Raw genomic sequence first — 54,611 nt, 5'->3', positions numbered from 1 at the left:
TTTGTGCGATATCCTTAAGAATATCATACGTCTATATTGTTTGATATCATGTTCACAGAGTATACTAAAAAGTGAAAGGTAAAGTCAATATTTTCTAACAAATTTTTCATTACTTTTTAGTTTAAAATATCTATGTAGCTACTTAGGAAAAATATCTTTATTTTTTGATTATTCATACAAACAATTATTTTACTTAAAGATTCATTTATTTCAAGTAGGCCTAATATAAGTTCTTTTGAAACGTCAAGTCTGTCTGTTTGTAGTGACTCTGCCAACGGTTTCAAGGCAGATTCTACCGAGAAGAAATCGGCAAGAAACTCAGCAGTTGCCCTTTTCCAACATAAATAATTAACATTTTACATTTTAATATTCATTTTTCTATCTTGTGAAAGATGAATGCGGAGCCGGATGCTTCCAAGCAACCTTGTCACTATTACTATGGACACCAAATACCTATGAGAACTTACAATATGTATCAAATTAAGACAATACTGAAGAAACTTACCGTGATAAACTAACCGTATGGTTTAGGTAAATTATGAAATCAGGGATGAGTCAAGTCCATAGACCTGCCTTGGAGCAAATTGTTCGAGTGTTGAGTCTAGGATCCTTCTTACATGTTAAAAAAAACCTAGTAACGTGTGAAGACTGCCAATGGTTTTGGAATATCTTTAAATCAGTCACTTCACACGAAACCTTATTGTAATGATGCCATAACATAAAAAAATGCTACCAAAATTACTTTAAAGAAAATTATTATGTATCGATATGTCTTAAAAATGGTTAAAATAATATTGCTTTAAGCGGTAATAGTGAACCCTAGTTTCGTAATAGGAAATAGAATATTGCTTCAACGCTTTCTTAGCTTAAATTTCCTGAAGCGTACTAAACCAACGCTATATCTTGCGCTCTCCCTAGGAAAGCCGCAAGCACCACTAATTAGGTGTTAAATCACTGAAACGACTAAATCCTACGTGGACTAGGACGCTGTACAGTGATTTACAGCCGTGAATACACTTCGTGAGGACACGATTTTGTCATGACTAAAAATGTTCATATTAACGTAAAGCCTATGAATTTAACACCCATTATTTTAAATCGTTCAGACGCGTTTCATTTTATTAAAATCCCGTCCCGTGTATGTAGAGGAACTGAACATGTTGTTAAATTAACAAAAAAAATATATATATTTATTTATTTTGTTTTATTACTGTGCAAGATAGCCATTATCTGAAAATCTGAAAAATGTTTAACAAATTAATTTTTTTTTTTTTTTAATAAATGAGCTATTTATTATTTTGAGGAAGTTTAAGGCAATATGCGTGTGTACGGGATCTCTGGTGATACACTCGACTGTAGCAATAGGAGGATCTTCCTCCGATTTTTTAAACTTCGATAGCGCGATGTAGAATCTCGTAGCGCCATCTAGTTAGGTAACGTGGAAACCGCCACACATCCAACACGATATGCATGTGCTAAAAAAATATAAAGAATGGAAAGCCATGGTAGTCAGATATTCCTTTCAATACCAACAATGTTCAGGATGGCACTTAGATCTTTCATTAATTAACAGTATTATTGAAGCTAAATACCTAGTTTCTCATATTAAAGTATTAATTTTATAAAAGACATCATTAAAGCCCACCAACCTGCTTTAGAGCAGTGTTGTGGGTCTGTACTCTATAAACCTGACTTCCCAAGGAGTGAAATAAAACAACTAGACTGACTCTAATACTGTATATTAGGCTTCTCTATAATTCATATTACTTGTTACCTTTAAATGACTCTACTACCAGTTCGGAATGCTGTCTTCGGCAGAGAAGACCACTGGCAAGAAACTCTACCGTTGCTCTTTTATTCAATCAATTAAAACAAAACTTATAAACACAATTACAACATTGTCATATGTTATAACGCTTAGCCCTTTGATACAAGACATATTTTAAGACAGGTAAAACATAACTACTATTATCACTTATAACATCAGGACTTTTGGAACAAGTTGTTTGTATAGAGCAACCTCTGCTACATAAACTGTCGGTATAAAGTTATGCTAGGGCTCCATATATGATAACTAAATAAACCAAAGGATGAGATATACTTATCTAATGCAACATCAGGTACAACCATAGTACCAACAACTTTTAACAACTCCATCACCAGTACATACGACTTGTTTCGCCACAACAATATTTCTTTAAGTGTATCGTTTCCATTATAAATCATCTCAACCCAATTTGTAACGTTCTATCCACAATACTTTAATTAATCTCCTTTTCTTAATTAATTCATTTTTAAATCCGTCCTCACTTTTCTTTGCCGCCAATCTAACTTGTCAAACTCGCGTCTCCCGCCATAGATCCTATACTTTTATTTGACAGTCTACTAAAGTCCATTATTCTATTTTCAATACATTATCAATGAGTATACAAACTATGATTTGTTGATATATTTAATATAATCATCGTGTTTATCATAGATAAAGTGCTGTAATTCCCTATTTCCTAACACATGCAATGCATTTTTCATACAATACAATATGAAATCTGCATAAATCTTTCCCATAGAAATAAAAAGTGATTAATAGATAAATTTAAATGAATTTGCAAGCATTATTAAACATTGTGTATAAGTTTGTTACGGAGGCATACATACGGGATAGTCATTCCGAAAGCTATCTTTGAATCGTGACGCGATATCTTTTTTACCACGCTTCCTATGGGAATTGTAAGACCTAGGCTAGGGAGCTCGTGCCTCAAATCGGCTGAGCATAGTAAATAGGTTTAATTTTGAAATAATAACTACGAATAACTACTGACTAAGAATTTCATTAATAATTAATTAATGAAATTCTTAGTCTAATACATGTATATTAGTCTTAACATCGTTTTATGCTGCACCCTGCTGCGACCCTAAATATTAGAAGTTAAATGTAAAAATCGCAAATTCCTTAGCAGGTAAAAATAAATAATTAATTTCTCTATAGAGACTATTTGTCTGCAATCAACTTATCTCTTTACCAACTTACTGGTAAACAAAATGTAGTTACCTACCCCTTAATTATGTGCTCCACCCTTCCAGCCAGCGATTGTCGCAGTGATAAAACTACGCCACATTTGCTGTAATCGGCGCCGATCTGCGTTATCACCATGGTTCCTTCCACCTTTTAAAAAATAATAATTTCTTTTTTTATCAGAAAGACTTATCCATTTCAATAGCTTTCAAAAGCTTCTGTGTGTCAAACTGTGTTACTATGGTTTTTGAATATATGCAAGTGAACGAAACATTAATTACAGGCTTACAGGCAAGTGTACAGAAGCGGTGATAGCGCATTGGGTAGCTCTACTTCATTTTCGGGGCGCCGACTTCGAATCCCAGCACACACTTCTAACTTTTCTAAGTTACGTTTAAGTAATTAAAATATCACTTGCTTAAAAGTTGAAGGGAAACATCGTGAGGAAACCTGCATGCCTGAGAGTTCGACATAATGTTCTCAAACGTGTGTGGAGTCCACCATTCCGCACTGGGCCAGCGTGGTGGACTACGGCCTGATGGTTTAATACCTACCCCTAATTATATCATTACCCCTAAGAGGGACATGCAAAGTTCTGCTCTGTATCTACAACCTACCTAAGGTTAGGATAGGTAGGTGTTAAACTATCATCATCATCATAATCACATCACCCCATTTCCCACCCACTACCCGGTCACGGGTCTCCTCCCACAATGAGGAGTTAAGGCCGTAGTCCACCGCGCTGGCCCAGTGTGGATTTGTGGACTCCACATACCGTACAGAACATTATGGAGAACTCTTAGGCATGCAGGTTTCCTCGCGATGTTTCCTTCACCGTCGAAGCAAGTGATATTTTTAATAACTTAAAACGCACATAACTAAGAAAAGTTAGAGGTGCGTGCTGGGATTCGAAATCGGCCTCCGAAAGTGAAGTCGAGCTCCTAACCACAGCGCTATCACCGCTGTCTTATGATCGTAGCGGGCTAACCTGATAGTAAATCGGTGGTTATATAAAACCCATTCAACAATCGGATTCAAAGCGCAACACTTCTTTGTCAGTAGTAAACAGCAATGGCCAATGCATCCTTACTACTTATATTATAAATACGAAAGTGTATTTGTTTATATGTTTGTTTGTCCTGCCTTTACGCAATAACCAACCAATCAACTGGATTGTTGGCATGGACTTTTTATAACAGGAAAACGGTTTCCACGGGATTTATAAAAAACCGTAATAAAAGCGGACGAAGTCGCGTGCAGTGTACCAGTTTGTAAATATGTTACTTGGTATCTACTAACGTTCTTAGTTCATCCACCTAAAGTTGTATGAGTGTTATCAAAAGCGGTCCGCGATCTGCCAAATGGAATTGAAACTGTGATACATTTTTCAAGTTTTTCTTTTGCGCGACATCTCTCTGATTGAGTTTGTCAGCCGCTTTGTCTACCCTGCACATTGAGCGATCAGAGATAACTACGCGGCGACGGTGCTTTGAATGACGCCTGCAATTTGGCTCGGTTTGCTTAAAATTTTGCTCTTCCTTGAGAGGATTGCTATGAGGATTTTATTTACTTATTTTATTTTAATTTTTTCATACTCTTTATTTGTACAGATCTAAGAAAATAAAGGAAGATCAGAGATAATCGCAAAGATTGGAGTAGAATAAAAAAAGCGGCCTTATCGATTAATAGCGATCTATGCCAGGTAACATTAAGGATTAGGACAACATGAGCGCCATCAAATAGGTGGTGTAAAACTATTAGGTATAAATCTACATTCAAAGAGCTACATACGAATAGATAAACAAAATTGCACAAATAACAAAAATATATGAAATATAATGGGTAAATTTAAAAACAATAAACTAATATATAATACAACGTGCTATAAATTATCGAGAAGAAAAAAAATATCTTATATATATATTTCTTGTTTATGACACTGAACTCCTCCTAAACGGCTGGACCGATTTGAATGATTTTTTTGGTATCCGTTTGGGTGGCACCCGGCATGGTTTAGATTCACAAATCAGCCCGACAGATGGCGGTGGGGTCCGCTAGTATAAGGATATATATTTACAAATAAACGAAAAAAACAAGTCTTATTGAGCAAGATCATTACAATTTACCGCGTTTTTAAATAAATCAAATGGTTGACGGCCTTACCTAACTGTATGTTCGTTACCCTTAATCACCACGTTGGTAAACGCAGTAGATGGTAATAGTTTGCTATGATATCTACTAGACACTGGTATTAAGAGTATAGGTACCAGTGTCCAAAGATTCAGTGAGACGATTGACATATAAATCTATGAAAACATTTTAAAAATCTACGTACCACTCCCTTATCGGTCGAAACGTTTCTGTAATCCATTCGAAATATATTAAAAACCCGCCAACCAAACCCCGCGAAGACTTTCGGCAAGAATATTATCGATAAAACAAGTTTCGTACACATTTTACGAAAACAGCAAAGAATCGCGCGCACAAAGGCATGGAAAACAATTAGAAATGACATTGAGATCTGCTATTAAGTACTGCACAAACGTATCTGAGTCTATAATGGCGAGCACTCCAAACAGGGGGATTCAAAGAAATCATTATTCCACCGGCTTCCGCGTTCGACCACTTGAAAACATAGGGATGTTACGGACGTTTATCGATAAAAATGCAAGCTACAAGATAAAATTTGAAATCCTTACGCAAGTACAAGATTTTTTGTCGAATAACTCGTCCGGGGATCATGTTTGTGTCTGCCACCAAACAGTGTTGCTTCAACGGACTGTAGGTTGTGGTCGCCGGTGTAATTATAAAGTCAAAGTCAAAGTCAAATATTTCTTTATTCAAATAGGCACATAGATGGCACTTTTGATGCGTACATAACATGTAAAATGTGACATAGGAGTGAGTTGATGGCGATAAATAAATTCGTCAACTTAAAACTAAAGCTACGAGGGTTCCAAACGAACCCTGGTCTAAGAAGAAGCCCACAACAAACTTAGCCGGTTGTTATTTTTTTTTCGTTATCACTATCTCACATTGTCATTTAAAAACTATTTAAGAAGCAACCTGGTTACAACAATAATTTACACCTAAGCATTTTTATCGTTGACGTAGTCCTTAATACTATAATAGGACTTTTCTATAAGCTTACGTTTAATACAAACTTTGAACTTTTTCAGAGACATCTCCAAGATATCAACTGGTAATTTATTGTAAAATTACACATTACAAGCACAGTAGGGCTAGCACCTTCCCCTCAGGTCGATGGACACGCAAGACATGTTTTTGCATGCCCTACGAAGTGCTGATCTATACAAAGGCGATGATGTTCCACTTACCATTAGGTAGGCTTGTCCTTGGCCCGACAATTATAAATAGACATCGACAGCCTTATCTGCCGCAAAACCGATGACTACCAAAGTAAAACTTTGGGTAGAAAAGCGCAGTGAGTTAAGCGGGAGGAAACAACAGACGGAGAATTGTGTGGCACTCTTTAAATACCAAAAGCCCTAATATTCATGCCTACTAATACCTCATCCATAATATTATCGATAATGACAGATTATCTGTACATCCTTAAATCAGGAAGGTATACGCGCTGCCGCGAGATAACGATGCTAATTTGTGCTCAAGTTTCAACAATTTGAGTTACAACGTACAATAAGCAAAACCGCCTCAATCTTAATATACAAAATAATAAACTAACTATTAGACATATTTAAATGTACGATAAAAGTGGTAAGTCATTAATTATTACGTTGATATCAATTTTTGACGTTAAAACCACTGTCCCTTATCACATCCCTGAATCAGGTATGCGCGCTATCGCGAGGTAGCAAAACTTATCAGTACTCAAGTGTCATATGACGCGTAACAATTTAAAGAACCTCCTATGCTTAATTTACGAATCAGAAAGCTACCTACTATATACATTTAAATCTACATCTATTCTCCAAACAGCAAAACTATAGACATATCGATAAATTCGCTATACCATACCTTCACATCCCTAAATCAGGTACGCGCGCTGCCGCGGGGTAACGAAGCTAATCTGTGCTCAAGTGTCGACAATTTGAGGCATAACAACAGGAAATAAGCAAGACCGCCCTATGCTTAATCTACGAAATAAACGTTCTGTAATAATCTCACTGTTCTGTCTGTTTGTATTTCACTGCTTTGTTTTATATCATCTATTCTTATAAAATATTATAAACTTGTTTATGCCCGCGACATGTTCCGTGATTATTTAAGTTTATTCTTATCCCAATATCAGCTGTGAAGCCTTAAATAGGCAATAAAAGCTTTATTCATAAATCTGCTTGTATTATTACCCTGAGGCTTTTCCGGGTTTCACGTAGGGGAATTATATTTAATCGCAATAAGACTGATGTGAAAGGCATAAGCTAATTTCGGCATCGACAGTAGGAGACAAAAAAACACTAATAAAAATTATAAATATATTTTTTTGAATGTTAAAGATAGATAGAATAACCTTTTGTCTATTACCATACTAATCGGTGACGCAATTTCAACTCAAATTTTGCTATAGCTGATGTTATGGTTGTCTTTGCGTATCTTTTAAATTTGCTCAGTTATTTCTCAAAAAGTCTTGATCTTAGGAAAGAGTTGTGTTTTTTGGAATTATTACATTATTTTATGATCATTTTAAACCCATTACCGACTCACTTCGGGGAAAAGGGGGTCTCAGCACAGCTAGCATGGGCAGGAGACAATTATCTCCGGAAAGGATAAAAATGTATCTTCTCCCACAGCTTTATCAACTCTCAGAGCATTGTCGCACAAGTGGAAATAAAATCCAAATAATATATGTGTAATTTTAATATAAAATTAATACTAGGCCGATTAGCGCAGTGGGCAGCGACCCTGCTTTCTGAGTCCAAGGCCGTGGGTTCGATTCCTACAAGTGGAAAATATTTGTGTGATGACCATGAATGTTTTTCAGTGTCAGGGTGTTTATCTGTATATTATAAGTACTTATGTATATTATCCAAAAAAAATATTTATCAGTTATCTTAGTACCCATAACACAAGCTAGGCTTACTTTGGGGCTACATAGCGATGTGTGTAATAGTATATTTATTTATTATTTAAAGTTAGAGGTGCGTTCCGGGGATTGATCTCGGTCCCCCGAAAGTGAGCCGAAGTCCTAACTACTAGTTTATAAACGTTTACTACATTTGTATGAATACTGTAACACCCAATCAGTTTCTTAACCATTCCTATTTTAACTAGCCTCGTATACTTTTCTGATTCAATACATTTATACACGAGTGCATACCCAGCACAACTCCCGTTAATATCGCATCGGGGTGTATATTTTTGCTATAAATTAAACGTTGGATACGTAACGAGTTTTTCATACGACAGTTGGTTAAACTCGCTACTTTATATTGCGAAATGAAAAGCATAAATTACGTAAAAGCGGGGCGCACCCGTGTAACTACGCTAGTATATCATAAACAAAGTTAGTATAACTTACATGTTCTGTTTTCAACGGAAATACGAAACTAATTGTTAATTGCGTGCGTATATAGAAACCAAACGGAAATAGTCAAAGAGACGATGTCTTACTGGCGCGTAGAGGGTACATTGCCGAAGATCTGTTTGGTATGGAGTATAAGGATTGAAGAACTTATAAATTACACCATACAGATTCTCCTGCTTTACGCGGAGTATAGCGAAATAAGCTAATTTTCATAATATATTATGGAGTTCTGCAAAGTAGCGCATGCTTCTATCCAGTGATTTTACATTAAGAAGTAGTGACAACATATTAATAGTTCGACAACCCAGCGTTTTGAATCTAGGCTCTAGAGAAAAAGATAGTGCTAGCAATGAGACATGAATAAGGCTGAATAATGTTTTTTTTTTTCTAAGTTTTACTGCAGATCAAGACAATTTCGCTTTTTCGGTGTCCAAATATTGTATCATCGTTTTCTAATATTTTACGAAATATTTTGTATCAACATACTCGTACAAACAGAATTTTAAACATACAGAACCCTCATTCAACCGTTATTGCATGAAGTAAATTTTGTCCAAAACAGTAAAATCGCCCCGTGCTAGTCCGACTTCACACCCGAGGAATGTTGCTTGCTCAACATTATTTCTCATTTTCAAATTTTATGGTAAACGTTTAGAACATTAGTGTAAAATAATTACTGTCAACTAAATGGAATGAATAGACTAAGCCCATGTTCGAGAAACACTACAAAATTGGAGTGGTTTTTGCTTCAATATTAGTCATGTACACGGTTTCTCGCAAAATACACAAAAAACCAGTATCAAAGTTATTTCATTATTCCTTAGGGAAAATTGTAACAGGTATGCACACAAATAAACACAAATTACATCTTCAGCCAGAATAAACATAACTTCCAACATCTCTCATTACAAAAGTACAGGAAAAGCAAAATCAAAACAGCATAACTCCACGGCACACGCGCATTTCTACGAAAAATTCCCAACTGGTAGAATTATAAACAAACAAGAAATAATCAGAAAGACAATATTTAGAATGACATTCAGTATCGAAATGAACTTGTTTCGATAATTTGTTACATGAGTTAAACAGCTGTAAATTAAAAAAAAAGTATTTAATTTGTAATGAGAATAAAAGGAAATAATAAAGAAAAGCATTAAAATGTACAACGTCAAGGAAATTGTGTTTATTAGCCCCTGCAGAAAAACTCATATCAGGCTGTGTATTTACGCATCGATATTTGGTTTGTCCTTTTTATTTTTATGGATAACACACCTAATATTAAGCAGAAACTATTTCTTGGAATGCCAAGTGAACAGATTCCCGACCGATTTGAAATACATACTGATGTGGAAGCCTTTACATGCACTGAAAAAGACGGTACCTTTTCTTAAAAATGCAAAAGTACCTGAAGGACAAACAGTATTTGTCAAGCAGAGATGCAAATACATAAATTGTTACATAACATACGATAGAGATTTGTTAAGGGATAGCAATCAGAATTTAGATGCAGTAGTTTTTAATGTACGCGATATCGTTAAAAGAAGTCGTCAAAAAAAGGATCACAAACTGGATATTTATCCGACGAATCTAAAGAATGGAATATGTATTTTTGTTCAGGTGATCTTTGTAAATAAATATCTTCAGTTTGATATTTAATATCAAACTAAATAAATAATAATATTCTTTGTAAATAAATATCTTCAGTTTGATATTTAATATCAAACTGAAGATATTTACAAAGATCACCTGAACAAAAATACATATTCCATTCTTTAGATTCGTCGGATAAATATCCAGTTTGTGATCCTTTTTTTGACGACTTCTTCAACTGGACTTGGACATACAAACTCAACTCAGTTATTCCACAAACGTTAATTAACATTTACAATGCCAATAAAGCATGGGTTGGACCAAAATGGAATATGACATGGGTTCGCAAAATGACACGACTAACAAGAAATCTTGATCGATTTAACAAGAAATCTTTCAATAAAACTAACGCCGTAGCATGGGTAATTCCCCGATGTAAAACCAAAGAGAGATATCAAGACTTCATAAATGACCTTCGGAGTGAATTAAAATCATACAATTACAGTTTAGACCTTTATGGCGCGAGTGGTAATAGAAAGTGTCCAAGTGGAAGTATCCAAAAGTTCCTAGAGATGATAGAAAAGAAATATTTTTTCCAACTAGTCCTGGAAGATGCATTCGCTGAAGACTACGTTTCAGAAAGGATGGTTAAAGCTTTGTCATATATAGTGGTACCTATTGTTTTAGGAATATCAGAATACAAAAGGTAAGCTTTTCATATCTTATGTTTCTTTTCATATGTATGTTTATATCGTGTTAATTTTTTGAGAAAGGACAACTCACTTCAAATGTGGATACCAACCCGACCAGGCCACCAGCAAACAAGCTTGGGAGGTTTCTAGTTATTTTATACGAAGTGTGTATAATGTAGTCTAGGGAGCTTAAAACCATTAATATATATTTAATATACATATATGTATATATGTATAATTTTTTTTCTCTCTCGCAAAAAAGAGATATCAATAGAGGGTATGTATGAAGTGCACGCCACTGAATATTCCTGAAGTAAAATATGCTAACTACTTGATCAACGAAGCAGATCATTATGTAACCCTATTCATCATTTAACCTTATCAATAACTATTTTCTTACAGCTTCCTACCTCCCGGCTCGTACTTAAACGCGCAAAGTTTTGATATGAAAAAACTTGGGGCCATCATTGATTACCTTATCCAACACCCCACCACATATTACTATTTCTTCGATTGGAAGAATCACTACTATTACACAGCACATCCTAGGTCTCAGATGTGTGACCTATGCACCAGACTAAATGGAAATGAGACCACGGGCACTCCGACAAGCTATAGGCATTTTCGAAAATGGTGGAACCCCGACTATCGAGATGCGTGTAAAGAAATGAGTATGAACAATAGATTCTACAAGAATTTTTAAAATGTTATTATTTATTTGTATAGATAAACAATCGCTAATGATTTTCATATTACCAAATGTAAATGTAAATTCTATTGTTTAAACATTAAATTTATCTATTCTATTAGTATCTCATCGAGTTTTACTCCATCTACGGATAAGAACATTTATATCACTTGCAGTAAGTGGTATAGAATAACGCTGATTTCGCTTTTAAAGTTATAAAGCGGCACTCTTACTAGTTTTATTTAATGTAGTAAATCAAGTATTCATCGAACATTAATATGCATGTTTTTCGAAGTTAGGCCTTGACTGCAATCTCATCTGTATCTTCAATAAGATTTCATTTAAATAAGATTTCAAGCAAATCTTCAGAAATCTTATTTGCATTGCTTTAAAGATTAAATTTGCCTACAGAGAAAGAAATTGACCAGGTACTTTTTTTGTTAGGTATTATCAACATAGTATTTTTACATTTTACTTGGCACCGACTTGAAAATGTTGTACCAAATGTTTATTTCTTGCTTTTTAGTTGTTAAACACTGTCGGTTTTTATGGCAATATCAGGTAACTATGATAGCTTGCTTACCTGTCAGGGGTATGGCAAATATATTAGTCGATTCCCATGCGGCATACCGGAACGCTTAATCGGTTTGTGTTATATATTAAATAAATATTTAGTAATTATATTATATTTAATATATATGCAGTATTTATATATTGAAAATATATTAAGGTGGGATATCAATATTGTGATAGCCTAGTGGGTAAGGCTTCGAATTCCCATTAGGGGGAAGTAGGGACGGCGAGACGTACGTTTTCAGTTACGTGCATTTTTAATTTACATAATTCAATAATACTTACTTTAACCAGACTTCCTTTCTTTAACGGTTAAAGAAGACATCGTGAAGAAACCTGCATGCCTGATATTCTCCAGAATGTTCTAAAGGCCTACCAAATATACTAATACGCACTTTGCTAGCGTGGTAGACAATGGCATGAACCCTTCTCATTCTGAGATAAGACACGTGCCCCTCTAGTAGGCCGTTAATAGGTTGATGATGAAGATGATGGAATATCACTTGATTCAACGGTGAAGGAACACGAAAAGATAGGAAATACAGGCCTGGGAGTTCTCCAGAATGTTCTCAAAGGCGTATGAAGTCTACCAATCCGCACTTGGCCAGCGCTGTGGACTACGGCCTAAATCCCTTTTAAGAGAAGACCATTGCCCTGCATTGGGCCGGAAATGGGTTAATGAAATTACCCCGAAAAGCTTAGCTCATTACTATCTAAGACAGCATTACTACCAGAAGAGATTTCAGCCAAACGCTTTCCAGTAGTTGAATAAAAAAAACATCACAAATGTAACTAAAAGTTATAAACTACATAGGTCCGAACTCTGATATACGAACTGTAACAAATACTTATCACTTATCCCTCTTCAAATCAGATTAAAAGGTTCCAATATTATTTTAGGGCCACATCTGCGATCGACAACTCAAGTCAGATTTATTATTGAATACTTTTTGTGCTCCCTCTTCTGACGAGGCAGTGATACGTTATCAATCTTCTTCAACTTCGAATATTGTATTTTTGTCATTCAAAGATTCATTCGTTCATTCATTCAGAGATTGCGATCGTTAGTGTCTTATTAATATCTTACGTCAATACAGTATCCAACCTATTGCTCTTTTAGTCGACCTCCAGTGGTAAGCGCTGTGTTTCTTTTAAGTAGACGGTCCGGTTTCGGTCCCGGTAGGTTCAGTTTCGGATTTATAATTTCTGAATTTTCTCTGGACTGATCTTGTGGGAGGCTCTTAGGTCGCAGCTAGTTACCACCAAGGCGTGCTGCAAAGTGACTTAGCGTTAAGGTACGATGTGTAGAAACCGGTTACTACTCCGGTCGTAGACTGAATCAGCAATCAGGTGAGATTGCAGTCAAGGACAGCTTTGTAGTGAAATACAAAAATTTAAAGAATATCTTAATTTACCAATTAAGTTAAATTTCAAATATTTATTATTAGCCGCTTAAAGTCAAAGTCAAAGTCAAATACTACTTTATTCAAATAGGCACATAAATGGCACCTTTGATACATTCATTACATACAAAATGAGTAGTAGTGAGTGGTGATGGCGAAAACTAAATTCGTTAACTTAAAACTAATGCTGCGAGCGTTCAAAACGCGCCCTGGTCAAAAAAGAAGCCCACAACAAATATTGCCGTGTGTTCTTTTTGTTATCACCATCTCACATTGTCATTTGAAAATATTAAAGAAGCAACCTGGTTAGAGCAATGTAGTTTACACCCAAGCTTTTTCATCGTTTACGTAATCCTTTAAACTATAATAGGAATTTTCTGTAAGCTTTTGCTTAATACAAACTTTGAACTTTTTTAGAGACATCCCCAAGATATTAACCGATAATTTATTGTTAAATTGTATATATCGGAGACGGTGTCTTGCCGTCGTTTAAAAAAAGATGCTGAACCGCTGACCTAACTTGGGTCACCGGTTCGGCCGACTACACTGTTCGTTGATATTAAAATCTAGTTCAAAGCAAACGAGATTAAATGCAAATAGATTATAATTAATCATAAATTGTAAACCAAAATACAACTTATTTGTTTCTTAGAATTATTATAATTATTCTATTGCGTCTATCACGCTTGCACATTTCTTCAATAAATGTTTCTGCGACCGGGTCCGTCTTGTCCAAAACTAGCCACCACGTGATCGACTCCTATTGGTCGTACTCGTTCCATCAGTGATAACAATCATTTTTGAAACTTACTTATTCTAAAATTAAACAAATTACAAATTACATCGAAACATCATTATAAATTAAAGAAGTATTTAGCCCAGATTATGCTGCCAGTCAAACAGCAAAATCTTTACTTGGAGTTATTAACATTTCACAACTAATGTTGCCATCTATTGAAACGAAGCTACAAGTTCTTAAAAAACTATAATCTTACTTATTTATTACAAGTAAGTTATTGGCAATTAAATTACATTAAAAATCATTAATAAAATGATGATAAAATTTAGGTTAGATCTGAATGGCAATCAGACATAAAATTCATTAGGAGTGTTTTATCGCTGAAATTGCCATCTGTTGTCACAGCGTAAAACTATCTCACAAAGTGTAAAAGTTATTTAAATACATTACCAAAGCCAATATCAAACCATTTGACTTGAAAGAATGAGGTTTTACGTTACAAAATAAGTTGCGAATTAAAATTATTAAATAAAGTTGTTCAAATAAACGTCGCTCAGACTCCGCGGCGACATATACAATTTCCTTTAAATGATCTGCTTATTTTATGTAGTCTAGTGTATTGCACTGCAAGATTATTTTTGCTTGTAACGTTCAAATTATTGCAGTCACATTCTCTTAAATTTTGATATTTCTTTGTGAACACACATTATCTTTTCAAATATGTATTGGCTATAGACTGTCATTATTTTAACATCTTTAAATTTATCTCTCAATGACTCTCTTGGACCCATTTTATACATTGCACGAACAGCCTTCTTCTGCAGCACGAAATAGTGCCAATATCAGCAGCATTACCCCATAGTAAAATTCCATATGACATAATGCTGTGAAAGTAACTAAAATAGACTAGCCTAGCAGTCTATATGTCTGTCATGTGGCCTATCTTCATTACCGCATAGGCAACAGAACTAAGCCTGTTCGATAAATTATTTACATGAAGCCTGGGGCTTCAATTGAGCCCTCATGTAAATTGAGGCCTGGCCTGGAAAGCTTCAGTCTTTTTATTTATTTTGCCCGCAATTTAGTATACCCGGAGAAGTCCGGGTACTATCGCCATGTTTATTTCTGCCGTAAAGCAGCATGGCCGTGTTCCGATCTGAAGGCCGGGATGGCCGGCCTAACACCTACTCCTCAGGTAGTTGGACACAGCGCGGTACATTGTAGGACGTGTGAATTGTTGCTCTGATTATAGACGATGGGTGTCCACTTACCATCAGATCAGGTGGGCTTGATCCGTCAATAATTGCTATAAAGAAAAAATCTTGATCCGACACAAGAATCGAACCCTAAACCTCACGATCCCTAGCAGAACGTGGTAACCACTAGACCAACAAAGCAGCGTGCCCATAGCAAGGCATAATTAAGAAAGCAATGATGACGACTTTAAGAGCTAGTTACCTAATAAATGTACAAGTTTATACAACGGACCCATTTAAATTTAATTGAACCACGGAACGTGTAGTGAGTCAATTTCGCAGCAACACAGCGCCCGTTGACAGGTTTAAATAATTGATAGCATCCCAAACGTGTGATCGTACTCGCCGCAGTCACCGCACAACCACTGTATATTTGCGTCAAATATGTATGAACAATTACCTGCGACGTCTATTGTGTTATAGGTGTCGAAATATCACTGAAGAATTTACATATCACTACGTGATCACGGTTTTATTAATTAAACAACTTTCTAAAAAGTGAAAACGATTTTTTGTAATTAAATTCAAATTCGATTTTGCGTACTCTACGCAAAATCGAATTCGAATCGAATGTTTCAAGTAGTTGCAGGTGAAGTATTAATTATGACTTATTTGAGAAAAACTTTATTATTATAAAACCTGACATAATTAAAAGGCTGAATATAAAATTATCGAATCGAAACTTTAAAAGTTAAGAAACAATTTTTTTCTGTAAATTCATGTTAAAAAAACATATTTATTCGAATTTTTTTGTTACAATGCAATATTATTATAAAATAACTGACATAATCAAAAAGCTGAATATAAAATTATTGAAATAGAAACTTCAAAAGTAAAAAAAATGTGTAAGTAAAACTGCTTAGAAAATTTAATTCATTTCATTATGACTCCATCCGATAAAAAAAAAGTGAAGAAACAATTTTTTTCTTAGTTTAAAGTGTCTTTTAAAGTCATATTAAAAAAACATATTTATTCGAAATTTTTTGTTACAACGCAAAATTACAAATAGGCCAATTTTAATAAATTAATTTAAAGTATGTTAACTATGTATGGTAACGCTTTTACATCAAGGCCGTTCTCCCCTAATGCCATGACTATGTAACTGTCACCAAGTTCTGATGAATATTCGAGGAGGCTCGACTACACTTGGGCGAGTGTGCCACAGCGGCGGAATTAATTATGCCAGGTCAGGCTCTTAAAATGCCCTGGAGATGGTAGGTAATCTTATATTATAATATTCCTAGCTAAATCATACATTTTTCATACAACATACTTATATGTCGTATGAAAAATGTATAGTTTTTCGTCATCGTTTTCGTATAGCATTCGAAAAGAAGTTTGTAATGTTTTTGAAAACTAGGTCGCATTGTTACTTATTTTTTTTAATCTATTATTTGAGTAATAATTATTACAATTGTTATTTGTAATGTCCTCCTTCCTCGGGTATGTTATTTTTTAAATCATGGTTGATTAGTATTTAATTGGACTAGCATTTAAAAATTCGTAAACATTTGATAATTAATTAGAGCTTTCTATAATGCTATATGACCCTTTCTTATTGCGGGAACCGTGCCGTGATAATGCTATAATTATTATTTTAATATCTACCATTGAAGCACTTGTTTATATTAGTTTTGAGCAAAGGTCCTTTTAAGAATTTCACGGGGTCTTTTAATGCCTGTGGCTAACTATTCCCTCAGTATCCCCTCAGTATTCCCTGGTATCAATCCGGTAAATGGGGAGTGTACGAATACTACATTTTCTAGTCCCGAGGAGCGTTTCGGTCACTATGGAACTCCAATGTCCATAGCTTCTTTGAGCTATGTAGAGCAGAGAATTGCCTATAACACATAATGCAAGCTGAGCGTGACTGAGATATTACTACGTATGAACTGGATAATTAAACAACCAATATAGCACCAACTCATTGGTGTTAAATGTGAAAAGAACATCAGTACATCACGACACAATCTGGTCTTGCCGACTCAACAGTACGATTTGACTAAAGACAACAAAGAAACCCTAAGTTGTCGGTAGGTATTTATGCATAACCGTTTTAAAAAACGATCTGACATCGTTTACATTATATCAAAAATACGACATAGTTTATTCTTAATCCGTTGTATTAAATGAGTATTTTTAAAGATGGCGCTGCTTGATTTGTTGGTCTTCATGCCATTCCTTTTTTTAACGATGCTGGAGATCCATTTTTTAAAGATAAAAAACGTTTTATCTATCATTGTTCACTCTCCACGCTACTTGAGTTAGTTAGACAGACATAAATTAAAGATCACGCCACAAGAGACTCTTCAATACACAATTGCAAAATACACAGTTTTGCAATTGAGACAATATCTCTTGAGGATACTCCGGCAGATTGAAACGTTCGTAGAGAGTGTATATTGGGAAATCTGTGCGGTGCTGAGGGAGTGAGCTGTGAGTTTTGTTTGCCTGTCTTGCTACATGTTTGCAATAGTGCATGTCAAATGTTACAACACACTTGTCTTCTGCAAATTCATCATGATAATTATCAAAACATTACCGGCCATCCAAAGCCGTCCAAAAAGAAATAAAAATTACTTCTTACTCGTATCTTTAGAAAAAACATACGAAATAAAAGTTATTTTCATAAGAATAGCTGTAACTATGTATAGGTCTAAGCAAAGACTGGAATCTCTTTCAGTTCGATTTTGTATGGGACTGAATCTATTCGTTATAGATCATAGAAAAATAATTTGAGGTTTAAAGTTAAAGTAACTTTTAAGGTAGTTTTAAAATGTCGTTCGTAGAAATTACAAGCTCTTAGACTACTGTAGTAACTACAAGCTTAATCAGAGTTTTTCTGTTTACAAATTTCAGTACAAACTCAAAGTAAAAAAATTGGTGGTCTTTCTTCCCCGTCGCTCAGTCGATATGCTAAGCGGTCGATCACGTTAATTTTTAGAAAGTAATATATCATTTAATAATCGTAAAAGCCCATCAAACAATATTAGAATAGCGTGTTGTACCCTGCTAAGGAAAGCCTGACGTAGGTTAATAAGCTGATGTAAACGATGTTTTTTTGTGTGATCCCAAAACTGTATCTGTAATTGATAATAGTATGTAAATTCGATTTAAAAACTACTTCGAACGATCTATAACCTTTCCTTTCGGAGGTCCCGAGTGCGAGTTTTAAATATTACAGGACTTAACGGTGAAGCGAAACATCGTGAGAAAACCTGCATGCTTGGGATTCTCCAGAATTTTCTGGGCGTATGTAGTCTACCAATCTGCACTTTTGCATAAATGATGATAAAATTAAAATGAAGGTTAGTAGAACAGATACATTACTTTTCAGTATACAAAACTGTCTACACTGGAAGCGGTGATAGATTAGTTAGGACTTCAGCTTCACTTTTGGGGGCCTAGGTCGAAAACTTTTCGTTCAGTTTTGTGTGTATTTTAAGAAATTAAAATATCACTTGCTTCAACGGTGAAGAAAAACATATTAAGGAAACCCGCATGCCTGAGAGTTCTCAATAATATTCTCAAAGGCGTGTGGAGTTTACCGATACGCACTTGGCCAGCTTGGTGGACTACGGCCTCAACTGTTCTCATTGTGGGAGGAGACCAGTGTTCTGTGGGCAGGTGGGCGGTAAAGGGTGTATATGATACAAAACTCAGTGTGCACGGATTGTACTGATACCGCTATCGCGTAAACAACAATCGCACCGCAATTGGATTGCGAGTTACCGAGAAATATCGGGCCGGTGTGTGTTAACGTAAACGCACCTGATGCTACTGCATTGTAATAACAAAACCCCTACTATTTGTATAAATAGGTGTCAAAATCGATGTGAGGTGGTCCCGCTTTCGAATGCGGGTAAGTTATATTTTGTGACGGCCGATTGGCGCAGTGGGCAGCGACACTGCTTTCTGAGTCAAGGCTGGATTCCCACAACTGTAAAATGTTTATGTGATGTACATGAATGTTTACCAGTGTCAGGGCGTTTATTTGTATATTATCAGTTTTTATGTATATTATTCATAAAAATATTTATCAGTCATTTTAGTACCCATAACACAAACTATACTTACTTTGGGTCTAGATTGCGATGTGTGTTTTGAAGAAGAAAATTTATTATAATTATTAATATATTTTATTTCTGTATTTGCTCTGGTCGGGTCTTGTGGGAAGGTTTGACTGTGGCTAGTTTCCACCCTACCGACAACGACGTGCTACAAAACGATTTCCGCTAAGTTGCCGCGTAGAAACCGAATAGGTGTACCACTTAGCAACTTAACCTCTTAGACTGAAGAGATTGCAGTCAAGGCCTAACTTGTATTTAAACAAAAAAAATAAGTAATTTATTTCCTACTTACTAGCTACTAACTAGTTGTTGCCCGCGTTCTTCATCCGCGTTTATTACGGTTTTTACAAATTCTCTGGGTTGTTTTTCCTAAGATAAATAGTAGCATATGTTACCGACCATTCAACTAACTCTTTGCCAAAAAGTTGATAGTTTGCTTACTTAGGGCGTGATGAAAGAACAAACAGACAACACACACTTTCTCATTTATAATATTTATAGACCGCCTTTGCGCATTTTTATTTTACTTGTATTTATGTTTCAATATATGTTATCTTTATCCCTTGTGTGCAATAAAGAATTTATCTATCTATCTATTTATGTATTTACTTAGTGCAGATGGACCCAGCTAAAGTGCCTACGAAAAGGGCATATCGACCGGCTTAATTACTAAACTCTCTTCGTGTTGAAAAAGAGCAATTTGCTGAGTTTCTTGCCAGTAGAATCTGCTTTCACCAGTAGATTCACTACAAACAGACTGCCTTGACGTTTCAAAAGGGCTTATAAACTTGGACCTACTTTAAATAAAGTAATATTGAAATTTATTTATTTTTTATTTCGAAAAATGCGCGGTTCTCCCAGATATTACTGTACTGACTTTATATTAAATTTAGTCCTTCTTTCACGTACCATATTTCACGTTTACAAAATTATGTAATAGGGATACAGTAAATGTGAAGAGTAGTCTCTTTAGGAGAGAACAGTTGGTAGGGGTTCTGGAGAACATTTAGTGCGCCTACAAACCAATACGCACCTGAGACCCTTGTTTCGTGTTAAACTGAACGCTTATTTGCATAATAGTTGTGCTTTCGTTCAGTTCTAGTATCCAGAACGGTACTACTATAAATGATGATATGATGAGACGTAGATTTAAAAAAATAGATTGATTTTATTAATAGTACTAGTTGCAAAACAATGACTTTACAATACACTTGGAAAAAAAAAAATCTTTTGGTGCAGCTCTGTTCGCATCTGTAGTCGGTAAAGTAGTTAGCATAAACTACATTGTTCTTCCTAGGTGTCAGCTGACAGCTCTGGTTTACCTACAATTCTTATTTCAAATTACCAAATTCAGTCCATGTTATATCTACTTTTATGACATTAATCGTATAAATTTATGATGGCAAGTAAGTCAAGAAGTTGCATTAACGATCCTGATATGTTTTGCTACATAACGGTGAGTTTATAATGAAAGATTAACGGAAACCGATTAATGACACGGTAATTCGCTTGTATTCTGTACCTATACTTTGGTATTGAAATTGGCAATCAAGATAAAGTGTGGGTATAAAACGTTGTTTGATATAAAAACAATGGAGCACATATTATACCAAGCAGATGGGAAGTTCATATGATGGCTGATTATTGTTGGGGAATGATGCGTGATTGTCCAGGACAATCTCACTCAAGAAAATCAGCTCACAGAATATACCCAAAATCAGCTATAAAATCATAGGCACCAAAATGTTTGTAGGCCATATTACTTGTGCTTTAAAAAAAAATACTTACCTACTCATAATTCCGAGCGCTGAACGATGAATACGGGTGTTCGGATAAACCCGTTTGGGTTTTTGTTACGCAATAATAGATGTATTATTATGTTTAATTCAAAATGGAATATTTTTCTTATAAGAATAAATAATGAATTCTGGAAGAACTGAGACTCAAGTCTAATGCAATAGGCAACTGGACACTAATTTCTAATAATCTAATGTACCTTCGAAAAATTAAACGATTGTCTAATTAATATTTTGGCGGTCGGTTGGCGCAGTGGGCAGCGACCCTGCTTTCTGCATCTAAGGCCGTGGGTTCGATTCCCATTACTGGAAAAATGCTTGTGTGATGAAAATGAATGATTTTCAGTGTCTGGGTGTTTATCTGTATATTATTAGTATTTATGTGTATTATATTCATAAAAATATTCATTAGCTATCTTAGTACCCATAACGCAAGCTACGCTTACTTAGGGGCTAGATGGCGATGTGTGTATTGTCGTGGTATATTCATATTTAATTTGAGTAAATTTACATTTATTTATAATTTTAAAGCAACAAATAAAACTTTGTAATAATCGTTTTTTTAATGTGTGGTTCACCCCCAGCGAAAACCGGTGCCTGACGTCATCTATGTGTAAGCGAACATTATCGACAGAGTTCTTTCCCCGATTATTTTCTTTTTATCTAAATAAAACTTAGAAAAGTATTGAATGGTTAAATAAGTATTAAAAACCAAATGATCCTCACAATATTAAATCTGAGAAATTGCAGATATTCTCTATATATGAGTCTCGCCCAGTTTAAGTATTTTTTTCTTATTTCGTAGAACAATATTAAATAAAATAAATAAAATAAATATACTATGACAATACACACATTGTCATCTAGCCCCAAAGTAAGCTTAGCTTGTGTTATGGGTACTAAGACGACTGATGAATATTTTTATGAATAATATACATAAATACTTAGAATATACATATAAACACCCAGACACTAAAAAATATTCACGCTCATCACACAAACATTTTCCAGTTGTGGGAATCGAACCCACGGCCTTGGACTCAGAAAGCAGGGTCGCTGCAAACTGCGCCAATCGGCCGTCATATTTTAATTAAAGTGATAAGTAGAAGAAGTAATTGATATTGCGGTATTAAACACAACTCATATGATTTGCTATGCATTTCCATTATTTAGAAGATTTTAAGAAGCAATTTTTCATTCAACCTTTATTTACACACAGATGACGTCACGCGGTTTGCTGATAGCGTTTACGCGGCAATTAAAAAATATTTTTTTAACCAGTTTTAGGTACATCAAACGTAAAAAAACGTTGTATCAATAACAAACTAGGTAATAATAAAAAAAACGTTTTAATAGCCGAAAAAACGTTTGATTGCAGTAAGTAAGCTTTAAGTATTTAAGGCTGTTATATCGAAAACATGCCGCTAATTGGGTCCAGAAGAGAAAATTCAGAAAATATAAAATCCCAAATTGCCACTGACCTAAATCGAACCGAGGTCCTCCCAAATATAATAACAAAGATCACAGCACTCACAAATGCGCCAGGGAAGTCTATAAAAACAACAATTTGACAAGTTATCAAAAATTTTAGTTCAAGAATTGTGGAACAAAACCAATATCAACATATCAACCCATTATCGGCCCTATACAGGGCACAGGTCCCCACCACGCTGGAACAGTGCGGATTGGTAGACTCCACACTCGTTTAAGCACATTATGGAAAACTCTGATGCATACAGTTTTCCGCACGATGTTTTCCTTCACATTGAAGCAAGTGATATTCTAATTGCTAAAAACGCATATAACTTAGAAAAGTTACAGGTGCGTGTTGGGATACGAACTCACCCCCCACCGTAAGTGAAATTGAAGCCCAACCCACTAGGCTATCACCGCTCCATTTTATCAATATCTCCATAAGATAATTAATTACTTTTGACCGGACGTCATTTAAATTTCAATATAGTGAAGCCCGTGCACACCTTCCGTGGAGTAACGTCGAGCCTCCCCGAATATTCATCAAGAATTTATTACACCTGTTATACCTGCACGTTATTCTGACCGCTTAGAAACTTCGAATTTTTTTATATTACTAGCTGTCCCTTACGACTTCGTACGCGTATCAGTCAAGCTTAAAAGATAGACATATACTATCACAGAGTTTATTACAACTTTTAAAGGGGAACATCTTTGTCATACATAATTTTATCCAAACTTTACGCAGCGTACGCAACGGAACGAAAATATAACCTGAAATATTATTCTGTGACGCTTCTTTTGTTCGTAGCGTAATGATATAAAGCCTATAGCTATCAAAAATAAATGGGCTATCCACCACTAAAGGAGTTTTACAAAGCGTAGCAGCAGTTCCTGAGATCATCGCATTTAAGTAAACAAACAAACGAACTCCTAGAGAAAACTCTGCGACTATATAAATAAATATATTACGACAATACACAAATCGCCATCTAGCCCCAAAATAAGCGTAGCTTGTATTATGGGTACTAAGATGACTGATAAATATTTTTATGATTAATATACATAAATACTTATAATATACAGATAACCACCCAGATACTGAAAAACACCTATGCTCATCACACAAACATTCTCCAGTTGTGGGAATGGATTTGACGGCCGACTGGCGCAATGGGCAGCGACCCTGCTTTCTGAGTCCAAGGCCGTGGGTTCGATTCCCACAACTGGAAAATGTTTGTGTGATGAGCATAAGTGTTTTTCAGTGTCTGGGAGTTTATATGTATTTTCTAAGTATTTATGTATAAATTATTCATAAAAATATTCATCAGTCATCTTAGTACCCATAACACAAGCTACGCTTACTTTGGGGCTAAGTGGCGATGTGTGTATTGTCGTAGTATATATTATATATTTAATGGAAACCACGGCCTTGGGCTCAGAAAGCAGGGTCGCTGCCCACTGCGCCAGTCGGCAATCATATCTACTAGTATATGATTTGATATATTATGTTACGTCTGATTCATAGAAGCTTTCATTGACACTTCATATAAAACCAAAGCAACCAAACAAATAAGATTATTCTTGGACATTTAATGTAGGCTATAATTTTTCTGAACAGAGTATATTATCATTTAATATGAACTTTAGGCTTTACCAGGTTAATGGACACAGGGCAACATTTTTCAGTACATGTTTCTTGCATGCCCTGCGAATTGATACTCTGTTTATAGGCGATCCTTTTTCACTTAATATCAATAATTAACTATAAATAAATAAGAGAAAAAATGATAAATGAATAAAAAAGTGTGAGAAGATTTCATTGGTCAAAGAAATCGGAAAACATTCACGGACCAGAATCGCTCGGCTGCGTATTTTGATCGTATTGTGTAACGAAAAGTCAACTGCAAACATTATAATACAGAAATTTTAAAACTAAATTCTTACTACTATTATTCACAGAATTTATTTACTCTGTTTTGCTAACTTATTCCTGTGCGAAAACTTTCACTACAGGATTTCTATTGACTTATTCTTTACATGGGCTTAATCCAGGGGCCTCTCACTCTACGTGCAAGTGAAAGTAAACCATGGTCGTGTAGCTAGGCATGACCGTGCATAATCCATGCTAAATATGCCATGCAGTAGCCCCCTTGATGAGTGGAGCTAAGTCAACTGGAATATTCATCAGGGCTTGATTACACGTGCATAGTTACAGCTAATCATTTTGCAAATAGAATTTGTGAATAGAACACCAGATTCTGCTATGCCAATGGGTTAATTGCGCAACGTTGATATCAAAATAAATAAATAAATAAATAAATAAATATACTACGACAATACACACATCGCCACCTAGCCCCAAAGTAAGCGTAGCTTGTGTTATGGGTACTAAGATGACTGATGAATATTTTTATGAATTATATATACATAAATACTTAGAAAATACATATAAACACCCAGACACTGAAAAACACTTAATGCTCATCACACAAACATTTTCCAGTTTTGGGAATCGAACCCACGGCCTTGGACTCAGAAAGCAGGGTCGCTGCCCACTGCGCCAGTCGGCCGCCTAAAGTACATAAAATAATTTGTGCTTAATGCTGGCGCTGATTTAGCCCAACGGCTAAGTCTAGCAATTCAAAGGGGCAATAGCGCCATTTCGTGTACCAACCCCATAAGTGAACAGTTAGACGACTTAAATTTTTTGTAAATATTAATGTTAGTTTTTCATTATTAAATAAAATAAATAAATAAATAAACTTTTATTTCAGGCCATTAGACCCATAATTGTGTTAGTATGACAAATAACTTAAACTATGTTAGTAGGTACTTATTTCTAGCTTAACAACTAATTCTATAACTAAAAACTATAACTAAAAAGCCCGAGGGAGCCTCTTGGCGCCTATGTGCGCACCCCCCCAGCACCTCCAGAGAGGACTATCTAGTTTCCTGGCCAATGCGCTGAGAAGAGTGTTGGTACTACTCATTAGCCTGCGCATCATGGACGCGGCACGCTTGCGCATGATCGCGTAGAAATCATCCACGCGAGCATCCGCAAACATTGCCGACGCACTGCAGTGTCGAGGCTTCCTCAACACCGCTCTCAGCACATTGTTATATTGAACACGCAAGGCACTGTAGGTCCGCTGCCTGTAGTCCGTCCACAGACTGCACGTGTAGAATGACTGGCAGTAAGCCCTGAATAAGGTCAGCTTTACTTGCCCAGTACAGCGCGCAAATCTGCGGGCTAACATATTGCCTCGGACCGACAGAGCCCGGCGCTCTCGTTCCATGTCACTATCATCCCTCAGGCTGTCGGTTACTACATGACCGAGATACTTGAACTCAGTTACTTGCTTCAGGGGATTACCACATAATTGTATCTTTGGTTTAAAGCTGGATAGTTTGTTCTTTCCCCTGAAAACAAGGAACTCGCTTTTTTTGGCGTTGTAACTGAGTCCATTCATCTCGGCATACTCCTCACAGAGTTGCAGCAACCTTTTAAGACCCCCAACTGAGGGGCTCAGTAGAACCATGTCGTCGGCGTAGCTAAGGTTATTCATGCGTATGCCATCTATTGAACACCCGACACCAGCTCCACCGAGCCTCTCAATCAGCTGGTTCACATACAAATTAAACAGCCTAGGGGACGTCAGCCCTCCCTGTCTCACTCCACACTCCATTTTATATGGGTCACTAAGTTCATTACCCCACCTAACCACATTAGTTTGGTTACCATACCAGTATTTAAACAATGAAATCAGTTCGGGTCTCAAAGCTGATTCCTTTTCGAGCTTATGCCACAAGACGTCGTAAGCTACTAGGTCAAATGCTTTGGATAGATCCAAAAAACAGGCATAAACAGGAGTTTTCCTGTCGGTATAGTACCGCACAGCTTGCTTGAGGCACAGGATTGCGCTTTCCGTAGAGAGTTCAGGCTGAAAGCCGAACTGAGCGTCGTGTATATATATTATTATTACGTGTTTTGTAATTAGAATTATATTTAGGCCTACTTGAAAAAAAATGATTGCAATTACGAAGATAGATAGATAAAGTCTTTATTGCACTAATTAAAAGTGATAACAAGACATAACAAAAACTAAAAAAAATGATATACAAAATGTGCAAAGGCGGTCTTATCGCTTTAAGCAATCTCCTCCAGACAACCCTTTATGGTTGAATGAAGTTAGGGTATACGGGATAGTGCAACAGGTTAATAACAGGTGATAAAATAAATAACATACACTTTCCAAACTTACATACCTTTACCATACCATTAAATACCTATCAAAATATTTATATCGATATATACATATATATTTATAAATATACAAATAACATACGAACACTAGTCACTATATCATAGTAGATAAAAAAAATGTTACTCTTTTATTGTACACCAAAGAAAAAAGTACATATATATATACACTAACTAAGAGGGTCCAATTTGGTGGTCCAACTTTTCTCTACATAGCGACTCCTTCCAGACAACCAAAGGCGTAAAAGGAAAAAACATAGCAAAGAGGTAGGTGGAGCAATTATTAAGATTTAAACATTACACAAATATATAAATACAAAATATAATTCTAATATTTATACATTGAAATAAATAAATATATATATAACATAAACACTTAAGTCTATATATAACATCCTCAATTAAAACGAGATATATAAATGAATAAAATGACACAATTAAATAAATGATCCGCTTCAGCGATACAAAACAAAAAAAAAAAATCATTCCCTATAATACTAATAACTGTAAACTTCTTTAAAAATTAAACCAGCTTAGTGTAGTCCTTCTTCTTCTGGTCCCTCTTGACTTGAGGCGATTTTTATATATGTTTACCGTCGCATGAAGGTTGGTGTTTAAATTAGATATTTGAGATGGACAGTTCATGTAAAGAATATACATGATTATATGATTTACTAGCGGACCCCAACGCCATCTGTCGGGCTGATTTTTGAATCTAAACCATCCAGGGTGCTACCCAAACGCATACCGAAAAATTCATTCAAATCGGTCCAGCCGTTTAGGAGGAGTTCAGTGACATACACACGCACACAAGAAATATATATATAATAAAGATATGATTTTTTTTAAATAATTTTATAAATTCAAATTCACCATTTAAGGGAAAAGTAATGTTTTAAATATGAAACATTAATTTGGATTACGTTTTAAGAAAAGTATTTGATACAGATTTAAAAGCACTGCTCTGGATTTTATTGTTTTTTCTTCATCGTATACGTTGCTTTTTTAAAGTTTTATTGTCATAGGTCCCAAAAAAAGGAAATAACAAAAGTAGTCTTTCAATTGAAGTGAATTCTATTTGATTTTTAATGGCCGTATAAGTAAGGAGTTGTGTTGTGGAATGTTTTTACCTGTTCGCGTATTCAAAAAGGTCGAAAAACAGCTATCCATATTCAGGGCCCTGATTGCGATGACGTTTCGCAATAAGCCTCCCTTAGGATTATATGGTTTAACGCATCCCTATGTGAATATTTGAGTTAAATTGACGATACCTAAATGTAAATAGTGCGGTTTATATACTAAAGGGTTTTCTTTTGGAGGGAGGTCCATTAATATACAATATTTTTAAATATATGTATGTATTATATTTAAGAACTATGAGTTCTAGTAAATACACTTTTTAATTGTTTTATTGGATTAACCAAGCGGATGATCCACCTGTCAATTGGAAAGCTTTTTAACATAGCGGTCCTTCCTTTCCCTTTCGCAGTTATAGCGACTGTAGCGCCATCTAGTAGGTAACACTGCAGTGTCGATCTACTTTTCAAAGGTCTACAATGAGACACTTTTTTAAAACAAGAGACACGTTACTTTGCGGAATTCCATGACATATTATGAAAATTAAGCTTAATTTGCTTTACTCCGCGAGAAGCAGGAGAATCTGTATGGTGTGATTTAGAATTAAACAATTAAATATATATTTTTTTTTTTTTTTATTTAATTTAATAATTTCTTCAATCCTTATACTTCTCTCACAAAAATCTTACCACGCTGTCCGAGTGCAATACAACAATGTTTTTAGGATGGTGTTGGGCCTGCCTCGTTTTTGTATACGTAGACTACGGGGCAGTAACAACAGCATCCTGAAATTGGATGCAAGAAGATTGGACTGCACATACATGAGTCATTGCCGCGCTATTTCGAATGGAATGGCTGAACAATGACTTACTTTTATTAGATAAATAAAATAAAATAGGTGTACCTAGCCTTGTTTTTGTGACAGAGCTCCTTGGGGGAAAATACTACCACCATGTTTAATTTTGCCACCAAGCATAATTCCGTAGTTTGAAGGGCATGGTTTAGTCCCAGGTACATGAGGCTTGACATTGTCGCTTCAGGTTGCGGGAAATGTGGTCATCTGCTTGGTACGTAAATAAAAAAAAATACAAGTCATGCCACCTACTAACATAGTTTATAAGTATGTGTACCTACTAACAAATGAGTCTTGGTCACTTGAAATAGAAGTTTATTATTATCTCACAGATCTTCGTACACCCTCTACGCACGTTTCGCTGCGAAACCGGAGCATCCTGACCAGATGTTGACTTTACAATGTTCGCTTAACAATTATTCATTGTAAAGGCAACATCCCCTGCTCTGTAGTGGGCCGGGGTTGATGTGATGATGATGATAGGAGAGAAGGGATATACCCATCCGTGAAAAATTAATAGACAGCGATTAACGAATGAATGAAGAATGAACTCAAGTATCTCGTTAATATCACAAAGTCCTTGAGATCCGCGTGAACGGTCCTCGAACTTTTTGAATGTTCCGGAGACTTCACAATCGGCAATACAGAGCCGCTTTGCATAGTGAAGTGAAGTGAAGTGGGGTCAGGAACAAAGAGCTGTTGAATATGCAAGAGGACTATCTCTGCGATATGGTAATTAGTCACTTCAGACTGCACTGACTTCTACTTTACACTTTTCATCAAAATATTTTCGTTATAATATAATCGAATTGCAAAATATAGTCGCAAAATGAGGTGAACCACAGGGTTTGCAGATAATATAAAATGAAGAAAATCTCCAGTACGATTTATAAAAAAACTTAAGGAAATACTTTGTAAGAGTTATAAAAAGCCTACCCTCGTTTTTATAACTCGTACTGGAGTCCATCGTCCAGTGTCTGGCACTGTGTTTTTGTCAAGCGTAAGTATAACGCAGTAAGGTGGCAAAAATTATGAAATTGAAAAAAGGTTTATTTTTTAATTCCAATGCAAGCTAGCCCTTGACTGTTATCTCAAGTGCTGCTAAGTGATGATGCAGTCTAAGATAGTTGCGGGCTAATCTGTTAGAGGTATAGCATTTATAAACCCATACCCCTAAACGATTATGATGCCCGTACGGTTTTAATGGCCAGAACAGAGAAAATTATGAATTGATAAATAACCCTGCCGGTAATCGAACCCGGGCCTCCCACTTAAAACTACAGCGCCCACCGCTGCGCCGCGCGCCGTGGAGGTCGTAGGTAGGCAATGCATTAGTGCGTGTATGTAATGCACGCCACTGCCATCACTCTGTTAATGCCGTGCAGCTGGTCACAGGTTTTCCCATTGGACTTCGATGAAGCCTACATAATCACGTGCCCGTTCTCCGTTATATTCCTAGAGTTGCTTCGTACGACAACCACAGTAAGAGTAGGGGTGGTTACAACTGTATTCTGATCTGCCGTCACCACCCGGGTTTCCATAGGGCTTAGAGAGCGATAATTCGCGCGACGCAAATCTCCCGTGGCCAGCGCGATAAAGTTATAGCCGGCAGTTACCTATTGGGTATTTAAACAACGTTTTCATTACAAAGGACGTCTCCATAGTATTGACACCTTTCAATATTACAAAAGACTTTCGAAAGGTTAACAAGACAAAAGATTCTATTTTATTTCGTGGTATAATAAAGTTACCTAAGTCCGAATAAACTCCACCGTATTTTTGGTGACATTTTGCTCCGGTTCTTTTAGAAGTATTTTAAATATTAGGTACTTTTTGTTTTACGCCTAATGTTTTTTACGATATCTGTCCTCGGGAGAATGGATTTCAAAGTTAAGGGATCGATTACCGGTTCCCCGGGCGTCTAACAAAGCCAACAAGCGGGACATGCCGTGGCGGTTTTTATTTTGGGTATACCCCTTTAGAGGGCGGAGTCCCACATAACCTCCGTCCTACCCAAGGGTTAGAATACCAGGATTTTTTTTAAATAACACTGTGCTGTTTTAGCAGCAGTAGAAGCTTTTTGTGACAGAGCTCCTTTGAGAAAATTCTACCGCCATGTTTATTTAAAACTACCAAGCAGCATTATTCCGGTTTGAAGGGCATGGTTGCCGGTGTAATCCCAGGCACATGAGACTTAAGGAGTCAAAAACTCTTTCTTTATGTACCCGGATTGAGGTGGGTACAAAGAATTAAAGCATACTATACCAGCACTGCTAGCCCTTGGCAGGAGACAACTATCTCCCCGGGGAAAGCTTTATTAACTCTCAGAGCATTGGCGCACTAGTGGAAATATTCCATGCTCCCTTGATTTGTCAGGTGGACACGTAATTTGTATACCTTTTCAGGGGATATAATCGGGGGATATATCATATAAGTATTGTCTCCTGCCTGTAATAGCCCTGCTGACGTCAAATTATAATTATTTGTAAAACAAATCTAACTAATACATTTGTTTTATAAATATAACCTAAAATAAAATATTTAAAACTAAATAAAATCTAAAACGTCCTCGAAACCACCGCAGCGAGGCACAGTTCCTTTAATCCAACTAATTAAATGTTGAGTTTAAATACACTGAGACATATCTGTAAAATGAAACATTATTCTTCTAATGTCTAGACTCGTTAAGGTAAGAGAGGACGTCTGACAGATTTTCTGCCCCTTTTGGCATACACCTACTGTACAAAGGGCGTGGAAACCACCATTTTCTAACGCTTTACGCTTTACGCTCTTAGACCGAAATTTGTTTTCGTCATTAAGGAACTTGCAAATTTCGCAGATTCCTTTGAATTTTTTCGTTATACTTATGGTATAATGCTTTCTCCAGCGATGAAAGCTGTAGTAAATTTTAGGGTTCTTAATGATATATTCAACTAATGCTGCCAATCGACCTCCGGGAATGAACCTGTAAAAATAAAATAATTACATATAAAAAAGCTGATCCATTAAAAGTTAATACACTGATATAATAAGTGTAAAGCTTGGCTTTTGGTTCGTTGGCTTCCTGTGGTCGGCTCCACGACTGCATTGATTTTGAAGACGTTTAACTCATATTATTCGTTTACCACAGCTACAGAATAACGCTAAAGCTACTCCGTTTGGGAGCCGGCCTTTTAACTTTCCGGCTTTACAACCATCTCATTGTAGGAGGAGACCCGTGCCCTGTAGAGGGCCAGTAGTTTAATAATAATATGATGATGTTGCATTTTACCAACATTCATCACATATCTTAGTAAAATTTTGCAAAGAAAAAGTTTGCATCTTGGAGATCTAAAGGGTTGGGGGTACAAAAAGCCAAAATAATATCATAGTATGAAAATTAATATTCATTTGCTTACTTTTTATAATAAGCACCACCTTTGACTATCGGAACAGCATAACTGTTATATCCAGTAACAATTTCACTCGTAACATAGTCGTTTCCGTGACTATCCTCGGGCGCATAGAAAAAATAATAATCTCTTTTAAAGCATTCAAACACCCTTCTTTTGGGCAAACTAAATTACCACACCCATATATATCGAAATCAAGTGCGTTAGCTCTAAATAACCTTTGCAATCTCTTCGCATTCGTCATTCTTTCATTTTTCGTTTCGCATTTATTAACAATCCAAGCAACAGCCTTTTTCTTGTGCTTCAAATATTCCATTTCTCTCACATTCGATGAAGTCATATTAGAATTCCAGTTTACCACAGGTCCGGGAGCTACAACATTTCCTTCGAAGTCTCTCACTTCAATAAATGGAGCGAAGATATCGGAATCCAATTTATATGTCCACGTCCAATTAAAATAATTCTCTGCAACAATGCTGCATACTGGGGCATCATCAGATGATGTTTTACTATAAAATACATATTTTTGCTCTGACCTTGAATCCGGTAAGTTCTTTTTAAAGAGTTTTATAAAACTTCTAACATCAAATATTATAGCCTCGAATCGTGTATAATCTTTATCTAGTAGGAATTTGTTTGCCGTCAAATAACAGTTTGTATAAGGACAACCTTGATCAAGAAATGGTTTATTACCTTCATCCATTTCATTTGTTTCATTTAAAGTCCATAGCAAAATGTACTTTGTATCACGTCTGTGTTTCTCTGACTTCGCTTTATACTCTGGGACTGGTAAGCTGGATATATTATCTTCATTATTTTGAAATTGGAACATACTGGACGAATAGGCTGTATGAAATGTGTAGAACGCTAAGATAACGTACATAAACAACCCAGTACAGTTTACTACGAACAAAAGTTTTGCAAATGTTTCAGTTTTTAAAGCGAAATACATTATAATGATATCTTGTGCACTGAACTGTTATTACAATACTGAAACGTAAGTAGCTTCTTGCTTATTATCTGTTCATTTCATAAGATGAATGCAGTCTGCAGGAATTCAAAATAAACAAACAATTGCGAATGTATTCTTAGAGTATTTAGGCTCAAGCTAATGCTCGACTGCGACATCGCTACCGACATTAATGCGAAAGTGTCTGTCTATTTGTTTGATGTTTACCTATGTTTAGGTCAAACACTACACCGATCATAATGAAATATAGTATACAGCTGTTGCAGTCTGGTGACGGATATAAGTAATTTTTTATCCCGGGATAGCACCCGGAGACTATTCCCGTAGGATGTCAAAAATAATTTAGAACCAGTAGAATACTTACAGAGAATAGAAAGATGCCGCGGGGAGTTAGAAAACAGGATAAGCGCGTACAAAGTCGCGGGCTACAGTGATATTAACAGAACGCAAAAATTTACGGAAGATTTTAGTGTGGAATGGTCATTTTTAGGCTTCAGTTTTCTATTTAATCATTTTACTGCCCTGGGGACTGTGTTCGGAGGAAAGTTATAAAACAGCAGATGTAACAACGGTTATTTTTTCACCATACCATATTAGCAATAAGTTTTTGGTTATTTTGACGGCCGATTGGCGCAGTTTGCAGCAACCCTGCTTTCTGAGCTCAAGGCCGTGGGTTCGATTCCCACTACTGGAAAATGTTTGTGTGATGAGCATGAATGTTTTTCAGTGTCTGGGTGTTTATATGTATGTTCTAAGTATTTATGCATATTATTCATAAAAATATTCATCAGTCGTCTTAGTACCCATATCACAAGTTGAGCTTACTATGGGGCTAGATGGCGGTGTGTGTATCATCGTAGTATATTTATTTATATTTTATTTATTTTAAATTACTGGAAAGTTAAAGTGAATGTAAGTCATTAAAGAAGGAATGATGAAAACTCGATTAGCGGTCACATACAAACATATTTACGCAACGGAATTTTTTTCTACCTATTTGAAAGCACTGAGATAATAGTTATTATCATAGGTATATATTTTGTAATTAAAATTTTAAGAATATAAATTCTTTAATATTTTAGTTAAATGTATAATTTGATAAAATGTGATAGATATATTAATCTGTGTAACATCATCCCATAGCCCATAAACGAACCACGGCTCAGTTCTTACCTTTAATAGGAGAGAGGGTTATAGATCATAGACCCACCACTATAGTCTAAATAAACTTTGTTATAATTAAATAATAATTTGATTTATTAATATAAATAATTTACTAAATTCTAACTGATACCCGCGACTTTGTTCGCGTGGATTAAAGTTTTTTATTTCCGCGGGAACTCCGTTATATCGTGGAATAAAAGGTAGCCTATGTTCTCTTCAATGTTAAAGGCTACCTACGTGCACGCCCAATTTCATCCAAATCTGTTCAAATTCAAAAATAATTGAAAGTAGGCCTAATATAAGCACTTTTGAAACGACAAGTCTGTCTGTTTGTATTGACTCTATCACCGGTTCGGAAGGCAGATTCTACCGAGAAGATTATTATATAATGTTATATATTGTAATATAATTATAGCAATAATAATGTATAATATATATATATATATATATATATATATATATATATATATATATAAATCTCCTGTCACGATGTTTGTCCGCGATGGACTCCTAAACTACTTAACCGATTTTAAATAAAATTGGCTCACCGTGAGCAGTCTGGTCCAACTTAAGAGAAGGGATATCTTAGATCTTTAATTATAGTCGCAATTTTATTTTATTGCAAATTATTTGTCACATGTTATATATATATGTATATATATATACTACAATACTCATTTAAGGCTAAGCGATACTGAATACTTTAAAAACAAAATCAAACGCAGACGAAGTCGCGGGCAACAGCTAGTATATATATATATATATATATATGATAGGAAGTAGCGTTATTCATATTATAAATTATTGATAAACTCTTTTTTAAGTCGTTATAAAAACGACGCTTTGAAGTCCTGGCTATTTAAGAAACAGGAGAAAAAGGAAAATAAATTTATTGACAGGAAATGATTACAAAGTCGTCGTGCAAATAACTACAGCGTCACACGTTTCTAGGCACGTGCGGGAAAGGGGTATATTTTTATGGAATACGTAATTCTGTTTGACTTCATACGCGATGTCCATATTTGCCGAAGACTTCACGTCCTACATGCAAAGAGCATAACGCATTTCCAATGCCGCACGTCAAAGACAATGCAGGATATGCCGACAATGAACGACTGGTATTTCCGCTGTCATATCATAGTGGGTGAGACTTCGGCTTCCCGTCTCCTTTCACTGTACGTCCTACATGCAAAGAGCATAACGCATCCAATCTAAGACAATGGATCCTCCATTGTCTTTGACGTGTGCCATGCTCACAATGAATGACTAGCTGTCATACCAGCTGTCATATCTTTCGGGGGATTTAACTTTTCGGTGATATGAATGGATGATTAAATTAATATACTTTTATTGCACACCCTAAAAAGTACATGAAAAAAGAAAACATGCGTGTTTAAAGCAATTAACGGTGAAGGAAAAACTCGTGTCGAAATCTGAATGTCTGGGATTTCTCTATAATGTCTGAAAGGCGTGTGAAGTAAACCGTTTTGCACTCGGGCAGCATGGTGGACTATATAGCCTTACCCTTTCTTATACTGATAGAAGACCTGTGCCCTGTAGACTATCCGTATGAGGTGATAACGATGCTGATAAATTACTGATACGATGTCGATCGAATGCTGATAACTAGGCTGCTTTTCCAAAGCTAAGCTGTGTAGCTAAGGATGTGCATGATACAAAAACCTTTATTTTCATATCTAAGATTAGCTACTCGAACATAAACTTTATTTAAGAAAAATCACGCCGTCCAACCTGTGTCCTTAGTATCGTTTAAAATTGCGTTCAACTTCCAACCAATAAATAAAAACGCGCGCGTTCGAGGAATTTTAGTATTGAATACTTGGTAAAACATCACGTCGTAATAGTAAATTTGTAATTTTTTGTGTAGTTACTTATACACGACCAAACGTCATGATTTTACAACACCATACGAATTTTACACTTGTTAACTCGAATACATACACTAATATTTTAATTGATAGGCGAATAAGTCGAGAATGTTCTTTTCTATGTCAAGAACATTCTCGTACAAGTATATATGTAAATACACTTCGACAATGCTTACATCGCCATCTAGTCCCAAGGTAAGCGTACACAAGTGTTACTTCATTAAATTGATATTTTATTTTATATACCTAACTGCTGTTTCATTAGCGTTCAAAATTATGTGAATGTTGTTTACACGGTAAAATATCGTGTCCATAACTATGCAATTTCTGTATTCTATAAAAAAAAATAACCCAAACACTTTAAACGAACACATATTTCATCAAAATTATTCGTATATAATTTTGAATGCAGGTTATTTATGAATTTCTTGATAAAATCCATTGCACAGGTATCGAGCCGAATTATAAAGTACTGCATTCAAATCGGTAAATCTGTTCCAATGCTGCAATAACACAGACAAACATACAAGCAAAGCAGTTGAATTTATTACACCTACCTTTTTGCGGTAGTGGTTAAAGAAAGCGCTAAGCCATACAATGGAGACATGCACGTCTATAACGAAACAGGTCTTAGCAAATAGAGGGAGACATCGATTGATAGAAAAAAATTCTCGAGAGCTCCTCGACTACAAATGGCGACTGCTCCTTTGAAGGCCCACGTCATAACATCTTAATGTTGGGCCGAGTATATTTTAATGGAATAAAATGGTATGGGAATATGATAGTAGTATGCTGACCTCCTTGCCGCAACGAAGAGAGGTACTGGTTACCACCCTACAGACAAAGACGTTCCCCTAAGTGATTTAGTGTTCCCGTACGATGTCGCATGAAACCGTTTAGGGGTATGACTAGCATGACTCCCCAACAGTTCAGCCCTCTGCCATCTTAGACTGCATCATCACTTAGGTGCGATTACAGTCAATGACTTTTCAGGGATTCCTTATGTAATTTACTCATGTATCCTTCAATATTATTTCGTAATTCTGTTATAGATTGTATATTTACTTTGTACACGGGCGTGAGTACATTTCAATTATAATAATTAAGCCCTTTATTATGAAAAAAAAACTTAATTTTTAAACTAAGATTCTCGTGGCCACCGCCAGAAGACCAGACAGCACGAAAGCGGGTAGTCAGATTCTGCCCGTGACATCCAACTTGACATCTCGTACCTACGCAGTCGCGTCTTGACCACGATCCATGCAACTGGGTCGATATCGACAAATCCAAAAACATTATCGTAGTATGTACCCGTTGAACTATATTTAAGAAATGTAAATTTTTAGAAACAAATTTTAAACTAATTTTTAAAAAAAAGTTCCTTATAACTTTTTTTTAAATTATCTTAAAACAATTTTTAATATAACAATTTCGCACTTTCATTACGCCCTTTGGACGTAGAACTCATACATTCTGTTCTGTCATCTATGCATCTTTATTACACGTCAGTCTTTACTATATCTTGGTCCCATCATTTTGACAAAATCGTCGCTCAACCTACTTCTGTATAGTCTGTCTACGCGATATAATACTACGCGATACTGAATACTTTTGAAGACTTATTTTATTAAATAAACATCATAATTAATATAAAATGTTTTCCCACGCAGACAAATGATTTTTTACACAAAGGTAAAATAAATTGAAATATTAAACAGTTATCAATATCAACGCACCCACCGCCTGCTGGAGCTTTTGGTTTTCAATTTTCGTTATACAACTATTTCCCTAGTACGATTTTAACAGTACTCGAAATATCGATACCAAGACCCTCCAATTTGAGTTGAGACGACTTAAGGAGCTTGATGCTAAACGGTGAGCTAAAGGCCCGACCACCAGCGGCCGTATCATATATCTACATTGGCGGTGTGGGACGTGTAGCGAATGCAGCAGCACGTTTAGCACAAAATCAGGTTATGCGAGTTATCTAAGAGCTCACCAGTGGCGCTCCCAGCCGGAATCAGAAACAGTCGCTGTGACCGAATACGGTTAGGATTGATTGATTGATTGACCAATACCTTCGATATATCTACAGTCGGGACCATAGATAAAATTATGGTTTTACTAAACATTTTAGTCTTCATCAATAGCCCACTGCTGGACTAAAGGAGATTACGATTTTTATTTCATTTTTGTCTGTCTGTTTGTCTTTCCGGGCATCACATGAAAACTACTGAACGGATTTAAATAATATCATATCTCCGTTAAATTTGCACCGATTTTAATCATTCTTTTTTTATTTGACAATGTGTTCTACCAAGCACGTATTGTCTTATTTTAATGAAGATCTGATGAATATTGTCGGAAATCAAGGAAATCAATTCTTCACAGATAGCAAGTCGCAAGGCATATGGGACAGCGATCGAATGCATGAGTACGATTCTACTAATATTATAAATGCGAGAGTTAGTGAGAATATAGGTATGGATGGATGGATGTTACGCTTTAACGGCACAACGAATGAACCGATTTGGCTAAAATTGAGCAGAGATACCTACAATATAGTCTGGCATAGATCATAGGCTTCTTTTTATCCCGGAAAAGCAAACAGCTTCTACAGTATAGGATCGCTATTTTTTTCCCATTTGTTTTCCAGAATCCGCGCAACGGAGTTTTAGATTAACGTGGTTTTTTTTCAAACCGCCTTATTCGCGGACGATGTCGCGCGGGTCCGCTAGTTAGTAATATTAGAGCTTATTTTGGTACTTATTACTATTGAAAATTAAAGTTTACACGCTTACTCAGTTGCTATCGTCTTACAATGTAGCAGCATGTTTCTTCCACAGCTGGTTTTTTATTCTTACAATTAACACCTAAGGTAACCGTTGCAGATAGGCACCTCTGCGGTTTTTTCGGTGCTTTTATACTAAACATTTCAATGTGTTTGTTTGATTTGATAAAAAAAGGCTTATTGTGACAGAGCTCGAAAACTTCTGTCGCAATGCTTATTTCTGCCGCCAAAGAGGCGTGTTTGCCAGTGTAACTACAGGCATATGTGGCATAACACCTACGTTCAGGTTGATGGACTCAGGGCGGTACGTTGCATGAGGTTTTACTGCCATGCCCTGAATATTGTTGCTCTGTTTATTAAAAATTATCATTATCATTATTATTAATTTATTATTTTTAATTATTATTATTATTATTATTTTATTTTTCATTTAATTTGTGCTTCTTTTTATGTTATTTTTTTTATGTTAAGTGCGCTGTACACAATAATAATATATGGGCTATGCCTAAAATAAAATTTTATTATTATTATTATAGGCAATGGTTTTCCTCATGGCCAACTCCTTGGTCCGTCAATTAATACTATTAAAAAATATATAAATGTTATTAAATAGGAATGAATAATAAATAACTTTTGTTTGAAAACACAAATAGTTTATAACGGCATATAACGCATGTTCAGATATTCTCTCTCTCGAAAACTTTGATGTTGTTGTGTCAATTCGTACTAGGGTAGCCGGGATCATTTCCAATTATGACGAACTATACGCACTGTTGGCTTTGACAATCGCGTTCAAGTGGGTAAGTCTATATGTTTTAAGGCTGCCTTTTCATCACGGATTCCGGAGGATACTGGATGTGTGAAGTTTTAAATTTAAAAAGTTATTTGCTGAAAAAACTCTTTTGTGCTTGTAATAATTACGCAAACCTTGCAGGTCCGGAGTTCGAATCCCTGGAAGGGGCGAGTTGGAAATTTACAATTTCTGCTTTTTATCTGGTCTGGTGGTAGGCGTCGGCCGTGGCTAGTTACCGCCCTACCGACAAAGACATGCCGCTAAACGATTTAGTGTTCCGGTGCGATGTCGCGTAGAAACCGATTAGGGGTATGACTAGCATACTCCCTAACAGGTTAGCCCTCTACCATCTTAGAGAATCTGTAAGATGCTTAGCGGCATGGCTTTGTCAGTAAGGTGGTAACTAGCCACGGACAAGACACCCACCGGACCAGACCAAAGAAAATTCAGAAATTAAAATTCCCCAATTTGCCCCTGCCGGGAATCGAACCCGGGACTTGAATTCACAGCGATCACCACTGCGCCAGGGAGGTTGCCGACCTTGCATTACTTGGCTAATTAATTTAAAGGACATTATTTCTGTTTTTTTTTTAACTGTCTGTGTCAGTCCATTTAGAAGGAACTGTTTAATTAAATGTTAACTTGTATGTACCCCCATTTAGCTAATAAATGAATATTATTGTTATTATTATTCATAATAAAATAAATGCACTAACCACAAACCAGGAATGCATAGATAGGTAAGCTACATATATCAACGTGATCATGAATAAACCGCAGATCCAAGCATATTAGGCACTTCATTAGTCAAACTAGATAATTAACGTTGCTCAACCCTACACACCTGCCCGCCGACTTAGCAATGTCATGCAGAATAGTAAGATTGTGTATCTATATACACTGTATACTGTAACTGCCTCGTTGATCTAGTGGCTAGCAAGTTTACTTACGAACCATGAGGTCGTGGTTCGGTCCTCCGGTCGGGCTAAGATTTGTAAGGTATTTTTTTTTCTGGTCTGATTGCTGTCCACCGTTGGTGGATATACAACGTGTAACGAAATTATGAAATACTGTTGAAGGGTGCATAAGTATATTTCATAAGGAATCGCCCTGTAAAAATATATAATCATAACAAGCATGTTTATTTTTCCATACAAACTAATTCAAAACATTCTAAGTATTTACTAATATATACATATATATGCGCTGTATGCTCCCTCTGCAGCATAATACTGAGCTGGCACCTTTTTCCTAGGTTGTGCCACACATAACAGTTGACAGCCGATTGGCGCAGTTTGCAGCGACCCTGCAAAGACCCCTGAGTCCAAGGCCGTGGGTTCGATTCCCACAACTGGAAAATGTTTGTGTGATGATCATGAATGTTTTTCAGTGTCTGGGTGTTTATATGTATATTCTAAGTATTTATGTATATTATTCATAAAAATATTCATTAGTCATCTTAGTACCCATAACACAAGCTTCGCTTACTTTGGGCCAAGTGGCGATGTGTGTATTGTCGTAGTATATTTATTTATTTATAACATACGTGGTGTCGTTAATATTGTAATGTGTGGCACAATGTAAAAAATATTTTTTTTTCTTTCTTTTTGATAACCCTGTTGAAGATAAAAGACCTGCACGCGCATTGTACCTACGTTACGCGACGCGTACCTACTAAAGTAAGAGGAGTCTTTTGATTTTAATTTTGCATGTCATGTACTAGGACTGTATCTGATTTTTTTCAGTAAATCTATGGCAATGGTTTACTCAAATATAAGCATTTCGGTTTGACAGGTTAGTCTGAGAGACAGTAAATAATGTTCCTCTAAAGCCTCTGAAGTATTATTTCGGTTTTCCTTTACACGTTGTGCCTATAGTGAAGACGTAATGCTAAGTGATTCAGCGTTGCGGTATGATATCGCGTAGTCGATAAGGATTAGGGGTACGTTTATTAACGGTTAAAGGCCACTAACCCACAGTGCGACAGCGTGGTAGGTAGCTATGCTCTAGAACCCTCTGTCCTATAAGAGAGAAAAGAAGGCCCGTGCCCACCTGTGGGCTCGTTATTAGGGCGGTGATGCTGATGATGATACCATACAACGTGTAAATGAAAACCAATGTATTACTTTACAGGCTTTAGAGGTACTTATTTACTGTTTCTGCGACTTATTTGTGAAACCGGAACATTAATAATTTTTGAGTAAACCACTGCCATAGTTTTTACTGAAAAAATTAGATAAAACCCTAGCCACATGCAAAATTAAAATGTTGTGACTCCTGACATTTTATTAGGTACGCGTCCCGTAGCGAAGGTTCTATGCGCGTGTCGGTCCTTTATCTTCAATAGGGCTGTCATAAGTAAACACTTAGAATTTTTTGAATTTGTTTGTATGGAAAAATAAATATGCTTCTTTTGATTTAATACTTTACAGGATGAAAGAAATCAGATATATACATAGCCCTAACATTACATGCAAAATTAAAATCAAGTGACACCTCTCTCTTTCTTCTTTAGTAGGTACGCGTCACGTAGCGTGGGTACTATACGCGTGTTGGTCTTTTATCTTTAATCCGGTTGTCACAAGTAAACACTTAGGCCAGATAAATAGTCGTTGCTAAGCGATGGCTTATGGGCAAATTCCGACTCGCGCATCCGTCCCGTACGGATGTCTGTCTCGCAACCGATTGCTCGAGGTAAAAGTGTCAGTGGAAATCAGTGTCCGTTTCTGCGTTGTGGTAGTGCAGTGTAGTTCTAGGGTCTAGGATTCCTGTAAGTACACGTGTTATTATTAGCGTAGTTTAACACCCTCGTCACCTAAAGGCGAGGCCCCATAGGGCCACACCCTTTTTTTAGGCACACACCTCCCTGCATGGCAGGGAGGTCAACCGCTACCCCGGGGGCCGCCATGGCCCTCGCCGACTCCGACCTTAATCTGGAGGCCCTCTTAAAGGACCTCCAGGAGAATAACGCGGGTTACCTAAACCGCTTTAGGACTGTTAGGCCTAGAGTGTTCACGGACAGCCCGCAATCCCCGGCTCCCGCAGAGCCGATTACTGAAGATCCGGTCGCTATCCCTGCGATAGCGATCGAAGAATCTACCTCCCCGGCATCATCCGAGACCGACGACGGCTTCACCGTCGTCGGTGCTAAAAAGCGGAAGCTTAAGGCTTCCAAATCCAAGGCGAACCCGCCAAAGAAAGTGGTACCGGACCGCCCGATTAAGACCCAGTCCCAAGCGCCCCGCGCAGCGCCTCGCGCAGCGTCCCAGGCTTCCCCTGCGGACGAAGACGAGCCCGAAGACTCCCCTATGGAGGAGCAACCCCAACCCAGAGATAGAATCCCACCTCTCTTCATCCGCGACAAGCTCGCATGGATGAAAATCATCCCGCTTCTTGAAGCGAACGGCATCGGCTTCACCGGTGCCCGATCCACCGCTATAGGCATTAGAGTACAGTGCCTATCCTCCGACGACCACCGTCGGCTAACTTCAATGCTCAGAGAGCATAATATAGGTTTTCATACCTACGCCCTAAGAGACGAACGCATTCTCCGCGTCGTCATTAAAGGATTACCGAAGGAGATTAGCTCCGAGGTAATAAAAGCCGACCTTTTGTCGCAAAATCTACCTGTCCTGGAGGTACATAGGATGTACAATACCAGGACGAAATATGTCTACGAGATGGTTCTCGTTTTATTAGAACTTTCCCCCGAAGGTAAAGAGATCTACAATCTCGAAAAAGTGTGCCACCTTTCAGGACTCACTATCGAGAAGCCCCATAACAGAGGCAAGGTCGGCCAGTGCCACCGATGCCAACTGTACGGCCATTCCGCAAGGAATTGTTTCGCCCGCCCTAGGTGCGTCAAGTGCCTGGGCGACCACGGCACCGCCGATTGCTCCCGACGGGACCCGACCGTCGACGAACCACCGAGCTGTGTACTCTGCTACACCCAAGGGCACCCCGCGAATTATCGCGGATGCCCAAAGGCGCCGCAGTTTACGCGGCGCAGGGGTCCGCCGCCGGCTCGGAGACCCGCAGCACAGCCCGCCCAACGCTTCGTCCCAGCGCCGGTACCCGCTACCAGCGCATGGGCCAAGCCCCTTAACGGAGCGCCTAGCGCCTCCGCCCCCGCCCCCGCACCAGTGCCGGTAGCCCCTCAGGCCACCGCACCGGCAGCGGCCCACCCGGCCTCAGCGCCCTCGCCCATGCACCTATCTCCGGATATGGACCCCCTGGACTTCATCCAGTACCTCGTGTCTGCGGTTGACATGAACGAGGTAAAAGTATTCTTTGCAAAGGCAAAGGTCTCCCTCAACCAGGCTATGCGTGAGCACTCTAGCCTCCTAACAACCATCGGGACTATCCAAAAAGCAATCCGTTAATGGGTAGTACATATAAAGGTAGGGTAAAACCACACTCCCTGGCAGTCAGCTTCTTTAATGCAAACGGCATTATCGATCAAATGCATCAAATCCGTGAATTTATATGTGCACAACAAATCGATATCTTCCCAGTGCAAGAGACCTTCTTAAAACCTAGTAGAAGCGATCCCAAAGTTGGAAATTATAACTTAATTAGAAATGATCGGACCACCAACCGGTTGGGTGGTACCGCGATCTATTACAGAAGGGCTCTTCACTGCACTCCTCTCGATCCTCCACAGCTTACCAACATGGAAGCCTCCGTATGTCAGGTGGGTATGACCGGCCATCCGTCGATCATACTAGCATCCGTTTATCTCTCACCGAACAAAACCTTTTTAGAGAGTGACTTACTCGCTCTCCTCTCCTTAGGTGACTCTGTCATTTTGGCTGGCGACTTCAACGCTAAGCACACCGACTGGTCCCGCTCCACTAACGCGCACGGACGACAACTTAACATACTTGTCAGACGACCCGACCTCAACTTTATCGTAGTTGCCCCAGACTCGCCGACTCGCTTCCCGATGTCGGATAGTTCGATCGACCGACCGGACATACTCGACATAGCGCTCCTCAAGAATATCACCCTTCAGGTGAACTCTGTGGAAGTGCTATCCGAGCTATATTCGGATCACAGACCTGTCAAACTACAGCTAGGCCCCGTAGGCCCCGCGATCCTCCCGACCCGTAAAGTCATCGACTTCAAGAAGCTCTCCGGGCTACTCGAAGCGAAGGACTCTGTGCACCTCTCTAAAATTCCTGACGTCGTAGAGACATTAGAGCAAGCCCAGGCAGCCTCACTGCACCTGACCAACCACGTTTGTGACGCTACGAGCGAATGCTCCCGCGAGATGCCGTGCGGATTTTACCGCATGGTACTCACGGAGGACGCGCGAGAGCTAATCACAAACAAGAATAGGGCCCATAGGGAGCATGACAAATATCCGACACGACAGAATCGGTTAGAACTCTGGAGAGCCCAGAGGAAGGTAGTGTCTATCATTACCGCACTCCGACACGGACAATGGGACAGGTTCTTGGGGGAGCTCTCGCCATCGCGTAGTGCGTTCTACAAACTGGCGAAGGCTCTCAAAATGACCCGCGCTCCCGCCCTCCCACCGTTAGCACGCCCCGACCTTCCGCCCGCCTTTGAAGATATCGATAAGGCTGAATGCATGGCTGACTGCCTCGAATCCCAATGCTCTCCGAGCACCGTATCCATTGATAGGCCCCACGTCTTGCGAGTCGAAAGCGAACTCGCAACAATCCTCTCGACCCCTCCCGATGGTGAACCTCTCGCCCCGACGACCTGCGATGAAGTTCATACTATTATCAAGGGTTTCCACTCTAAGAAAGCCCCAGGCCCCGACGGCATTACCAATAAAACCCTAAAGTTACTCCCAGAACAAATTATCAACCTACTTGTGGTAATTTTTAATGTATTCTTGGCAAACTGCTACTTCCCCAACCAGTGGAAGGAAGCAACAGTCATAGGTATCCACAAGTCGGGCAAACCCCGCGACCTTCCCTCCAGTTATCGCCCTATAAGCCTCCTCAACACCTTAGCAAAGGTGTATGAGAGGGTAATATTACACAGACTGAAGGCAGTCGTAGAGGAGAAAAACCTCCTTAACGACGAGCAATTCGGCTTTCGAGCCAAGCACTCTTGCGTCCACCAAGCGCACCGCCTCACGGAGCACATACTGGCAGGATTCAATCGATACAGACACATGAGCCCCACTGGGGCCGTGTTCTTAGACATTGCCAAGGCCTTCGACAGGGTCTGGCACGCCGGCTTGTTGTACAAGCTGCACCATCTGGGCGTGCCAGCTAGTCTCGTTCGTTTGCTGCGAGCGTATCTCACCGATCGCACATTTCGCTATCGTCTAGACGGTACGCTCTCTTCCCCTAGACCCATACGAGCGGGAGTCCCTCAGGGCTCCGCGCTCTCCCCACTTCTATACGCGCTCTTCACGAGCGACATTCCCCGCGACCTACCGGCGACGGTCAAACTGGCCCAATTCGCCGACGATACCGCTCTCTTTGCGACCGATCCCAAAAAGAGCAACATTGCAAGTCGACTCCAAAAGGCGCTCCACCTGCTGGGCAAGTGGTTCCGCCTCTGGAGGATCGAGGTTAACCCCGAGAAGAGCGCAGCGGTGCTCTTCACGGGCAAACCGAAAGGCCGCTTCACGGTAAACCCCGCAGAGATCACCCTCTACGGGCGTCCCATACCCTGGCAAGACAAGGCCAAATACCTGGGAGTAACGTTCGATCATAGAATGAGCTTCACCGCACACATTCGCAAGGCCCGCAACAAGGCTGCGTATGTGATGGGTCGTCTCTATCCGATGATTTGCCGCAAAAGCAAATTATCCCTCCGTCACAAGGTAACCTTGTATAAAACGTGCATACGTCCCATTATGACATACGCCAGCGTCGTATTCGCCCATCGCCCTCACAGCTCTTACAGGAGCTTTCAAGTCCTGCAGAACAAATTTATGCGTATGACCACGGACAGTCCGTGGTACATGCGCAACGTAGATCTCCACCGAGACCTCGATCTTCCCACCATAGCCCAGTACATGAAAACATTATCAAAGACCTACTTTGAAAATGCAGTCCGACACCCCAACCCCCTAGTGGTCGAGGCGTCCACTTATACCCCCGTCCCCGACGTCGAACCAAAGCGGCGACGTCCGAAGCATGTCCTTGACGACCCTGACGACAAAATAACTACCGACAACGTGTCCCAACAACACACACACACGCAACATTCACAGCGTCTTCGCCGGCGAAGACGAGGGCCCCGATTTCTGACGTCATCCGGACGTGGATCCTTACCACGGTCACGGGGGCGTTCGGACTAAACAATGATTAGTCCAAAAGTCCACCAACAGTCAGATTAACGTCGAACCGAGCCGAGGTCCGAGTCCTCGCAGGAGGCACCCTCGGGTCGACGTCTCCCATACTCCCCCCGATGTCGTCGAGCCCTGGGGCTCTTCTCATGGCGAGCTTTCGCGCTCGCCCCACTCCCCCGGTGACGCCGTAGCAACCCCTTAGGAGGTTATCGGCAAGTGTCCTTCCGAAAAAGCAAAAGATGGCTTATGCCAAGTAAGTGCTTAGCATCTGTTCTAAGCATTACATTCACTTTAATATTATCGTATACATAATACTCAAATATTATATTATATATATAATACTTAAGTAATATATTTTTAATATTTAGCATTTTTTTTCGTTGAAAGCCAATGCTTACCTTAGTCATTGTACAGACTTGGCAAGTTCTAAGCATACATTTGACACATAATTAACAACTTTTTCTCATTCCTAACAATGGATTCTAATTTTGAAAGCATAATTAATTTTTACGTGGAAGTCAGCGGTATTATTAATAAGGATGTTGACCTTGAAATTATTCCATTTCCCAATACACATAGGTTTGTATTGTCTATGATTTGGTTTGTCGACCACCGAAATGAAGTACCCAAACTAAACTATTAAACCAAAGTACAAACACCTATGCACGGGGCGCACATCTGCGCATGTAAAATTTTACAAAATCATGTTCGTTCAATTTAAGTATTTAGTAAATACTCTACACTAGACTATTCCTTTAAAATAATTGTTTTATAAATTTAACCTAAATTAAACTATTTAAAACTAAATAAAATCTAAAACGTCCTCGAAACCACCGCAGCGAGGCACAGTTCCTAAGATGCTGGCAGCATTGCCTCTTTGGATGGCCAAACTAATGCGTTTGCCAAGGTAACTGCCTGCTCTAGGATCACCGGTAGAGCTCCGATCATTTTAACTCAAGTAGACTATTTTAAAATACAATGTTGATATATGATCAATTTTTACATGAGACACAATAGTAATATTCATTAAAAATAAAAATTAACAACGAAATAAATTGCTATTCCGTTTATTTTAGTTGCTTAACAATTATCTATGTATCCGAGATATTGAGGGAAAGGACTTTGGCTTGAACTATGACTATTGCTGTGCTAAGCAAAGCAATGCTCTTAAACCCGTTTATTTTAGTTAATTTTTACTTTTATGAGTGGCAGCAGTGGCGTGCATAGAGGGTAAGTGCAGGGTATGCAGATGACATAAAATGAGTTATATTATTCCAGTACGAGTTATAAAAACGTCAGGCTAGGCGCTTACAAAGCCTATCCTTAAGTTTTTTATAACTTGTACAGTTTTATATAATCTGCATACCCTGTGCATACCCTCTATGCACGCCACTGAGTCTGTGACAGTTCTTTGCTATTTCAAAGTGTTTTTTGCGGAGTAATACTTTCGACTGTTGCTAAGCAATGACTATTTATCTGGGCCTTAGAATGTTTTAAATTAGTTTGTTTTTGAAAATGAATATGCTTGTTTTGATTTAATATATGAGATTTACCAGGTGATTCCTTATGAAATATAGGTACTCATATACCTTTCAACACTATTTCGTAGTTCGGTTACACGTTGTATATATCCACCACTATACTTATAATTAGCTAGAGACCAGGTAATATGCAAAATATAAGGTTGCATATGCAAGCAAATTTTATGTCAAATTCTTAGCTGTGGTGAAACACTATGAAAACATAAAATGAAGCACCGAGGTATTTAAATAAACTGTTGTGAAAATGTAAACATTGAAATTAGAACGTCAATAAACGAACATAAATTGGTTCTACCTAAATATTGTCAATGGCTTGGAAATACCTTCCAGTTCGATGACAACCGCAATGGTGCCTAACGCATTGCAAATATTTAGGGCATCCGGCTGAACAGTGAATGCTTGAAATTCTATTGGTTGACAGATAGCTACGTTTTAAGCTGCATATTGATGAGTAAATCTTGGCGTAGACCGATGATTACTTAATACTGTATCTAAAGGGGTATTGAAGTTGTCCTATTTTAACGCCGTGAAGCCGAGGGCAGCCGAGCTAAAATCCCAGCACGCACCTCTAACTTTTCTATGTTTATCATCATAATCATATCAATTCATTACCGGCCAACTACAAGACACGTGTCTCCTCCAATAATGAGAAGGGATCAAGACCCCAGCGCAGCGATCAAGGGCCCAGAGCGGATTGGTGGACTTCGCAAACACTTCAGAACATTATTTACGATATATAAACTTGGAACACGCGAATCGCTTCGTGAAAAATTTAAACAAATAGGTACTCTTTCAGTAGCTTCGCAATATATTTATAATAATATAGTCTTTGTGAGACAAGATATTACTCATTATAAACTAAAAGCTGAAATTAACAATTCACTTACCAGAAACGGGAGTAAATCTGCATATGGTCTGCGAAAGGTGCAGAACTCCTTTGTGGGGTTGAGTATACGCTTTTACAACATGATTCCTAAGGAAATTCTTGACCTACCAATGCATACATTTTAAAAATGTGTTAAAACGCATCTAGTACAGCGAGGTTAATAGTAACCTCGCTGTACTACCTTGTCATTGAGGAATTCATCAAATGTATAGACATTTGATGAATTCCAATGACAAGGTAGATTGGAAGCAGCCAGCCTCGCTCTCATCTCCCGCAAGATAGCAAAATGATTGTAAATGTTGATGTTGGAAAAGAGCAAATACTGAGTTTCTTGCCGGCTCTTCTCGGAAGAATCTGCATTCCGAACCGGTGGTAGAGTAACAAACAGACTGACTTGACGTTTCAAAAGTGCTTATAAAGTAGGCCTACTTGAAATAACTGAATTTGAATTTGAATTTATAAAGAAATTTCAAGTATGAAGGTTTCTTCACGATTTTAATTTTTTCCTTCACCGTTATAGCAAGTGATATTTTAAAACGCACACAGCACAAAGTTACAGGTGCGTGCTGGGAATCGAACTTGTGGTTAGTATAAATGATATGGCGTGATTTAATTTCCCGCACAAATCCTCAGGTAAATTGTTTTGTTGTGTTGAGTAAATCGCGGCGAAGACTGAGTAGGTATTACGTAATACTGGAGCGAAAGAGGTATTAAAACCGTTCTATTATGAATTTATGATGCAAAATTGCAGTATATACAAGCTAGATGCAAAGGAAGTAAGTACTAAGCCGATAGTGCTATTTTAGTATTCATGATAATTAATATAGAATTTAGAATATATAGAATTCTCATTCAGACATTATTGCATGCAGTGCATTGTGTCCAAAAATAGTAAAAGCCACGGTATATTGCTAGCTCACAAACTTCTTCCCATAATCCCATTTGATGCGTTTACCATAACATTAGAGGTAATATACCAAATTGTATAAAGTAACTAGGCGCCTGTTCGAGAAACTAAAATGGAGTGGTTTTTGATGCTTCAATATAATTTGTGTACCTACGCGGTACCTGTATGATCTTAATTCTGTGATAGCTAAATGATGGTTCCACAACTATCAGAGATACGAATTTGTCATAATAAATACGCAGTGACAACCACAACATTAGAAGTTGGATTTGGCATGGATTGTCGTTACTCGTTGACGAAGCGTCTACTAGTGGTCGAAAAGTTTTAAACTCAAGACGGCGAATCGAAAGTTAGAGTTGAACTGTTCAGTTGATAATTGAGCCAATGTCTTTTAGAATAGCACGTCTGTAAATAAAGCCAACTTTTTTAACGTACATGACCTACTTATGGGTTTACATGAGGCGTTAGTTGCTGGCAATTACATTAACATTAACTCACATGGAACATTAAACATATAGACTACCTAATGTATATTATGCGGTCACCACTATACCTAACTAGATGACACCCCAAGATCTTACGTCTCACTATCGTAGTTTTAACACATATAGGTCATATATAAACCTTCTAAAGATGGACGGATGGACCTCAGTCCCAGAGCACATAACACCAGCTCGTAGGCAGTTTTTCCTATGGGCCATATGCTTAGTCCGACAAATAAAAAATATGAGCAGACGTAAGTTAAACCGGACAGGCTAAAATAAGGTAGAATCATAAAAATACTTTTTTTGCATCTGAAAATGTTTCCTTTGTACACTTCATGTATCTTTGTTCACAATCACAATTTATGGTACATACATAAATAAATAACTTTGCATCCTCTTTGGCTAGATGTACTCGTAAGTATACTGAGCATAACATCGAGATGACATCAAAAAGTATTTACAAAACTACATTATATTCGGAGGATTAAAATTCGTATAACATATTCATCGAAAGCCGTAGTAAAAGTGTAATTTTTCACGGGTACATTGTTTCGGATACAAGCGATAGGAAGTTATAAATGACGTTTCGGCTGTTCTCGGGACTACCAACGGGACTCGGTTATTTTTATCTGTAGGATAATAAATTGTAAATTGGTATATTATATCTGTGGTCCCCCATCGGTGATACTACTTTATTTATTAAAGCTGGAGTCGTGTTTGCATAAATTTTAAAATCTGTTTTTCAGGTTTAAATCCGCACACCATATTAAAACTTAATAAGTTCCCACTACTGTGAACCGGTATCTATATATAATATAAAATGCAAAGGTGACTGACTGACTGAATAACTGAATGATCTATCCACGCACAGCTCTAACCACTTGACGGATCGGGCTGAAATTTTGCACACAGATAGTTATTACAACGTAGGCATCCGCTAAGAAAGAAATTTTGGAAATTCCAACCCTAAGAGGGTTAAATAAATAAATAAATATACTACGACATTACACACATCGCCACCTAGCCCCAAAGTAAGCGTAGCTTGTGTTATGGGTACTAAGATAGCTGATGAATATTTCCATGAATATAAAACACAGAATTACTTATAATATACAGATAAACACCCAGACACTGAAAAACATTCATGTTCATCACACAAACATTTTCCAGTTGTGGGAATCGAACCCACGGCCACGACTCAGAAAGCAGGTTCGCTGCCCACTGCGCCAGTCGGCCGGTTAAATGAGGGATGAAAGTTTGTATAAAATCCTTCATTTATATATATATTTTTCAAGTTACATCCATGAAACTTTCGATTAAAAATAAAGATATACGTGTTTCACAAATTTTACAAATTCCAACTACAAAGATATCGAATGGGGGATGAAAATTTTTATGAAAGTTTCTGATTTTCGGTAAGTAATTTACGGTCATATTTTTCTATTTGCAGCAAGACATTTTTTTAAACCTTTGTAGTTCAAATTTACCAAATCAAAAATTGAACTTAACGTGAGCGAAGTGCGGGCAAAAGCTGGTGTCTTATAAGAGAAGGGGACCCGTAGATAGAGGGAGGGGTCATCACCCTCTCTCTTCCCACGGGTATCGTATGCGGTAACTAAGGTAATATATGGGAGAACTGTCACTGGAACTGGAACCCGTCTGCCCAGCGTGATGATTATGGGCAAAACCTTTCGTTAAGTGAGGCCTTTAGTCCAGCAGTGAACTGTTATAGGCTTTTGATTTAATTGAAGATGGTTATTTTTTTCAAACTCAAATCTAAATATTGTTTTATTCACGTAGACCTTTAGAAAACATTTTTGATACGTACATACAATACAATACATACTAGCTGACCCCAGCGCCATCTATCGGGCTGATTTGTGAATCTTAACCATGCAGAGTGCCACCCAAACGCATACCCAAAAATTCATTCAAATCGGTCCAGCCGTTTAGGAGGAGTTCAGTGACATACACACGCACACAAGAAATATATAAATATACTAGCGGACCTCAGCGCCATCTGTCGGGCTAATTTGTGAATCTAAACCATCCAGGGTGCCACCCAAACGCATACCAAAAAATTCATTCAAATCGGTCCAGCCGTTTAGGAGGAGTTCAGTGGCATACAAGAAATATATATATATATACTAGCGGACCCCAGCGCCATCTGTCGGGCTGATTTGTGAATCTAAACCATGTAGAGTGCCACCCAAACGCATACCAAAAAATTCATTCAAATCGGTCCAGCCGTTTAGGAGGAGTTCAGTGACATACACACGCACACAAGAAATATATATACATAGACATTGTTAGAGTACTGTAACATACATATTATTTACCTGCTTTTCGAGACACTTGCTTAACTCTTATAATTGCTTTACAAATAAAACGTTTCTTTCTTTAGATTTGTGTAACAGAGCTTTTCCAGGGAAGTACCATGCTTAATGCCATGCCATTTCTGCCACCAAGCAGCATTGTGTTCCGGTCTGATTGGCGTAGTTGCCGGTGTACGTATACGCTTCAGGTGAACGGATACAGGATTTATAAGGCGTGTTCCTCGCATGCCCTGCGAAATGTGGCTCAGCTGGAGATGGTTTTCCACTAACCATCAAGTAGGCAATCTGCTTGGACCGTCAATTAATAAATAAAAATTAATATAAATATAAATATAAAAAAATAATATATACTACGACAATACAAAAATCGCCATTTGGCCCCAAAGTAAGCTTGTGTTATGGGTACTAAGATGACTGATGAATATTTTATGAATATTATACATAAATACTTATAATATACAGATAAACACCCAGACACTGAAATACATTCATGTTCATCACACAAACATGTTCCAGTTTTGGGAATCAAACCCACGGCCATGGATACTGCATGGCACTGATAAATATTTTTTTGAGGGAGATTTATTATAGGGATTTTTATAGACTGGTGGGCTTAGGGTCTGGTGGGAGGCTTTGGCCGTGGCTAGTTACCACCCTACCGACAAAGACGTGCCGCTAAGCGATTTAGTGTTCCGGTGCGATGTCGCGTAGAAACCGATTAGGGGTACTACTACCGTACTCCCTAACTAATTAACTCGCTACCATCTTAGACTGCATCATCACTTACCACCTGGTGAGATTGCAGTTGAGGGCTGACTTGTAGTGGGATGAAAAAAAAGGTATGATAAACATTAAACATAAATACTTATAATATACAGATAAACACCGGGACTTTGAAAAGCACACATGTTCATCACTAAAACATGTTCCAGTAGTGGAAATCGAACCCACGGCCTTGGACTCAGAAAGCAGGGTCGCTGCCCATTGCGCCAGTCGGCCGTCACTACAACACAAACACTACAAATTTACTGTGAGATGGTGATAACAAAAAAAAAATTACCCGGTTAAGTTTGTTGTGGGCTCTTCTTAGACCAGGGCGCTTTTGGAACCCTCGTAGCTTTAGATTTTAAGTTGGCGAACGAAGTTATCAGCATCCCCTTACAATTATGTAAACATGTATGT

At 37.7% G+C, this 54,611-nt stretch overlaps 2 protein-coding genes, 1 long non-coding RNA gene and 1 pseudogene across 3 annotated transcripts in view; 1 reads left to right on the top strand and 3 right to left on the bottom strand.

Moving 5' to 3' along the window:
- Positions 1–9,863: 9,863 nt before the first annotated feature.
- LOC120625054 (alpha-(1,3)-fucosyltransferase C-like) lies at positions 9,864–11,504 on the top strand. Its single transcript, XM_039891963.1, has 3 exons — positions 9,864–10,162; positions 10,261–10,815; positions 11,204–11,504. The coding sequence occupies exons 1-3, from the start codon at positions 9,864–9,866 to the stop codon at positions 11,502–11,504; spliced, it is 1,155 nt and encodes a 384-aa protein (XP_039747897.1).
- A 14,174-nt stretch (positions 11,505–25,678) lies between these two features.
- On the bottom strand, positions 25,679–26,488 carry LOC120625053. The gene has a single exon (XM_039891962.1). The coding sequence runs from the start codon at positions 26,486–26,488 to the stop codon at positions 25,679–25,681; it is 810 nt and encodes a 269-aa protein (XP_039747896.1).
- Positions 26,489–32,387: 5,899 nt separating this feature from the next.
- On the bottom strand, positions 32,388–33,337 carry LOC120625052 (annotated as a pseudogene).
- Positions 33,338–53,557: 20,220 nt separating this feature from the next.
- Positions 53,558–54,611, bottom strand: part of LOC120625305 — a 2,728-nt gene continuing 1,674 nt past the window's right edge. Inside the window, exon 3 of the long non-coding RNA XR_005658792.1 lies at positions 53,558–53,659. This is a non-coding gene — a long non-coding RNA (uncharacterized LOC120625305). The remainder of the gene's footprint in view (positions 53,660–54,611) is intronic.

Source organism: Pararge aegeria, chromosome 7 (genome assembly GCF_905163445.1).
Source record: "Pararge aegeria chromosome 7, ilParAegt1.1, whole genome shotgun sequence".
NCBI classification, from domain to species: Eukaryota; Metazoa; Arthropoda; class Insecta; order Lepidoptera; family Nymphalidae; genus Pararge; species Pararge aegeria.
Note: the sequence above shows the minus strand (reverse complement) of the source record. Positions and strands in the feature narration are given on the sequence as shown.

Bases quoted from the DNA above. Each gene is read 5' to 3' on its own strand.
- LOC120625054 (XM_039891963.1), top strand. From the start codon at position 9,864: ATGTGGAAGCCTTTACATGCACTGAAAAAGACGGTACCTTTTCTTAAA. The intron at 10,163-10,260 runs GTTTGATATTTA...ATATTTACAAAG, and splicing joins TTTGTAAATAAATATCTTCA to ATCACCTGAACAAAAATACA. The intron at 10,816-11,203 runs GTAAGCTTTTCA...ATTTTCTTACAG, and splicing joins GGAATATCAGAATACAAAAG to CTTCCTACCTCCCGGCTCGT.
- LOC120625053 (XM_039891962.1), bottom strand. From the start codon at position 26,488: ATGGAGTGTGGAGTGAGACAGGGAGGGCTGACGTCCCCTAGGCTGTTT.